General features: G+C 45.9%; 5 protein-coding genes across 11 annotated transcripts in view; 1 reads left to right on the top strand and 4 right to left on the bottom strand.

Annotated features, from left to right (window-relative positions):
* The window catches only part of LOC311366743 (alpha-N-acetylgalactosaminide alpha-2,6-sialyltransferase 2-like), a gene marked incomplete at both ends in the record, with an annotated part of 8,884 nt that extends 4,622 nt beyond the window's left edge, over positions 1-4,262 (bottom strand). The window contains 3 exons of the mRNA XM_084485535.1: positions 858-1,023; positions 1,239-1,371; positions 4,162-4,262. Coding sequence (XP_084341661.1) covers positions 858-1,023; positions 1,239-1,371; positions 4,162-4,262 — 400 coding nt within the window. The remainder of the gene's footprint in view (positions 1-857; positions 1,024-1,238; positions 1,372-4,161) is intronic.
* Positions 4,263-13,175: 8,913 nt separating this feature from the next.
* Positions 13,176-15,795, top strand: LOC311366568 (nucleoside diphosphate kinase B-like; the record flags this gene model as incomplete). The annotated part of the gene is made up of 5 exons (XM_084485353.1): positions 13,176-13,285; positions 14,174-14,303; positions 14,890-14,991; positions 15,084-15,196; positions 15,395-15,795. The coding sequence occupies 5 exons, from the start codon at positions 13,176-13,178 to the stop codon at positions 15,510-15,512; spliced, it is 573 nt and encodes a 190-aa protein (XP_084341479.1). The 3' UTR covers positions 15,513-15,795.
* Positions 15,796-16,074: 279 nt separating this feature from the next.
* mbtd1 (mbt domain containing 1) lies at positions 16,075-28,285 on the bottom strand. Its single transcript, XM_084486036.1, has 17 exons — positions 28,156-28,285; positions 27,127-27,322; positions 26,871-27,004; positions 26,644-26,758; positions 26,453-26,538; positions 26,240-26,357; positions 25,878-26,012; positions 25,670-25,758; positions 25,193-25,427; positions 24,237-24,292; positions 23,999-24,103; positions 23,190-23,337; positions 22,754-22,836; positions 22,264-22,498; positions 21,963-22,034; positions 21,113-21,271; positions 16,075-20,229 (listed from the first exon to the last, which is right to left on the bottom strand). Exons 1-17 carry the CDS (start codon positions 28,174-28,176, stop codon positions 20,111-20,113), a joined length of 2,106 nt encoding a protein of 701 aa, XP_084342162.1. The 5' UTR covers positions 28,177-28,285; the 3' UTR covers positions 16,075-20,110.
* Positions 28,286-29,067: 782 nt separating this feature from the next.
* On the bottom strand, positions 29,068-39,200 carry tdrkh (tudor and KH domain containing). Of its 4 annotated transcripts, none has more exons than XM_084485415.1 (14): positions 39,128-39,200; positions 37,238-37,407; positions 36,700-36,791; positions 35,710-35,911; positions 34,608-34,747; positions 33,333-33,675; positions 32,671-32,837; positions 32,214-32,389; positions 32,057-32,121; positions 31,805-31,956; positions 31,183-31,293; positions 30,867-30,921; positions 30,288-30,350; positions 29,068-29,686 (listed from the first exon to the last, which is right to left on the bottom strand). In XM_084485415.1, the coding sequence occupies exons 2-13, from the start codon at positions 37,374-37,376 to the stop codon at positions 30,295-30,297; spliced, it is 1,698 nt and encodes a 565-aa protein (XP_084341541.1). In that variant the 5' UTR covers positions 37,377-37,407; positions 39,128-39,200; the 3' UTR covers positions 29,068-29,686; positions 30,288-30,294. The 4 variants fall into 4 exon arrangements, with proteins under 4 accessions (XP_084341541.1, XP_084341540.1, XP_084341542.1 ...); XM_084485414.1 differs by having other exon boundaries at positions 39,124-39,194; XM_084485416.1 differs by lacking the exon at positions 39,128-39,200 and adding an exon at positions 38,698-39,057.
* Positions 39,201-39,648: 448 nt separating this feature from the next.
* Positions 39,649-69,635, bottom strand: tmem94 (transmembrane protein 94). Of its 4 annotated transcripts, none has more exons than XM_084485839.1 (33): positions 69,405-69,635; positions 68,158-68,578; positions 64,424-64,543; positions 63,869-63,996; positions 63,124-63,260; positions 62,503-62,711; positions 61,711-61,862; positions 60,862-60,964; positions 60,033-60,119; positions 59,557-59,673; positions 59,123-59,179; positions 58,852-58,884; positions 57,477-57,581; positions 56,904-57,068; positions 56,372-56,596; positions 55,527-55,854; positions 54,868-55,044; positions 54,437-54,539; positions 53,924-54,135; positions 53,186-53,367; positions 52,245-52,368; positions 51,109-51,224; positions 48,551-48,650; positions 48,343-48,451; positions 47,738-47,942; positions 47,146-47,223; positions 46,572-46,657; positions 45,859-45,940; positions 45,355-45,539; positions 44,555-44,649; positions 43,888-43,981; positions 43,112-43,282; positions 39,649-42,060 (listed from the first exon to the last, which is right to left on the bottom strand). In XM_084485839.1, exons 2-33 carry the CDS (start codon positions 68,179-68,181, stop codon positions 41,988-41,990), a joined length of 4,182 nt encoding a protein of 1,393 aa, XP_084341965.1. In that variant the 5' UTR covers positions 68,182-68,578; positions 69,405-69,635; the 3' UTR covers positions 39,649-41,987. The 4 variants fall into 4 exon arrangements, with proteins under 4 accessions (XP_084341965.1, XP_084341966.1, XP_084341967.1 ...); XM_084485840.1 differs by having other exon boundaries at positions 69,615-69,634; XM_084485841.1 differs by lacking the exon at positions 58,852-58,884.
* Between the last annotated feature and the right edge of the window lie 1,270 nt (positions 69,636-70,905).

Here is a 70,905-nt window from a genome sequence, read left to right as displayed (position 1 = left end):
TACCTCAGGGGCAAAATGTTTTTGGACGCTTCTTTCTGGTTCATTACTGCGTAAAGGCTTTGCCTTGTTGACCAACATTATAACCCTTAGTTATAAAGTAAGTTATCAAAATATAAACTCATTAACCCTACACGTTTCTTTGTTCTTGCTAGAATAAAAAATGTCTTAACCATGCAAATGTCAAAAGAGGGCAACACACACACACACACACACACACACACACACACACACACACACACACACACACACACACACACACACACACACACACACACACACACACACACACACACACACACACACACACACACACACACACAAGCCGTCCGAGTGGGGACATGGATAAGCGCAGACTGCACCAAGTACATATCGGTATCCTAACGCCTCTTACCCACTGTACACGTCCGTCAACGGAAGAGAGTGGGCGTGTCCGACACATGGGGTAAAACACGATCTGCGTATAACGTGCGTATAACGCGATCTGATTGGCCAACGGATCTGTCGCTGCTTGAAAAGTTAAACTTTTCTCAACTTTTGGATGCAAGAGACGGAGCCGATTTGACGGACGGACCCACAATGCATTTCGGGAGCGTCCCATGCAAAGTCAATGAGATCCGTCGACGGACGTGTACAGTGGGTACGAGGCGTAAGAGCCGGGGGGCCGTCCAAGGAACATAAGGGTGAGAGAGTGGGTCGAACCCGAGCTGTGAAGTAGGCCATACCGTTGGGATACATGACAATACGGCGTTGACTGCCACATGATTGGTCGAAACAAAAGAAAGCCAAATTCGCTACTCATCAAGTTTTGAGCAGATTCTTGAGACAAGAATGCAACACACACACACACAAATCCTTACTCTCATAGTCCATCGATGCCCACCCGTAGGTACCGCTGAACTGCTTCAGGCGCTGGTACTGTTGGAGATTGACGTCCTTGGCCCATTGAAGAACCGGAACGGTGGCCAGAAAACGTCCTTTAAATTGGGTGGACGACCACTTCCTGGTGATGGTATCTGGGCAGGTCTGGGGGGAGCAGACAGGGGGTACTGCTGTTGTCATTACACTGAAGTGAGTCAATATAACAACAAAGTGCATTCCAAATTAATTCAGTTACAGCATTTACTGTGGCCTATTTTAATCGCGAGTTAACTCACCATACTATGCGATTAATCGCGATTAAAACTTTTAATCGTTGCCCAACCCTAGTGAAAACCATTGAGAGTGGAGCAGGGACTCACTGTCTGTGGTGGGATGTCTTCTTGACCGTACACATCTCCAATGAACTCCTCCTCAAAGGTCATTGCCGTCGCGCGGTTGCGGCCAAAAAGCCTTTTGGTGAGCCAAGAGAGCCCCAGGCGATCTCCTGGCACGCTGGAAGGTAAAGAATGAATTGAGCCGGGGGAAATCCGTTGGCAGGTGAGCATTAAAAGGTGACATATTATACCACCAGGTGTGAGTGGGATGTTACAAGCAGTTCTGAAAATCTGCCTCTTCTGACATCACAAGTGGGCGTGTCCACCTAGGTGTGTGACGGATAGACGAGCAACGTTTGCTACGGTCCACTGGGTAGGCTGGTAGACTGATCTATCCAGCACACATCTAGGTGCACACGCCCACTTGTGATGTCAGAAGAGGCTGATTTTCAAAACGGCTTGTAACGGATAATCACACTCACACCTGGTGGTATATATATATGACACCTTTAACAATATGGGACGTATAAAGGCTCAGTTATGGTTCCACGTTGACGCAACGCAATGACCAGGCAGACGCTCCGACGCAGTTGTGAACCTGTTTTGGTTCGGTGTCGGGTTTTAGTGGGCGGACCAATCACAGCCCTTGCTGCTGTGTCGCCTCGACGCAAGGTTACACTTTTTGGGAGGCGCGCGTCAGGCCCTCGCGGTGGACGCAAGGAGGGTCAGCAAGGACGTAATGAGTCCGTAAACTCCCTTGCGTTGCTTCGACGTGAAAACATAACAGCCTTTTCTCCTAAAGACATAAATATAGGTTAGAAACCTTTTTTTGGCCTGTGATTGCATTTCTTAGGTAAAGACCAACCAAAACTTTGTACGTTTCCTGCTCCTTCTGCCCCGCACATCGTTTTATTCCATGACTTCCCTATCGATTCTAGAAACGACCCCAGGGAACGTATGTGTACGGCTCCACGTTGACAAACACTGATAAAGATGATCAGCTGTTAACAGACAAGCTGATATTTTCTTATTACATCCAAAGGCTGTTTACACCCCTTTCCCTCATAACAGTGTTATGAATAAATGTGTCATAAATGTATCATCATCAAACTGAGCATCTTGTTTTTCCCCAAAGTTGACAAAAGGGCAGCTGCCACTCCAGAAAACAACGGTGCCATTGGAGTATGGTACATGGGTCACCTGTGACCCACAACTGTGACAACTAAACAAGTAATTGTCGGCAGTGTCACTCCCAACAGGACGCGAGACACACAGGAAGATGGGATTAGGGCATAATAAAGTGTAACCAGATACGGCCCGTGTAACCAAGTACGGTCCCGACCACGCGGTAATTACACTCCATGGAGCCAAGAAACACGAAGAGGCCGGGAGTGTGTCGTGAACCGGAACCCTGAGAAACCACCATACACCACGGTCGGATCCACAACATTAAGAGAGCTGGCACTGCAGGCCTGTGGCCCGGGATAAACACACGCTGTTGTTGGGCCACACGTCGACGCACCTATGCCCCAAGCTTTTAATCCGGACAATGTAGAACTCTGTTGAATTGCTGAACTGTTGTAACTACTGATCTGCTGTTTCTAAAATGTTGTATTGCTGATCTGCTGTTTCAACAATAAGTGACTAAGTGACTACCTCAAAGAAAAGCGGAACCATTCATCTTTTCATAGAAAATATGTTGAACTGCTGAGCTGCTGCGTCAGCAAAAAGTGTACCGAAATGCCTTCAAAAAACGCACGTCAGCTGGCAACTGGTATATATAGAGCGCACCCAGGACCCTCTCGGCATAGACCAGAGTCTTCCTCTACCGAGGATCTCTAACACGTACCAGGAGGGCCGGCACAGGTTAAGCCCCGGGGCCGAAGAGAAACCAGTATAGGGTACCCCCCCCCTATAGGCGACGGCCCAGGAGAGGTCTTCCCACCTAGTGCGACTGAAGGTTCTCCCAAGCCCTCATGCTATAAAAACCCATTATAGGTAGAAACACTCGACAACGCTTATTTAGAATCAAGATTCAGCCATAAGCTCCATTGAGACGGGCGGCTCCTAGCTGTGAGTCTGCCGTCCCGCCCTTATGAATTGAGCTTCTGGCTCTTTGAACAGGTGCACTGACCATTGTCACAAGTTACATTTCATGTTAAATGTCAGCCTTGGGAAATAATGGGGATTTCATTGTTCATTCGGCGAACCAGGAGACTGCCTTTGATAAAACCACAGCAAAACAACTAAACAGGACAGAAGAACCGGCAGTTCCAGTAAGGCAGTTCCAGTAATCGGTTCTTCTGACACACACACACCTTTATTGGTGGCATAATAATGGTTACAATGGATTAATCCTTGCAACTCCTTAAAAGGTGCCATGACATGCCACCAGGTGTGGTGTGATTAGCCGTTACAAGCCGTAGTGGGCGTGTCCACCTAGATGTGTGCTGGGTAGATCAGTCTATCAGCCCGCCCAGTGGACTGTAGCAAACGTTGCTCATCTATCCGTCACACATCTAGGTGGACACGCACACCTGTGATGTGTTAAGGGGCTGATTTCCAAAACGGCTTGTAACGGCTAATCACACCACACCTGGTGGCATGTCATGGCACCTTTAAGAAGTGTTTTTTCCTTCCGCAGAGTTCCCTATTAACATGCTCTCTGAGGATCAGAGTTTCATACGTTCTGAACTCCTGCGTGATCAGAAAAGGACAGGCCGGGGCGCCCCAGTGCATCACCGGGTAGAGCGCGTACCATTTAAGGCCTTGTCCTTACCGCAGCGAGGTCGTTTGCTGCATGTCTTACTCTCTCTCTCTCTCTCTCTCTCCCATATCTTCCGGTCTATCTCACCTTACAATAAAAAGGATAAAACCTTCAAAAAAGAAAAGAAAAGAAAAGGCCAGGCCCCTCCCAGTCCGGTCCTCCCAGTAAACTGGACGTCCCCCAGTGTTGGACCAGACTTGCCTGCTTGGCGTCCAAATGTCCAAGCTCACACACAGGACGTAGAAGAGGGGCAGGCTGCTGGCCCCCAGGATGTAGAACCCGAGGCGCAGCTTGGTCGTCATCGCACGCTCAGCCGTACGCAGGCAGGACTAGAGGGGGTGGTGGTGGTGGTCACCCCCCGCGGGCACCCTGCCTGCTTCGTGGGCATGAGGGGCAGCTGAGAGTGGGTGAAGGGTGGTCTCAGCGAGAGGAGGAGGACAGGGGCGCCCGCATAAAACAATGCTCTCTGAGGACCGATCCCAGAGAGGCGGGGCCACAGGTTTGAGGAGGCGGGGCTTCGTCGAATCGGGAGGCTGGACTCCACTAGGAGGGGGAGAGAGAGAGAGCGAGAGAGAGGGAGAGAGCGAGAGCGAGGTGTTGAGAAGTTTGAGGGTGAGAGAATGGAGAAGCATGAGGTGTTGATGTTATCAATACCTCTTGGAAGACCGGTTTATTAAAGTTTGTTGAAAATGTACACATTGCCTGGTGTTCCATATGGAAGCATATATGTAGAAAAATTCAAATGGCAATGCAATTTGGAATTTGCAGTTCAATAAGTCATTGCATTATGCAATTGACAATTCATTATGCAATTTAGTAATGTAATTTGAAAATACGTTATTCAAAGTGTATTTTAATATGCAAAGTGACAATGAAATCTTCAATTCAATTTTAAAAAGTTATAACAATAAAAATATAATTAACATTTTGTCGCCTTTATTCAAATGGAAAAGCTATAGCGCCCCCGTAATTGCAATGCACTTTGCCATGACATTTCAATCCGCAGAACGCTTTGCAAAATGTTTTGCAAAATGTTTTGCAATCTATCAGCGAATAGTGTGTGGGCAGGATCTACGTCACTTCCTCGTAATACCCTATCTCCAAGAGCACGCACTATCAACTGCATCTGTGTCTTCAACACGATTGTTCTCCACATCATCTGCCAAACTTCGGAGCATAGCGACAATCTCCTCCATTGCTGACACATACAAACATAAACAAGGAAATTATGAGGAAGTGACATAGGTCCCTCCCACACACGATTCGCTGATAGATTGCAAAATCTTTTGCAAAACGTTTTGCAAAGCGTTTTGCGGATTGAAATGTCATTTGAATTTTGCAACACACAGAGCGTGGCAAAGTGAATTCCAATTACGGGGGCGCTTTTTATTGTTATAACTTTTTTAAATTGAATTGAGGATTTCATTGTCACTTTGCATATTAAAATACACTTTGTATTTTCAAATGACATTATTAAATTGCATGATGAATTGACAATTAGACAATGCAATGACTTATTGAATTGCTAATTGCAAATTGCATTGCCATTTGAATTTTGCTACATATATGCTTCCATAGTTCCATGTTGCCATCTAACTATTTTATCAATTTTAATGAACTAAAAAGACTAGGATTACCATGCTGGATTTAAACACCTCTGTTTAACACTTATTCTACTTCGTTTAAGAATGCTTGATTCTGATTGGCATTAACCCGGCAGGTTGCCCGCTGACTTGTCGGTTGTACTTGCTGCTGACTGAGCACAGCGTCATCAAATAGTAGATCAATACGCCGCTTGTATTTTTTTTTCTATCACAGAAATTTCAAACATGAGGTCCATTGTAAAAATAAACCTTGTTTAAAAAAGTTTCTAAAATGTGTCGGAAATCTATCGGAGGGTCAGTCGATAGGCCTACATAGTTTCTTGTAACGAGATACAATGTAGCAACTACGTTATTAAACTAGTGATCAGATGCAGCCTTGTGTGATTGCTATAGAAACTAATTAGCTACAGCTGAGCAAAAGTTATTCACCGTAGTTCTAAAGGGGACTACTTTTTGAGGGAGATGAACTCAAAACAGTATCAATTTAATAAAAATGCAATACGAATAAGAATAATTAAGAAAAAGTAAAAAAATTATTAAAGTATTTGCATTGTTTTATTATGTTGGCAAGCACGAAGTAGAATAAACGGGAGAATCACCTCAAGGCAGGGCAATAGGGCAACAGTTTGATATATCAAATTGTTTATTGCCCTGCCTCTCGGTGATTACCCCTTACATATGACCTTCCACTGTTCTTCATTGATAACTAGGCCTACTCCAATGGGATATAACAATGAAAAACACTCAAATGTTGTAATGGGTAATAAACCCAGCTGCTAGATTCGCTGGTGCAGTCTCTTATCGATATATATCGAACATGTTTTATATTGATATTGTTCAAAAGTCTATCACGATACGATCATTTATTGTTTTATTTATTGTTCTATTCACTCACCCAGCCCCAGAGTCCAATCAGACTCAGCCAGGTGAGGCTGCTCCAACCAGTCATCATAGTTAATGTCTAAATTTAGGTCTTCTCGTCAAGGCTTCCAGGGACCTTCCCCTGGACTACAATATGTGGAAAATCGCCCTCACCAGTTCAGCTCCTCTTCCTCCGTTATCGCGGAGCCTTCCCTTCCCGAGTTGGAAGCCCTTGCGCGTTGTTTAATCCTGTCAATGGCATTGGTCGCATTGGACACACACAGCCGGGCACAGCATGGGCGGCCCCAATGGAGAAATGAGAAACAGCTGCTGTCAACGCCGCCCCCTCTCCACCCCGCACTTGGTGGGGGGTAAGGCCAGGGGGGTTATTATCATGTAAATAGCCACATGTGTCAACCCATGAGTTATGCATTTACGTTATGATAGAAATGGACTCGCAATGTGGCAATTGTGGCCAATGATGGACCTTGAATCAACTACTACATACCTATTCATGGTGAGGAGGATCTGTCAATGACTTCGAGCTGCAACGTAAGGGAGCACTTTTATAGATTCAAGCCGCATAACCATTGTGAACCTTTTCCGACTTCCAACTCGATAGTTTAGCGCTTTACTTACATCTTTGAACCTTTGTCATTAATATAGTATTTATATTGTTTATTCAAGTGTTGTAATATATTGTGTGTCTGTGTGTGTGTTTATGCAGTGGCGTAGCGACAAATGTTCAAATGGGTGGGCACAGAAAAAAAATGGGAAGGCAAAGCCATTTGATTGAACATAAGATAGGCCTAGATAAGATGCGCCATACAAACAACATTAATTATAATAACATTTATTAATAGGCATTTTATATTTCTGACATAAAAGTGGAATTTATTAAAGGCATTGGATCACAGCTGACAAATTACGCGGAAACATTTTAAACTGCATGAACCCATGCATCGGCGCGTCACATTTATTGAAGCTTCAACGCTCTCGGTCACAGCTGACGATACGCCGTTAGGCTAAACATTTTAAACATGCGCAAAACTGCATGAACGTAGCTTCTGTGTGTCATCACATCAAATTGAAAGCCCTCTGATTGTTGGGCAAGACTGACTGAAGTTTGCGGGCCTAGGCCCATCTAGGCCCGCCCGCGGCTACGCCTCTTTGTTTATGGTGTCATATGGTTGTAGATGTGCTTGGTAGTACCTGCCTCAACTACCTCAGCTGGACGTCTGGTATTGCCATCACTAAGAGCAACCAAAGGTCGATCATCTAAATCACAACTCTTCTCTATCTTGGGACCACAGTGGTGGAACGAGCTCCCTGCTGATGTCAGGACCGCTGAGTCGCTTACCAGCTTCCGCAAACGACTCAAAACCCACCTGTTCAGAGTTCACCTAGACTCTACATAGCCACAGGGGCGGGTCGTACTGTTAGGCAAACCAGGCACTTGTCTGGATCCCCAGGCCCCATAGAAGGCCCCATAGAGGCCTTTTGGGGCCCCCAAAATGCCCTCTTTATATTTTTCCCCATATGTATTGTTTTTATAAAAATCCCGTCATAATAGCAGCGTCGGGGATGTCCAATTACTCACGCATTGACGGTCTGTTTCATTCATCACAACTAAGGCAGTAACTCTATTTAATAAACCTGTCATCTGGGCCTAAGCTAGGGCGACCAGACGTCCCCGTTTTCAGCGACCTGTCCCCGGCTACTGCTGTCCCCGGAAATGTCCCCGGATTTGACTGTGACTGAAAGAAAGATCCGACCCCCCCCCCCACCCCCCCACCCCTCAACAATCCCGTCCGCCTGCAATCCCGTACCCCCCCGTCAACAATCCCGTCCGACCGCAAACCCCCCCCCCCCCCCCCCCCCCCGCCCCCGTCAACAATCCCATCCGCCAGGGGGGACGGGGCAGTGTCCCCATTTTAGTTTTCCATGACAAAGAGACACTAGGCTACACGTTTGGAGGTTTTTACACAGCTGAACCCAAAATGTCCCCGGATTTTGTCTCAGAAATCTGGTCACCTTAGGCCCTAAGCATCAATTCAGAATGTCACAAAATCTCACCTAGTTCAAGTTCAAGTTCCTTAGTTAAAAAAAAAAAGTTCAGTTCAGTTCAAAGTTCATAGAAAAATTAACTTGTTCAATAAACTAGTTCTTTTGAACTAGTTCATGCACAACACTGGCCATCAATGCAATTATAACAACACAGACAGGCAGGAGGGCAGACTGATAGAGAGACAGACACGCAGATTCATGTTGAAATAAGACGTCTAAGTTAAGTTGGTTAAATTCGATTACGCAATAAACGCCATTCACCATCATGTCCACTAGAGGGCAGCATTGCCTAAAGTCTAGTTCGTTTGATTTGACCGGCCTTTGGAACTCAATGGAAACAGCTTTCCTAAGGAGTCAGACGCTTCTGAGGGGACTAAAGCATTATTTTCTTTGATGGGCACTGCGAGAATGACGGATCATCAGGGAAATGTTAAAGGCGTCTAATGGGTCTCCTGTAGCGAGCAGAACGTGTTCGGGGTCAAGTTAGGGTTGATCAGGATGATGGGCAAAAATAACCTAACGGACACATTACATTATGAATATAACATATAACAACTCTGGGCCCAAATCTAATAAACACAACACACCACACATTCAAGAGGGTCAAGATGACCCTCGAGCCCCCCTATCAGTCTGCGGAGAACACTCTGCCACAGCTGGATGGCGAGGACACACATATCACACAGAAAGACAACACAACCTGGAGGCTCAGGGACAAGAGAACCCTCGATAACCCACACAAAGTCTAACACACACACCTGGCTAGGAAAGATACTATAAGTTTCTCATGCACCAAATCACGGGTGCTCTTCCGAAGCAGAACCTCCTCGGAGGCGAAGCTCCGGACGACCTCAGCGTTGTTAGGGGACGTAGAATATTCGATCTCTCACGCTTTATGAATCAGTATTACCTCAGTACTACCCATTACTGCCACTTTACTCAATAAATCCGAGGCCCTCGTGCTGATAGACTTATTACCTCTCCGTCTCATTTTATCTGGTCAAGTAATAGGGAGACTGTTTTTCCCAACAAGGACCAGTTGTGAATAGAGGCAGGGGCTGTCCGAGGGACACGTATGGAGGGGGAGTAGCCAATGCTAGGTGGAGCTAAAGTATGGTGCAATCCATTTGTTTGATACGCCCATCCCAGTGTTGTTGAACTTTGACAAACGGTAATGTGCGGCCTGGAGATGCAAATATCTGTGCATCTAATGCTTACAAAAGCACACACACAAACAAAAAATACACTTTTTGAATATGCAAAGAAACGCACCGCTGTGCAAAGGCAGCGTTATTGATTAATGTGTGAAAAAGTATGGAATAAATAATATACATATTTATGTTCCTCACAGTAACATAAAAAAAAACCCATAAGCAATTAAATACCTGCAGCATATATAGATAAACGCACTATAAACCCTATTTTGAATGTATCAGAAGAAAAAACCGAAATAACAACAAGAGTACGAATAAAGAAATGATTAAAGTGAGGCCTCAGGCAGCAAAACATACAGACAGGCTGACTGACGGAAAGATGTTAAGGCAAAAAAAATACATGATCGCTGACACAATAGTAGTAATGGATAATAACGGCCCTACTGGTAGGTACAGTAGGACCCATACTAACCCACAGCTAGTAGGCCGATAACAACATTATTTCACCAGTCCCATTGAGCTGTAAACCCACTTCTTCAAGGGAGACCTGACGAAGACCATAAAACAAACATATTAAACATACACAAGGTTAGAAAATAACACACATAAACTCTTTGTTAACTGAATACGTTAAAGTCTAATCAGATACAAAGGCATTGCCTTCTATATATATATATATATATATATATATATATATATAATTTTGCTCCAGTGGCAAGTATAGCAAGTACGTTTTTGATAAATCAACAGGAACAGAGCATGCATTCTCTTGCAGAACACAGGCGACGCGCTGAAAGCTGATTCCCTGTGGATCTCATCCACTGCTCCGCTCTCCTGAGTGCTGGGCGGTTCCAGACAGTGAACGGCCCAGCGCCAGAGTGCCCTCTTGTGGCAGTAGACAGAAACAAACGTGCGAAGATTAAATTCAATGGGTTGCGTGAAAATTGCAAGGATGCTTCCTTAACAGGTAGCAAATATAGGTAAAATGGCGTGAATAAAGGTAATATGGCTTTCATTTCGGTACTATAGCATTAATATAGGTAACATGGCGTTAACAAAGGGTAAGGTAATATGGCATTAATAATTAATACGGCATTAATATTGCTAAACCCACTCAAGAAAAAAAAGTGAATCCACTCACAGGAGCACCTTTGCTCATATTTATATTTTATAAATATAGTCTCTCCTTTATAAAGTGATCCTGCCAGGGATATTCAGAGAGAACGCCATCACATTCATATGAAACATGCATTATGTAAATATGTTATGTTTACATGTCACCAAATTATTGCAGTCCAAATACTCCCATGACGGTTATTCTGCCTTCAAACTGTGCAGCAGCGAGTTCCACTCATTCACCATCTAGTTTATCCCAAAACAATAGATGATATAGTAAAGTAGTGACTGAATCAGTGCCTGATTATAATTGCTGACTGGACTTTGAGTGCATGTCATAATCTCCAGATTTCAGATAAAAAGGTTTGCTCTGATTAAGTGATTACGTAACGGCTGGACGCACATTTAGCCGTGAGACGGTGTGGAAGAGGCCGGGCTGTATGAGAAGGAGAGAAGCACTTCCAAATATAACCTAGTATGACACTGAGTGAATCCATATCCTGTCAGGAGCTGGAATATCCTCATTCAGTAATCCCTACCACTAACCCTGACCAAACTATAGTCTACTTTGCTGCAACGTGATATGGACATTTTGATATGAACATCGCAATTATGTCACATCCCTAGCTCTACCATCTGCTGCATCACCCTCTCACCCAACAACAGCACGTTGTGATATTTCTCAAAAAGGCAGCTAAATCCAGGCCTAAAGCCTGGGTAAAAATAGGACTGAGGGAAGAAAGTGCTGTGTGTGTGTATGTGTGTGTACAGAGTGTGTGTGTAGAGTCAGAAGATTAGAGACCCCAGATTAGGGATCCATTTGTTCTCTAAGAGCATCCGCATGCTCGAGGTGGAGATGGAGATGGTTGGTGGTGATGGTGTTTAGGAGCTGGCGCTGGCATCAGAGTGGAGAGGATAGGAGAGGAAAGAGAGGCGGCAAATGGTGCCTGAGCACGTTCAGTGAGATTCTCTTTGGTAAGGAATAAACACGCCACACACACAGACCTTATATTACATACATACTATTTATTAAGGTCATTCATATTATATACATATTATGTATAGGTTACCTCATATCATTTTAGCAATTAAGGTCCCCTTATATGATATAGTCCCCTCACTATATATTATAGTGTTAATGACGTATATATGTTACGTTATAATATAGTTTTAATGCTGTATACGTGTTAAAATACAGTTTCAATGACACAACAGATAAATTCCCATTTTTGTAACAGACAGATTCACAGATTCCAGAATGATTCTAGAGTGTGGACAACCTTACATCTGCACATTGTCTTGCTTGATTCTAGAGTGTTTACACCATTATATCCACAGGTTGTCAGCCTGATTCTAGAGACACGATTATTTCATGCATTGGTTCAGAATTGACTTTTTTGGTTTCTTACTGTAGCAATCTAGTTTGGCTAGAATCGAAGTACACTACGGTAAAAAAAAAAAAAAAAAAAAGTCTAGCTCAGTATTAGGCACACTACGGTAAAAGTCTAGCTCTGTCTTAAGTAGACTACACTCATCCCAGCATCTCTTTTTTTTAGCACCCCCCCCCCCCCCCCCCCCGACACACACACACACACACACACACACACACACACACAAGCCCACTGGGCCCAGCCCCTCCCCACTCACTCAACTTGGTAGCACAAGTTCAAGTAGCGTCTAGTCTCAGCATCGAAGGCGCCCCAGGGAAAACGTGTCACGGCAAAAAAAAAAAAAAATTGTAGCTTACTTACTTACTACATCTTACCATAACCCTAACAATAACACATAAACTCTAACCATAACACGAACAATAATACCTAAACGCTAACCATAACCCTAACAATAACACCCCAACTCTAACCTTAACCCCTAAACCTTACCGTAACCCTAACAATAACACCTAAACCATCTAACCGAACCATGACTGAGTGGGTCGATTGGCTAATGGCTGGCATAAAACGCAATCAACTGGAATTGGTCCAGAGAGAGAGAGAGAGAGCTGGACTAGATCAAGGTCCGCCCATTTTCCTCTGCAATGAGCACCACTTTGGCTTGTAGTGCGATAAGATAAATATAATATAAGATAAATGTCTCATCTCCTGTCTCAACACTAAATGACAGTACAAAGTGATTTCCCGTAGAATACCTAAATACCTAATACATAAAAGAGGCGGTAGTCCAAAGAAATATTTTCTTTGTTTAGCGTCTTTTTTCTTTTTCTATTTTTTTTTTTTAAATCAAAACAAAATAAGACATCAAAGTTGAGTCCGAGATCAGCCCATTTTTGTTAAAAAATGTGAAAATATGTGAATCTTTATCTGCTCATGAATCTTAGAAGCTTAGAAAGTGTTTCAACATGCATAATCCAATAATAAAAGCGTGGTTTGCGCAGAAGTTCACGACATGATGTTTTATGTTCCTACTCCCTCCTCCAGCTATAAAAGGCCGAGTGACGCGTCACCAGGTCTTCTTCTCACGTCAGCCACAGCGGACACGTCTCCTCCCCACACCGCAATCCACAAGGTAACGCAATAAACGCTTATTTCAGGGGTCTTATTTGCATCAGACGAATGTGTTTTTTTTTATTGGGATTGGTGTTTCACGATCTCGGTGCGGTGATCTTTGATTGCGGCATGGTGGCGATTCATGGCGTGGCCAGGGCTAAACGTGACATAACGGCGGGCGGGCGTTTCCATTCTGCGCTACCGGACCTTAAACTTGAGTAACTGAAGCCGTTGAATGAGTTTAAATGTTCTCCTGGCACGGTTTTGGATGCGGAGTGGATGCCATTTGAGTCACTACGGTCTGCAGGAAGTACGCGACACTGAGCGGAATCCAGTGCCGTGAAAGAAGCCGGCATGAACAAAAGACCATGCGCTTTTTAAGGCCTTGCTGCAATTAAACGCGGAAGGGGCGGCAGGACCGCAGCCAGATGTATACCAAAAGTCGAATCGAGTACCCCTATCAGCCACCCTCCCTAAAGTGATGAGTCCCCCATGAGACGGACATTCGCTGCTGGATTTGGCAGCGGTTGGTCAAAGAAACCCCGAGCTGCCATCAACTTCTCAATACGTTACACACCGCATGCGCCAACGATGCTGCGCCCATGCGCAAAAAACTCGCAATTGTGTTGGCCACGGGTCGTGTCCAAACAGATCCGGCTCGTCACTGCAGCCGTGAACGCTTAAGCGAGCTGAGTGATTTGTTGATCGCGCTTGCACCTGCCACAACAACCGAGGTAGCTTTCAGTCAATGCTAGATACTCTCCGATGGGGTCGGGGGCCTCGGCATCCGGCCCCAAAGCGGAGAATTGCGCCCAAGGGCTGTGAGTGACTTTGTGTGCAGTTTTGTACTTTCTGTTTTTCTTTTAAAGTTGCAACTTGTCTGTAATCCTTCACGTATCCTTTCCAGAACCATGTGTGACACCGAACGCACCTTCATCGCCGTCAAGCCCGACGGAGTCCAGAGGGGACTGGTCGGAGACATCATCAAGAGGTTTGAGCAGAAGGGCTTCAAACTGGTGGCGATGAAGATGACAACGGTAAGTCCGCGGGACCTTCCTCAAAACACCCGCTGAGGAAATGTCTATTTACTGACTTGTTTGAACTGTTGCGAGACTGTATCGACCTTAGTCGCCGCAGTGGGTGAGATTAGTTGACCCCTGCTATTCCTGACTGTTGCTCTGCTGCTAAGCGCTTCGGTTCTTATCCTGCTTACACGAGCACTCTAACCGGTGTCTCTGCTAACCTGATGGGTCATGCAGTAAGCACTTATGTGCATTACTAATGTACCTCACTCCATTACAGCTGCAGCGAAGATTAGTCGACCGACGGGACCTATAAATCAAAAAATAGAATAATCGTTCGAGATTTGTCAATCACTAATAGCACCATTTTCGGTCTAATGCTAAATAGATATTACAATATTTGGTTCATTGATCATTGTCTTTAATGAATGCGTTTGTCTTCATTTGCTGCTTGTCTGAGGGAGGAGGATAATGATCGCAACCCTACACATTTTATTTTATTTATTTTTTTAATCAAACCTACTGGCGCTTGACTGAAAGTCTGAGTTGCTGTTTACCGTGCGGTACTTGACGGTCGTCTTCTGGGCGGTGTGTGTTGCAGGCCAAAGTGGAGCTTCTCCAGCAGCACTACGCCGACCTGAAGGAGAGGCCCTTCTTCCCCAGCCTGGTCAAATACATGAGCTCTGGGCCTGTGGTCGCCATGGTAATTAACCTACATGCACATTTTTAAATATGCATCAGTGTCACAGACACGTACAGACATATCCTAACGGTGGATGCCGTCTCCTATAATAGGTGTGGGAGGGTCTGAACGCTGTGAAGACCGGCCGAGTGATGCTCGGCGAGACCAACCCGGCCGACTCCAAACCCGGCACCATCAGGGGAGACTACTGCATCCAAGTGGGAAAGTAAGGAACAGATCCTATAGTCGGGTCCTATAAGTCATGTAACGTCTAGTTACTTTACCTGGGCCTATACCAGTTGCATGGTCGCAATACTGCCAACAGATGCATGATCTCCAATGGAGTTCTACTGCCTTTGTGGTGATCAGAAAAGTGTTTCTTGCATTTCCCTTTGGGCTAAATTATTCTCTTCAACCCGCTCAGGAACATCATCCACGGCAGCGACTCCGTGGAGAGCGCCAAGCACGAGATCAGCCTGTGGTTCAAGGACGACGAGGTGTCCAGCTACGTCAGCTGCGCCCAGAGCTGGCTGTACGACTAAATCCACCTGCGCCTCTTCTCCACCACCAACCCGGACGCCGGACATGCTGGTGGACGACCAGTGTCTTTGCCCCCCCCCCCCCCCCCATCTTGTCTTACTGTACTGTTTTGGGTCTGCTTTGTGGACCTGAAGTCCTGAAGTTCCATTCCAGCTTCCTTGTTCCATTCCGTCTTCAAACACCTCTCCCCAAGTTGTCTTCCTTGCGAGGGTCCATTCCGTATCATGAGTTTCTGCTGTTAAAATGGTGATTTTGGTTTTTGAATAAAACTTGACAAGATCTCAATCTTCTCCCAGATTTCTGACACCGATCTCTAAACTCTTTCAGTGCATCAGGCCTTCTCTTAGAAGGTTTAGTATGGGTATAATCTCAGGATGGACAAGGGATTTGTTTCCGGCGGGTGACTCAAGGGTCCTGAAGATAAGAGGGATTTAGTTGACATTAACCGTACACTATACTTGGCATGACCTTGCAACACTGCATTTGAAGTAAAACATTAGCACATGACAATACTTCAGAACCAACAGTGGTTAATAAGACATCTCAACCAGCCCATTCCAACATTTGGCTTTATTTACAAATTCAAAGCTTGATCACAGCACAACTTAACATATGAAAAGGTAACATACACTATCAAAAAGATTTACAAACTTTAAAACTGCAATCTAATATGTACCTCAAAGGGTCAGTGTTAAATTTTTAATAGATTTAAGTTCAACATTTGTATCCAAAATAAATTTCACCATAACTTAACCCTCTCAATTCACAACAGTAATACAATAAATGTATCAAATATATAGCACCACGATATAGTTGAATATAATTGGGGCTATCACATATAAAAGACCCGTGTTAGTATCAAGAGGAAAACAAAATACCCATTCTCAAGTCTGAACATCGATTAGGAGCTGTCCCCTTGCGCAAACCCCTCCCAATACAGGGAATAACAGCCAACAGTGAGGAAATATATAAGCACACCGTTATCATGCAATCTGGTAATCTGCAGCCATCATATTGAGCCCTGCAAGCAAATTACCTTGGTGACTAGTGAGAAATGTTCCATTTCAATTTAGGTATGAGGTGGCGCATTTTGCATTAATTAAAACACGAGTTGTGTGGGGGGGGGGGGGGGGGGAGTTATTTTTTAACGTAGCAGCAACGCGAGCCCATTAAACAGTCTTGGATTTGCACTGGGTTATGACGCAACTGGGTGGGTAAAGTTAATGCTTGATTCTACTCCCCCTCCCTCCTTACAAAATGGGAAATATACTCTCAAATGAAAGTAATCAAAAGCCCACCCTTCCACTTATGATTGTGTGACACTACAATGTTATTGCTCATTTGGTCTTGGAACCATTGTATTTTAGTTGCCTTTGTTATCCACTTGGAACCAAAAATTACCTCATTGAATATACCCTAATCAAAATACCAATGACAAAGCCAATTACAAAAATCGAACATAAAACTGCAAGCAATCAAATTGAACTTCTCAATAAATAATGGGGCGACCTCAACAATCAACACAATTAGCTGAACACAGAACAGAACAATTAGAGGAGATACAAGCAAGCAGGGTATGAAAACAGGACATCAGCCAAACAAACACTTGGTAGAGACCTCCAGCTGGCATTTCAACCCCATTCTATTTGACTCACACAAAGCTTTTAACAATGCAGTTGGAAATACAATGCAGAAAAAAATTCCTTTTCCTGAGATTTAAACCCGGAATCGTACTGGTAAAAAATGAGCTCATGGGTTGTTGTTGTATTGTCACAGAGAGAGAGAGAGTATTCGGTATGGGTTATGGTATTCAACAGCCCCAAAAATAAAAGAAAGGGCTATACAATATCTGGTTAGAATATTTATGTCATTTCTATTTCAATGTAGTGACATTAGAGGGTTAGATCTTTGATGTCTAGGTAAAATATAGAATACGGGAACTTTATTGCATATTAATCTAATCAGAAGACTATCCTGCAAGCTGTGATAAAATTCTTATGTTTGGTGTCTAGTCTTCCAGAGAAACATTTCAGGTTATAGATTTTGCATTTTGCATATGCTATCCCACAGCAGTAGCCTGAACACACAAACTCTTGGATATGTGCTAAATTTCACCAGGAGGTAGTAGATAAATAGCTGCAAGTATCCGACTCAGAACAATAAACTAAATTGTCACATACAGATTTGTGTCCATTTTTCGAAACTATGAAGAAAACAAAATCTGGTGGAATAAATGGTCCTTTTTTTTTTGCTCCATGTTATCATTCTTATAATAAAGCAAAAATATCTTTCTACATATTCTGTCTTGTGCCACTTCTAGAACTCACTGTGTGAATGCTGCCTTTAGGGGTATATGTAATAGCAGTGCATCGCTTATTCATTTATTACTGAACATAAACCTGTTATTCTGTGGCTCATCTGAATAACTGACTACTTGCATACATATGGCTCTGACATGAGAACTCAAGCAATGGGAAAGAAAACACCTTGCATATACTCTTACATAACGTTGACAGAGTCAGCCACTTGATTGAGGCAAAATATCTGCTGCATTTTCTTGTACGCACATCCATTCCATACATACATACATACATACATACATACATGCCTGCCTCGTGTCCTCACCATGTGAGAGTTATCGGAGAAAGAAACTAAACTGAATAGCAGCCACACTGCCACTTGAAGACGATAATCATGGTCCAAAAACAAATGAAAGACATCAGAAGGTTAAGTCTGGCCAGCCCGCGTAGTGTATTTGCACATGGCGGATTGGACTGGTATAACAAGCCAGAAGTACAATCGGACACCATTTCGTTTGCTTCTATGCACACCATCCAGTCCAAAAGACAAGAGCAATACCTGAAGAAGCATGTAGGTTGATTTGGGAATAAGGAAGCATGAAGAGGTGGCCTACACACTAATCAGATGTTTACATCACATGCTACTGCTCAGCTCATGCTTGCCCCTCGCAATTGTTGATCTCATCAATGGAGTTTGGAAAAAATATGCAATAATATTCAAATTAGGTTATGATGAGGATAAATCAAAAAGGACTCTGTTCATAAAGGCCTGGCTTAGAATAACCACAAGTCTGAGTGAGGTGGCTTCCAAGGGGCATGTAAGGAGGTCTTCATGTTTTTAATGTGCACCATGGCAAAGCCATCAAATTAACTCAATGTTATTACTAAGTTAGACATTGCCAATACACTTCAAACTAATTATGTATAAAGACGACATGGGGATCTGGGCCTCCTGCATGAATTGATGAATAGAACCCTGATAATATATATCCACTTGCATCTAAACAACCAACTAACAGAGGATCCTAAGAGTGCTGGTGCTCGATAATTTCCTGAAATGCATTGTGGGAGGAGGTGTACGGCTGTTATCAGTGGAACAACAAATGCCAGGACTGTAGTCCAATATAAGTAAATTGTTTCAAGGGCAGAAGGACAACCCTCCCACGTTACCTTGATGTTCATTCAAGAGACCTCATCTATAATGGTGGTAGGGAGTGGCTAGAGTCCATCCCCATCTAGCTATTGAAAGCGGTCCTCTGTTCAAATTAAAATCTTATATACTGTAGTTCTCTATCAATAGTTTATCATACTATAATATCAATAGACTCACTCTTATAGAACAACACACATTAAGTACCCCATCCAGCCACCAAAATTTATGCAAAGTAAGTAATCATCATTTTAAGACAGAATATTACCAAAATAACAAAACTTCAAGTACTATAAACAAAAGTATAAGTCCACCTGGCAAAACTGGTCAAAACTACAGGAAGAACAAAAACATACAAAAATTCGGTCATTTTCTTTCCCCGCTTCTCTCTGGATTGGTGAAAATGCTCTCGAGGAACAAAACAAAAAAAACATCAAATAAAGTCAGCGAAGGAAAGTTATTTTTTTTGTGTTTTTTTTTTTTTTTCCATTTAATAACACCCAACCCCCCCACCGCCAATAAATGTTTTTTAGTCACAGTTTCTGCAGGTCTCTGTGCGGTTCTCCCCTCCGCGTCCGGTCCCAGAGTGGTAGGCAGCAGCCAGGTGTTAAGGCCAGATGTGGCTTTGATGGAACCTTGCAAGAATACCTCCATCTATACCAGCAGCAGCAGTAGCAGCAGCAGCTCCTAGTCCTGCCCTATCGCCGTCTACACACCAGCAGCACCCACTCGCCCGCCCTCTGGGGAACACATCTAGAGCTCAGTCTCTTGCTATGGATTTTCGATGAGTTTTTCTTTCCGGAAAAAGGAGCAGATATTTTGGAACTCATCCGTCCCCAAAACCTTGAGCAGGTAGAGGGGATGGGGGAGAGAGAGAGAAGATGTGTCCGATCCCTCCTCCTGTTCCTGAAGGATGGACTGGGGCCACAATATATATATGTGCGTGTGCGTGCGTGGACACAGCTACAAAGTTTGCAAAAAGGGCCAGAGACACCATCTCTGGACCCCTCCTCTCCAGTAAGATCTCCAGGGCCAGATCTAAATGAAACCCAGACAGTAACAGAAACGGTTGAAAAGGCGCTGCTGTATTGTCGTCGTGTGCTCGCCCCCCCCCCCCCCTCCCCCCCAGGTGCCCCATGGCAGAACCTTCTCAGGGCTCCTGTTTGATGTAGTAGCCCGCCGAGCCGTTGCTCTCCTGGTCGGACACGCCCTGCGAGAAGGTGAACTCGTCCACCTCGGTCGCCTCCTCCTTCAGCCGCAGCAGAGACTCTGCTCACGGACGCCCGGAGAGACAGAGAGAGAAAGAGAGAAAGAACAGGGACAGAGATGAGTGGACTACAGCTGGGCACACCTCAAATGGAAATGACGAGTGTGTAATGAGTGTAACGAGGACATGACTGTCACGCTGTTACAGTGACATGAACCAGGAGTGTAGCGGGGACGTGAACCAGGAGTGTAGCGGGGACATGAACCAGGAGTGTCGAGGGGGACGTGAACCAGGAGTGTAGAGGGGGACGTGAACCAGGAGTGTAGAGGGGGACATGAACCAGGAGTGTAGCGGGGACAATGAACTCTTTGGGTTTGACGAGGGACATAACCCTGGAGTGTAAACTGGGACATAACGCGGGGCGAAAGGGGGACATGAACCGCGGTTTAACGGGGACTTTAATAACACTGGGTCACGACACCGGCTATAACGGGGACATGTCACTGTGTTACGGTGACATTAGACCCGGTGTCACAGAGACATTACACCTTTAACGTGGGAATACCGGGTACCCCCGAGCACCCCGCTCTTTCACGTTGAACGGTAACAGTAGATAACACAAAAGAAAACACCTCAGGCGAGTCATGAAACAATCTTCCAACCAGCCAGAGTGTGCAGTTCTATTGGTTTACATGAAGGGGGAGCAGACAGCTGGTGGAAGGGAAGGGGAGGGGAGGGGAAAACCGGAGTTAAAGAGAAAGCAAGGCTGGGAAACAGCCGGGACATGTAACGAAAACACCCAGATGTGTGTACCAAGACAAGGCCACAGCCGTTAAACCTACCCCCCCCCCCCCCCCCCCCCCCCCCACCCACCCGATGTGCCCGTGAGGGCAGCCATGCAGCGCCTGTCGGGAGGGCCCGGTTGATAGGATGAAGCGCGGTTACCTGATTTGTGCGTCTGTTGGAGGTGGAGGTGTGTGCGAGGGCGCGGCCTGGTGGGTCCCGGGGCGGGGTAGGGGGGCGGACTCTGCTCTTCGTCCCCGGAGAAGCTCCTCCTCCTGCCTGCTTGACCGAAGGGCCGTCGACCGACCGGGATCTTCCGCTCTGAAACGCCAAGCGAGACTCGGGTTAGGCCACTCGTTGAGAGTAAAGGGGGGGGGACCTTTTTGATTCTTCACAGTGGTGGACGTGTGGTCGTGTCATGTTGTGACTTCACATGAGTCAAGGAAGGCTACGGTTATCTAACGTGGTCAAATCAAGTGGATTTGACGTGGACTAATAATAAAATTACAATAGGGAGCCCCTCATTGTGTGTGACCCCTAATTATACTCTGTTATACCCCTGATTATAATAATAATAATAATAATAATAATAATAATAATAGTCTCCCTAAGGAGACTCGCAAGTCTCCCTAAGGAGACTCGCAAGTCTCCCTAAGGAGACTACCGAGTCTCCCTAAGGACTTCTACAGCATCACTAGTAAAACGCCAGCAAAGCTCGGGAAGCTGTGGAAAAACACTGAACTACAGCATGCAGATGGTGCCGACCCTAACCTAACATAACCCTCACCCCCCTAGCACAAAGTCACTTTTATGATTGGGGTACCTCCAATACACACCTACTGATACCACAAAATAACCCTTTCTCCCCTGCGGATACCAAATATGAGCATACCAGCGGTGTGAATTACTAGAACATGAGCATGAATAAGGCTTTAGAAACTGTAGAAACAAAGAGGAAGACATGGAGACACAGGGATGGCTCAGATGAGACAACGATGGAGGGAGGTCTCACTTTTCTTTTGTCCTTTGTACTGCGTTGCCTTCTTCTTTTGCTTGGGTACGCTAGAGGGCATCTCCCGGGCGCCTGGCAGGCAGTAAACAACACATGTCTTGTTTCAAGTTTGAAATAAATGGCAAGGAAGACCTGGTTAAAAACTGGTTAAAAAGGGCATAGAAGTCCTTCAGCCATATAGATCCAGTATCATCCGTTTGCTGTGTGGCCAACACTACAAATACTAATAATACTGTTTATAATGATACTACAACAACAACAACAACAACAACACCCCTAGGTGGCGTGGACAGAGACTCACTCTGCGCGGCGGGCGGCTGCAGCTGGTACCCGGTCAGCTGACACCAGCCCACGGGGTAGAGGTCCGGGGACTCGCAGTCCACCCACTGGTCGTACTCGTCCTCCCAGCCGTCAAAGTGGATGCGCAGCAGGCGGTGGACGATCCGCGTCACCGTGCCGACGCACACCAGCCGCGGCTCCATCAGGTCCACCGCCTCCAGCTTCATGCCCTGCCGGAAGCCGTGATTCGGGACGTCCTGCGGGGAGGGGAGAGAGAGACGGGTGGGGGGGGGCGGGGTCCATGGACATGGAGACGATTCATGGGTTATGTTGTCTGACGTCTTTTTGTGCGGCTGAAACCAATGATCAATTTAGGCTTGCAGAGGTAAGCCAGCACAAAACAACAAAGGTAGCTTTAACAGCATGCCGACATGAATGAACAATTCAACGCACAACTTTTGTGATCGGAGGTGAACATCAAAACAGCTGGACAGAGCGGTAACATGGCCTACCTTGTTAAAGAGCTTGACAGGAGCAGCTATTGAACCCGTTTCTCTGAGGTAGTCAAACCATTTATATGGTAGTTTAGTGCACCCTGGGGAACAGGTCAGTCAGGTAAGACTATGGCATTAGAAACACGGGCCAACAAACAAAGAGGTGAGAGCTTAGCTACACGCAGTGAGAGAGACAGACGTCATGTCTTATCGGTCAACGCTACGTGTCCATCTTTAAAGAGCAACCAAGCAGGGACAGCAGAGCACTAAACATAGCAATAGGTTTACCATTACAATGCATTACCAAAACAAATGCATTACCACAATAAAGCACAATCAGACCGTAGTATCAAATGCTTAGTGTCGGTCACCCGTTAAGGCAAGTCTGTGGCTATGCATCGATGAATCTGTTGAGTCATAGAAAGCCACAGCAACTGCTGAAGTGTGTTCCTACCTCTTGGGGGTGTGAGTTCAATGCTGTTGATTTCACAGAAGCCGGCAGGGAAGATGGAAGGGGAGGTGGAGTGGTAGCAGAACCAGTCTGAGCCGTCCACGGCCTCCGAGCCATCGATTCCAATCATGAGGTAGCCGTCTGCCAACACCTAGGAACGCATGAAATGAACTGTATCATGAGGTAGTCATCGGCTAACACATGTAATGAACTGCATCATGAGGTAGCTGTCTGCTAACACATGTAATGAACTGCATCATGAGGTAGCTGTCTGCTAACACATGTAATGAACTGCATCATGAGGTAGCTGTCTGCTAACACATGTAATGAACTGCATCATGAGGTAGCTGTCTGCTAACACATGTAATGAACTGTATCATAAGGTAGCTGTCTGCTAACACATGTAATGAACTGCATCATGAGGTAGCTGTCTGCTAACACATGTAATGAACTGCATCATGAGGTAGCTGTCTGCTAACACCTACAAACAAAGAGTACAGTCACAGTACGTTTCAATTGTGTGGTGGAGGGTTAGTATTGAACCACACTACTAAATCCAACTACTAATTAACCAAGAGAATAATAAAAGTACACTAGTAGTGTGCACCTTGGACAAAAGTCTCCAAGCCGTTGATAACAGCAGCAGTACCTCCATAATCTTCTACATCTCTAGACGTCTATAGTCCGTTAGAGCAGCACACGGGCAAGGATTTCTGTCAGTGCTGTTGTGATTAGTAGATAGTAGTAGTAGATAGTGTAAAAGGTTAGTCACCTGTCTTACGGTACCTAAGCATACAGAGAGGTAGACTCACCTTTCTTACAGTAGCCACACATATAGCAGAGAGGTTTAGTGGGTCGATGGCCTCCAGCTTCATGCCATCTCGAAACCACTCCCCAGTCTGGTCCACATCTCTCACCTGACACACACACACACACACACACACACACACACACACACACACACACACACACACACACACACACACAGTAAGGAAAAAAACTCTACCCTATTATCATACTATATCATAAAATCATATTAAATAACCGCACCTTCTGGAATAGTGGTGATGGAGCATCCATTTGACCCTCCATCTTCTTTGTTACATCTGAAAATATGAAAATAAATATAATATAAATTATATATATAAATTTCATCAAATCACACCATGTTTACTACAGTACTAACAATAACTACAGTAATGACTTGCACTAGAATGCTTGCACTAGAATAATAACCCTACAGTACCTAGCCCAAACCCTACAACACTAAAACAAGCCCTACAGTTATTATCATCCATACTGTAGTCACCATAATGCTACATGACTAACCGTAACCATACAGTAGTAACAGTTACACTACAGTTCTAACCCCAACGCCAACCTTATCTCAGATTTCAATGTGTTGTCCATGCTGCAGCCTGATGCAATCAGGCTGCAGCATGGACAACACATTGAAATCTACAGCTTGAAATCTACAGCTACATTACAATGACATTTATGTCACTTTTGCAGCTAGCGGTCCCCCAATCAAAACAGTAACAAAATACGTAATTTGATGACGTCAGTAAGTAGTGTGGAGTTGTTGTCTCAACAACAATTGCATCGAAAATCTGTCTGATGTGACTTAGGCAATCATCGTGTAGTAACAGATCAATATTTAAAACATATCAATGAATTAGATCTCTACTGGACTACTGTTTTTTGTGTATTTTCCCAAAAGTACAAAAACAATATATATATATATATATATATATCCTAGGTTTAGATATTTTAATGTGGAAATTGTAAATATCGTTTAATACTTTGGTTTACTAACAAACCCTCTTCTGACATTCACATAGCAAAACATTTTCTATATTAATTCTATCATAGAGATATATTTTGGAGCGCTTATCAGTCCCGACTTGTCGCATTGTGTGTGTCCTAAACAGGAACACTTAGTCCAAAAAAAAGTATCATTTTTAAAATAAACGAACGCCCGTGACTAACGAGTGCGACAGACTCACCGGAGCGCTTGAACCGGTGGCCGATGCTGCGCGACCAGCCGATGTTGTGGATGAGCGGGCTGTACATGTGGCACCAGAAGTCGTCCGAGCCGTCCTGGCTGTCCTCGTACACCAGCCGCAGGCGCCCGCCGATCACCTGCTCCACCAGGGCCACCCGCGTCCTGCTCAGGTGGTTCTTGTCCACCACCTCCACGCGCATCAGCTTCTTAAAGGGGAACTGCAAGCTGTCGTGCACCTGGAGCGGGAAAATAAAAACAGCGATAATGAGCCCACTGGCCATAAACTAGAGAGTGTTGAAATCCATTGTCCCTATGCATACGTAGAAAATAGAGTAAAATAAATACAAAATGACAAATCCAAAAGAGAGAAAGAGAAAAAGAAAGAAAGAAAGAAAGAAAGAAAGAAAGAAAGAAAGAAAGAAAGAAAGAAAGAAAGAAAGAAAGAAAGAGATAACTTGAGACCAAGATTATTCCTCACCTTGGTTGCGAAGTCCGCTGGCAGTGTTTTGGCACCGGTGAGGCGCTTGACAAGAAAGGCCTTCCAGTTGGAGTATTTGAGCTGTATGGCTGAGAAGGAGATCGGAAATTGGTTCATTAGCGATCCAAGGACACGCAGAAACAAAACAAAAACATAAGAACACAAACGTGTATATGTATATATATATATATAAAAAGAAGGAACTGACTTTTTGGAGGTACGAGGGGCTTGTTGCTGGATGCACACCAGCCCACAGGGTGGATCTCTGGGATGCCCAGGTTACACCAGAAGTCTTTACTGGTGTCGTTGTCAAAGCCCTCATAGCGCAGGAGCGCCTTGAACCCTGCAAATACATTAGGAATATAACACTGTACCGTAATATATGAAATAGAGACCAAATTTATTTGTGAGGGTTCCTATTTCAAAAGACTACCATTGAGTCTATTAAGTGTTAACTGCTGTTGAAATGTTAAGATGAAATCGACAATGTTCATGTTGTCTGAGGCAAGACATTGCATTCCCACATTAATTAAAGAACAGCCACCGTTCCAAATTAAGCCCAAGGCTAACCTGCTAGTTTAATGATCCCTGCGATCCAGTAGACTTTGGTCGAGAGGGTGGTGTCCGAGTTGAGCACCTCCACCCTCACACCCTCCGCTATGTCCCCCCAGCATGTTCCCATGGGGGCCTACCAGCCACAGACAAATACAAATAAATGATTAACACAAGAACACGGTTAACACTCTTAATATTGGGAGTATATTGAGTATCGGATGTACTCACATGCTTGAAACAACCAACGGGGGCTCCTGCCGTGCCATTGTTGACGATGTATCGACCCCAGTCAAAGCTTTCGACCGGGACCACAGCTGGGGGGGGGGGGGGGCAAATGTTTGAAGGTTGAGGCGAGTGTTTTTTGCATTGGCCAACTAATTCCACAGACACGTTTTTAAATTGTCTTGTGTATGGCTTACCAGCTTTCAGTTTGGCCTGGTTCTGCTGACTGGCTTGGTACTGTGCGTAAGCTGCCAGCTTTGCCATGAGAGGCTGTTTCTGTAACACCTTTGCTTTTTTCGTCGGTGGTTTACCCTTTAAAAACAACCAGCAGGTGGACAGTTAAACAGACAGCGTGTATCACTTCTAACTAGTTCCATGGATTTAAAGTCAAAGTCACACCACTGAGTAAATCCGAGGAAAGTACCTGAAGTCTAGCCAAGATGCTAGCTTTTTTGGAATTGGAAGAATAGCTTCTGGAGCAGGATACACTGCAGAAACGTTTGGTCTTGGAATAGAATGCATCCCGCACGCCCACCATCCCACACATCTCGCAGGTGGCTGTTGAATATAGACCACACAAGACATTTGTTGGACTCATAAATATTGGCGATTGTGAGGAATTCTCAATATTGTTTGAATATTTTTGGTCAATTTGGTCAATGAACATGCGTTTTACTCACCCATTCCCGCCTTGCCATCGGGATAAGTGTAAACCTGTCCATTGTTCTTGATGATGGGCAGGGTTGCGGGAACCACCTCATCCTCACTATCGTCAGAGCTGGAACTGCTGGTCGACTCCTCACTACAGCTGTCATACCCATCGAACATCCCAAACGAGTCCCTCCTCTTTCGTTCGGAACGTGGGGTTCGCTCAGCCTTAAAATGTGCAGAAAACATGCAAGCACACAGACATAAATCACAAATATGCCCTTTTTGTTTTAATGAAAGGAGTCGAGTCTAGTAGTAAGGGTTAAGAGTTTGCACATAGTAAACATGCAAATAGACTACCTCTAACCCTACCTGCTGCTTAATAAGTCAGCCACTTAGGATAAAACCGTTCTTAATTGGACTTTCAGTTACGGATATATTAACATGACACATGTTACCGCGTAGTCTTAGTCGTAGTGCGATATCAGACAACCGTACAATCATTGCGGTCAATCGTTGCTACAATACTTTTTTACAATTTCCTCGTCTGAGGAATCAGGAAGAACAACAACGTCTTTGTTGCCTGACGCGTTAACGTTATCCGATTTGCAAAGCCACAAAACAACACACAATATATTATTATTTTTTAAATGGTCTGAACAGATAATCGAGTGCTGCGGACATTGCATCACTCGTTTAGAGACACATTCGACTCCCACAACACGGAAATGTTTACGTGAAACCTGGCGGCCTTATCTCCTTAGTGCTAGCACAGGGGCTAGCACAAGCTAGCGGAAACCCGTCTCCTGGTTGGTCTACAGGACCCCACCACAACACGTTTTTTTCCGCAGAAGACACGTCCTAAACAACACGTCTTGGACGCCGATCAACGCGAGGCGGCCAAGGGAACGAGCGAGTTTGCGTGTCGTTTCCGAATGGCACCAGCATAGGTTTAGCTCAAGGGGGCTAGCTGCTAGAAACATAACAAAGAGAAACCACACGGCCTCACTCCACTAACATAGCGACATATGAAGCAGAACACAGTGTTAAAGGCACTATACCATGTCCCTGGCGTCCTCCATCAGCCCTTCATGTGGACATGCTCCTCTCCTGTGCTAACTTGCGCAAATGATAGCCCTTAAACGGGGATGTATATGCTTAAAAAAAGCCACCGTCTAAAGATCAATACTACACAGCAGAATATCAACAATTACTCCGCCGCTTCTGCGCGTGTGCGAGCGTAACCTACTTTCCTGTGATTGGTCGGTCCGGATTGAGGTCAGGGACTTGTATAGAAAACAAAACATTGGCCATTCTCCTGTTATTGAATGACTGACTTCCAATTTTCATTCAGATTTATTGATATTCACGGATTTTCTTCCAGAACAAACCATTGCGGTTTTTTTTCTGAATATAACCAATATACCAAAGCCTACATTAGATGTCAATTAAATGTGCTGTAGGTAAGATTTATAACAGCTATTAATCTCCCGGCTGCGAGTGAGTGAAATGCGTGACAATCTGTTTCGAGTTGTCTATGCCTTAAACTAAGATTTTTGACCATTTAGGGCATCACCTTGTCTGATTGGTTTTGGGATCTCTCGTGCCTGTCATTTACTGGTTAGTGAAATGCAACACTTCTTAGTAGTGAGAAAGTAGTTTAGTAGTTTCTCAGCCACTACTTAGTGGCTGAGAAACGTTGGGGGGGAAAGCAGAGGGATGGGAATTTTTTTTTCGTATGTCTGCTCTCTCTCTCTCTAATCAGCTGTCAAATCTTACCTACAGCTCCTTTAGATTCCCAAACATAATCAGCGTTTTAAATAGCTTTCTAAACAACCCTTTTAAGTCTAGAACACAATCATTATTAATGAATCATTTGAACCTTGTTCAACGTCGTTAGACATATTGTCCACAGCCACCTATGGATCAGCCATTATACATGTTTGCAAATTAAGAGTCTCTTCCACATTAAAGACAAATAAATTCTTTATTGAAGATCACTATTATATTTCTGCAGACAAATAGTACTTCAGCATTATAGATGCATCTTATGTTTCACAAAATAATGATATATAATATTAAAACAATAATATAACCTGAACAATATAATTCTCTTCAATATATATTTCAATATATTCAATATATGTAACAGCTGGACCTTCTCTCTCTCTCTCTCTTTCTCTCTCTCTCTTTCTCAAACACACACACACACACACACACACACACACACACACACACGTGCGCACACAGAAACATTAAAGCCACGGTCCAGCTTACCAGTGACTTAGCCAGGAACTGGTCTCCGTGAAGTTTTGAACCCGATATCCTGCTTATGAACTCAAAGCAGTATTGAACGTAACAGAAATAGTGGCGCTAATCAAAAAATAGACTACAACAATGAACGCATCCTGCATTTGGGTAACTAAAGACAAGTACTTTTTCAGGAAGATTTTGACTGTTGCACACGTTCAAGTAAGTAAGGCTTCATCATTGGAGGGTGTTGGGGCTCACGCAGCTTGCGAGAGATTCACCTGCAGCAAGCCACATCAAAGGGATTCAGGGGTGTGGACAGTCCATGCTGGAGGCTGGAGGCTGGAGGAAAGATGTGTGGGGGAAGTGAATGATATCGTATAGAGCAGTGACCTGATGGACTTCAAATGAATGAATTACGTGTAATGAAAGAGGGATGACACTGTTAAAATGTAATACGCAAGCTAAAGAATATATAATTTAAATCGCAACACATGTTCGGTCCATGTTCACGTAGTTTCCATGACTTTGTTAATAGTTCTTCCATTTTGCTCTAGTTTGTCCCGTAACAAGTGCAAAAGCATGACCACCGTCTGCCATGTTTGTTCACACTCAAGTTGTGTTTTTAAATCCCAATATTGTGATTTGCTTTGAGAATCATGACTGGGACGGTCAGGAATGGAAGCGGTTAGTGTGTGGTGTGCTGTTGTGGCTAGATCAATGCCCTATATTTCTCTTCCTCTATCGTCGGCTTTGAAGAGGCAGAACAGCAGTATTTATGTTATTGTTAAATGAGGTTTCGATAGAAGTGGTCAGCCGCTTATATGCCAAGAATCCTGCTGGTTTGTCTCAATATTACAAAGTGAAATAGAAAAACGGATAACATGAAATAATTGTATGGTTATGTAACGCTACAGAAAGGCATCGAGGAGAACTTGAATACCTTGACATCAGAACAGCTCATCATCAATGGTATCGTCAACGCTTCCTGAGATGGAAGCAACTTCTGGAACATGAAAAGTACAAAGGGCATTTAGTAAGGAATAAACCACAACAGGCAGTGTAGTTATTGGAAAACAATTTATGAATGGATTGGTTATGAGGCCGCGGTGAAGCAGAGGTTGCTTACCACCACTGAATAGTTAGTTAGTTTCAGCCATAACATTAATACTTTTCATTGACTTAAAAACAGCTGAAATATTATTCTGCGGCGCTCAAAGCATTGATGCATGTTCATTGATTTAGAAAAATAATGCGTACCCATGAAACCTTATTGACCAATCAGAATTTTGCCTGTGCATCATGTCCCCTCGCTCCCATTCCAATCTAATTTCTGGCCTACCTCCAAGCCATAATCCATGTAAAAACCTTTGCTGCTCTGTCATGTGGAGTTCCACAGGGGTCAGTTCTTGGTCCCATTCTGATTTCATTGCATATGCTTTCACTGGGCCAGATCATTAGCCGCTATGGGGGCATCTCACGCAATAACCCCAGCCCTATACCCAAACCTGGTGACACCAACCTGATAGGCTTATACAGGACAGGCTCAGCTCAGACGACGCCCCGATCACATCATCCTGCCGACAAAAATAAGAAATGAGAAAGAGGTCAAGGACGGGATAAAATCCCACGTATTAAAATGTTATCCACTTATTTTAAATGTAAAGCCTTATCCGTCTAAACATTTTATATCATTCCTTACTTTACACTTCTTACGTTATTTAGCGTTAACGGCTCCTAAAAAGGACTTTGAATTGTGCTAAAGCAGTGTTCATTTAAAATAATGACGGTCGGTCACAGAGTTTTGAAAAGCACTCCTGAAGGGGGAAACGTTTTACCAGCATCCTCTGCAGAGAGCCAGGGTTGTCCCCGTCCCCTCCTCCACTCCCTGAATCCTGGCAGCTCACGGCGTGGCCCAGACGGATGAGCTCCTCACCCAGGTCTACAGCCTTCACATGAACAAGAAGACAACAAAACAAAAACACATTCACGGTCATATGCATATGAGTTCACAATCATAATCATTGAGTCACCAAATATGTTGATGCCGTCGTTACTGCATAAAATTACGGTTTCACTGCAGTCAGCGAGTTTTATGGCAGCTGGCATCCGTAAGTGTACCGTGAGCGAACCGATCTCAGGACTCCGCTGAGGACGTGTTTTAATCTGCCACTGTTTATCTTAATGAGCCAATGCTTTTGGGTGACCCCATAAGAATATTATGCCATGTGTGAACGGGCGCAAGACGGAAATGTTCCTGAACATAGCTGCATCTGTGAATAGTGTAAAACACTAGCGTGGCCTGCAATGTTATCCCAGTCGTTTACCAGTAACTATGTGTGACAGGGGCTTTAGACTATTTATACATATTTATACTGACTACTTAACGTCAACCAGCTTCTGAATGTTCAGATTGTTTCTGCAAAGTAAGCGGAAGAAACCCAGAAGGCACCAGCTCACCTTGCCCTGGATGTTGTCATAGAGCTTCATACTTGGCCAGGTGCAAACTTCAGAGTGGGAGTAACTGCATAGTTTGGCCCGCAGGGGGCGCCACTCAGCGCAATAAGTTAGTTTGTCAAAGTCATCCAGGGCTGCCTCGGTCCAGGCCTCGTCTGGCAGAACAACAGATTCAAGGTTGTGGATTTCATGCAGTCAGCAGTAGTTGTTTTTATCTTTTTCTACTGTACTGAGATTAATTAAAATGCATAAAACCTGCTGGCTGTACTTCTGCCAGGCTACACTCAATGGCCTGGAACGGTAAACTGAGGAAATCACTCCTGGGTAAGGACAGATTAAATCAAAAACGATGCATTATATCCTAATACTTCTTCAATTAACGGTCATTAACCACACAAGACCACGCGTCTACCTCATGCTGCGCAGGCTGTCTTTGGGCAGCTCTTGGTTGTCTCCAAAGTCCACGTAGTAGAGGTCAATCAGGCCGGACCCGTGCAGGCCCAGCACCCGGGCCCTGTTCCACGTTCCATGGTCCCGGTACGGGGCGGCCACTATGTCTCCCACCACGATGGACTCTATCGTGTGCTCCTGTAAGGAGTTACGCAGCTTTGAGCTTTCAATCATCACCCAGAAAAGCTAAAAGTGATAACATTATGATAGCCCCTACTAGAGTGTGAGTAGTGTGCGCTCAATAAAAAATGCAAGACATTTTGGCCCGCTGCGCAATTATCAGGTTTTTTGTTCTCATTAATAATGCAAGGTACACACACATCGCCCACGACGAGTGGCAGCTAGGGGCAGGCGCAGGAGTGTGTGCAATAAAGCGTCCGTCATGAATAAAGCATGGAGGAGAGATGCGGGGTACTCACGCTGGGTGTACCCGCCGCGTACAAGCGGCTCATCTCCTCCGTCAGCTTGTCGAGCTGCAGGGAGCGAACCCCCAGGATCTGGATCCAGAAGTGGCCGGGGTTCTCCGACGCCGACACGTACACCTCCAGGTGCTCGTCGGGCTGGAAGCTCAGGTCCGGGCTGGGAACTGGACCGGAGAACGGAGAACGACAGGGGGGGAAAAACGACCACATAAGGACATGATGGGGCCAGGGTTTCCTGCACAAAGTTTGTTAGTGAAGGTGGTGGGGGTTTGCCATCAGACCGGGGGGGGGGGGGGGTTGCTGTCTGACCGGGGGGGGTGGGGGGGTAGTTAAGGTAATTGACGTCGTAGTTAAGGTAATTGACGTTGTAGCTAAGGTAATTGACGTCGTAGTTAAGTTAATTGACGTCGTAGCTAAGGTAATTGACGTCGTAGCTAAGGTAATTGACGTCGTAGCTAAGGTAATTGACGTCGTAGTTAAGGTAATTGACGTCGTAGTTAAGGTAATTGACGTCGTAGTTTAGGCGGCAGGCGTGTGTTGCTTTGGCAGCCGCCTAAGCTGTACTGTAAGTACTGTAAAAAATAAAAAAAAAACCTACATGGGGCAATGGGACGGATACTTTCCATCATGTGTCAAAACCTTGAGGAAGGCCGGCTCACTTTCAAACTTTGACACCTCGGAGAGAGAGTCTGGGGAGGCCAGCTCCTCCGGCTGCTGCTCCTCCTCCTTGTTGTTGTTGTCCCCAGGCTTGTTGGGCTGCAGACTCAGCGCCAGCTCACTGGGCTTCAGAGAGCAGGGCCCCTTGTTGTTGTTGTTGTTGTTGTGGATGATGGCGGCCGGGCCCGGCGGCGCTGGCGGCGTCGGCGGCGGCTGTGACTCCGCGACCTCACACTTTGGGGCCTGGAGGAGATCGTGCGGTCCTCGCTTCAGGCGGAGAGCGGACGACTGGCAGATCTTCCTCCTCACCGTGGTGTCGTCACGCACCTTCTCCAGGATCAACTCCTGGAAAGAGGCTCGGGTTAACGGTGGTTAATATTATTAGGGATGGGTCAGAATATTAGATTATTCGATTATTCGTTTCCGAGGGTCAAAGTCGATTTTCAACGTTTGGACCGTTAACATTTTTTCCCATTCAAATAAACAAGAATTAACGGACGGAACTAATGTTGGTTCTGTAGCACTATTAGTTTTTTTTATTATTATTAATCATGTACAGAAAAACAATACACAGGCATAAATATTCATATATATGCATACAACACAAACACTGATCACTGTTAAAGTTCGTTTTTTTGCGTTTAAGATATTAAGTGATTTCTTGCCGATGATCCATGGCTGCCTTTGTGAATGTCGGCAAACATCGAATAATCGATTATTCGATCATACCACCCACTGATTATTCGACCATGAAAAATTTGAGTTATTCACATCCTTAGTTAATAATGATCAAGAGTTTTTCCTGATATCAACGTTTTCGAACTTCGATTCCATTACTAGCTTTGGTACCGATATCTATATCCCGAATCTGTACCTCCACAGTATAATCACTGATAGCCCAGCTTCAATATGTGTGTTAGCAAATAAACTAGGAACATGGGTGTCTCTTGAACAGAATAGCTTAAAAAGGTACGTTTTAAATAGATTTCTCCTGAACTTTTATTATTTCTATTGAACTTTTTAAAACTATATCACTACTAGTTTTCTTACGATCCAAGTCTAACATTTCAACAGCATTAAAAAAGGTGCTTCAGGCAAGATTTGAGAGCCATAATGTGTATGGAAATGGATCAGAGAGGTCTTCGACTCTTTTCCCCTCCCTCTTTACCACTCTCAAATTGAGCCTACAGCAGTTTTAAGGGACTCAGAAAATGCGACGATGGTTACCAAAAAACGGGACCATTACAGAATCAAAAAGTTAGTTTTGTTTCACCAACCTTGGCCTGCTGCACCTCCTGGTGGGTGCCTGTGATGGTCACTTTGCCCATGGCCCCCGGGTCCTGCCGCCTCTCCCGGGGACAAACCACCCTGGCGCCGGTGGTCTGCGTGATTAGCTTCAGAGACTCCCCTCCACGGCCTGCAACAACAAAGAAGGAGTTCACCTAGACTCTACATAGCCATTCAGTCCCTTTATTTGTCTGTTGCACTGTTGTACGTCCTGGCACTTGATGAACGCACTTAATGCAGGTTGTATTCATTCATTGTACTTAATTGTGTAGCATGTACTTAATTGTGCTGTGTATGCATGTTGTGTAGCATGTACTTAGTTGTGTAGCATCTGCAGTGGCTGGCTATCACTGCTGTATACGGGGAAATGGGTTCAGCCTGGCGATTGTTAGTGCTTGCACTTGGTTCTATGAACGTCTTTACTGTACCGACGGCGATATATTGTTTCACTTCTTATGACAAATGTACTTATTGTAAGTCGCTTTGGATAAAAGCGTCTGCTACATGCCCTAAATCTAAGGAGCTGCAAACTCTCTAGTACAAGGGGAAAAAGAGGTTGGCACAGCAGTGGTGTAACTTCACTATGTGTATTTTAAAGGGGACGGGGAATGGCAAAAAAGTGATGAATATGGCTTTGTGTGACTTTTCTAAGATCAGAACTACGGCGAGAACCTCATCACCCATGTCTAAGCTAATGCACAACTCCTCAACTTACCTCAGCTTGCCAGCGTTTCGTGAGCAAAAATAAACGTTAACTCATACCATATTCAAAATAAACACTGCATTCAAAACACAAAACAATAAAAATCGTACAATAATCGTTTGTCTTCGTAAGTTATGTTACTGCTCTAGCATTGAGATCCTCAAATCTGCCAGTACAACGCCAGGGTGATCCTAGATTTCATATTCATGTGAAAGTCATACGCAGTTGCAAAATGTGTCCATGGAATTTTGAGTTAATTCCAGCAAATATATACGGCAACATTGAGTTAGCCATGCATTTTCTGTGTGGCTGTGTGCAGTATTTCTTCAGTGTGGGAGCTCCCACAAAGTCTACTAAGTAAATGTTGACGTGCTGTGCTGCTGGCTTACCAATGATCCTTCCAAAGGCGGTCTGGGGCACCTCCAGGACTTCAGTGGCCGGCTGGCAGTCTGTGACCAGGTTGTCCAGGACACACTTGGCCATTATTATCTGTTCCGGGGAGCCCCGCAGCAGCAAACCCACAGCTGTCTGAGGGCAGGGCCCCGCTGTAGCTGGCACCACCTGGACATGGGCTCCAGACCTCTCTCTGGCCTGGTATGAGAAAGGAGAGGAGTGGCACCGCTCAAGTTGTCAATCATTGGAGCCAACACTCCATTAGGATATTATTTTCTTGGTCACACGTTCATCCCATTGAAAGCCTGTCGGGAGCAAGTAAACGTGATCCATTACCCACTTCCCGGACTTGCAGCTTTTAGAAGATGTCTTGATTGTCAGAGTGCCCTTATCTCACCCGCAAGGTTAGTTTTATTAAGACAATCTGTTTTTATTAAAACGTCAAATATTTTGTTATGTAGCAGTCTGTACATTTGAGAGTTTATCTTTTTCCAAAGCTCTGAGTTTCGTTAACTTCGACAAGGCCATTCTAATCGGTTCCCTTTCGTATACTCGGCCCCCGACCACAAAGCCTCTCTCACCTTACTTTACCGACATGCCCCAGGAGACGCCGCTGCCAAGACGTATGACTATCAGCCAACGGCTAAATACAACCACACATCTCTAATTATAATCTTTACGGCCTGAATACCAGACCGTTTTAGTTCTCATCTTTTGCATGTTTAAGCAGCAGGTGTTTCTCTAGCTCACAGTGCATAACTAAAAGGTAGAATGGGAAGTTCATGTCTTGCTTTTGTAACAGTGTATTTTTTTAATATCACACACACAAAAAGGCACATTTAAATCATAAGCCAATGGTGTATGGCCATTTCAAAATTGTGACAAAACATGTAGTCTGATTTTAAACAGCGCTTTACTGTTGAGCAACAAGATCTATAGCATCTTGACGAAACACTGCCCGGTGAGTTGCCTTATATGCTACTAACCGCATCCAGAAAGGTGGCCTGGTGTCGGGACATATTCCTGTACACGTCCAGGGGAAGAGTCATCATGGACTCTTCACAGCTGACCAGCTGGGCTGCAAACGGCGACATAAACCACCAAGAAGACTACGGTTGAACAGGGAACATTTTAGATTGTTACACTTAAATGGCTGCAGTGAGAGGTCCGTAAGAGAGCGAGCGTTCACAAAAAGGGCCTGTGTGGGTGTAGCCCAGGGGCTGAATGTCTGCATGCCTGGCATAACACCAGGTTCTCAACTAACGCGAACGTGACTTTGGTGTCTGGTCGAGGTACGACTGGAGTATATAGTTCTGGTTGAGGAGTAAAAAGCGACAGACTTGGATTAGTTCGGACCAAACTGCCACAAAAAAAGTTAAACTTATTTTTGTTTGCAGTGTGTGTCCGCCCCCGTCCCAGGGTTTAGGATCACTAGTGGTTTCCATAGACGTCGCCAACACACTCGTCTCTTTGGTATGTTTGAACGAACACTTAGAAAGAAAGGGGTGTAAGGGGAGGACTCACAGGTGGCACTAACGGCGGTGCTGCTCAGGTGGCGGTAGACCATGTAGCCCACCCCGGCCCCGATGGAGAGGCCGGCGGCGAGGGCCACCACTCGGCCCGGGCTCATTGTGCTCTCGGGTGCTTCCTTCATCGCGTCCATGATGCAACGGCGCCCCAGAGGAACACCCGACCTAGACGGGACACAACAACGTAACTGCCTTTATCGGCACACACACACGCACGCTTCTCTTGACCGAGCCGCGAGCCGCGAATGACATTCAGGCATTCTGTCGAGACGAGTTTCTTTTCCATGCTATTTTTGTGTTGAATAAAAAGCATTGTTGTGTAATTGTGATTCATTCATGGCGTAGCAGGAATCAGTAAACAATCAACTTCACTGTAAAATCAAGTCAAACAACTCATGCAGCGCATCCATGAAAGCAAAGCAAGCCTACAGTAGATTGATGCATCCCCAGCACTGGAATAGATTACACAGCAAAAATATAAACAACATATTAGGTAATATTTCAGGTTTGTAGGCACACGTTTTGTTTGAGGCAGAAGGTCAAACTGCAATCGTCCCAGCCCAAACAATGGGAGCTGAGCTGATGTGCGTGAACAGCTGCAATACCTCCAACTATTTTTCTCACAGATTTGTCTCTACAAATATATTGGAGCAGGCCAGACATAGGTTGGAGGTAAGCCAACATTGGATGGAAAAGCAAGCGGACGAAACAACATGCAGACGCGCGTCTCACTGAGAGAAGAGAGCACTGGGGCTGTAGTTGAGGAACACGCGACACTTTGAGATCCCCAAATCCATCTCTGAAGAAGTGTGCCAAAATGACGGATCTTCGTTTCCCCCCCCCTCTCTTTTACAGAAAAAGGGTAAACCAAGTGAGGAGAAAATAGGGACGACCATCTGCTCCCTTTAGGAAGGAAACCATCGCCCCCAATGGGTGTAGGATACTGTGTGAGAATGTTGAGGTACTACACACAAAGCGTTAGGCAAGACAAACCATTATCTACAATACAGCGTAAAACCATGTGAGCACTGATATGAAGGGTCTACTATATGGCACTGATCTCTCGTTGTTGTGATCATCATAGGACGCGTATGTGCTAACCGCGTATGTGATCCATCTCCATCGAGGACTGAACGGAGATGCATGATCTCAACTTCTAACCACTATTTGGGCTCCCAGCCCTTACCCTAACTAGCAGCAGTATCTTAACCATTATAGCACACGTCCTATTAGCTGGCAAACAGAAAGACAACACTGACATTAACGTTACGCTTATATAACACACTTATATAAGATGTAGAAAACTGTCAATCAAGGATGCACTGGGAACTTCAATCATGATGGATAAATAAATACATACATAGCCAATATATAGTATATCAATCATATATAGTAGGCCTAAGGCTGCTTGCCTTTAACCATGGGCCATGGCCATGGTTTCTGGGGGCAACTTACCATTGAGTATACTGAGTACAAGAATCACCTCACGTTGTGAAGGGAGCGAAGGGAGCGAAGAGAGCTAACGTAGCCTCTCTGTGCAGCAGCTACATAATAACCTCTACAGTACACAACACAACCCGCATGACACGCTCACCTCTAGCACCCCGACCAACATGGTTCACCTTAACTCGCACTGTTTACCTTAACTAACCTTCCCATACAACGAACTAGCCCCGTTAAAACAAGCGGCGGGGGGCTGCCTTAACAAGGGCAACCCCGAACGCGAAGAAGCATCGCACGCACGCACGCGTCGTATTGCGCCATGGATGTGTGTCTCCAAAGCGTCTAAAACAAACACGTCCAAATGTACGTTTAGACGTAAACCATACGCGTCTAAACGCATGCGTACATTTAGCTTACTAGAACTAAAGCTTCACTTACTAACAGTAACGACGAGGACCCGTGTGTGCTGTCAAGAGGACGAGGAGGAGGACACAGCCTACACAGGGCACGCGCAGGTGGAATGCCCCTGTTTGTGCTAGAAGCGCGAAGCACGACGCCGGAATGACGTCACACAGGGGGGGGGGGGGGGGGTGCTAATCAGTGATATCGCCTGTAGTATGTCCCAAGTGTGTGCATACTATGTGCATACTGTACGTACACTGTAAGGGTAGCTGCAGTACTTAGAAGTAATAAGAAAAAATATGCGATCGTTTGGACATAGGATGGCCTCCTTTTATAATAGTTTGTACTTTTGTTTTGATGTTGTGTGACCCTTCTTACGTTTCTAGACTGTAGCCTACTGTTTTGTCTGGGAATAATAAACACCACAGCTGTTCTTCAACAAAGATACATTTGTACACAATAAGTTATATGAAACAACGTGCGGACGACCGTTGCCGTTAGTTCATTGTTCATAACGTGTGTTGCAGACATAATAACACGTACACCAACATGTAATAAAAATGGACCGCCTTTATTTACTTCACATAAATCAATGCATAAACGAAATGTACAAAAAAAGAAAACATTTATCTTTTGAAAAAATACAAAATATACATTTACGGATCTTGTGAACTACCACATCAACATCAGTACTCCTCATAATGAAATGACAAATTGGCTGTCAGCCAACAGTCAATCATATAGCATGAATAGTTTTTCCTAGTTTCATGAGAAAATAGTTAAGACTAAACACCAGCAGCACATACATCAGCGATTCAAATCACAAGTTGTAGCAGACAAACTGAATATTACTAAAAGATTTCCCAACCAGAATGCTGACTAAATATCCTTCTCATGCAACATTAACAGAAACTCAGTGACACGATAAATTAACCGAAGTACAAAATGTGGAAAACAAAAAATTAAATGTACAGCATTTTAACAGAATGTACACATCGCGGTGAGTCTTTAAAAAGACTGAAAGCATGAGACAATCTTGGACTACATGGCTGGTACATCAACATGAATGGTATCACCTGTCCTCATCCTTTTATTCCTTCATCTTGAGAGAATGAACCATTAACCTAATAAAATGCTTACAAAAGGCTTGAGGACCGGTGATGGGCACATATGGTCAACTAAAACCCATATAACCCCCAGATATCCCTTTCATTCAATCGGATGATATCGAACTGATCCTTTGCGAGCTGTGGCAACAACAGCCTGTGGTCATGACACATCATGGAGAAGCATTATGGATGACTGGCGTCACGTCTGCCAGAGGCAAAAGGAAGGAAGGCTGTGTTCATTTGGGAGCACAGTATGAGAAGTACAAATTAACCAGGAGGAGGATAATTTTCGAGATGTAGTCAAACTGCTAAATTAGGTTTTTAAATCCTCTGCATCTGATCACGTGTATCACCTTCGCAAATCATTCGTGCGTATTTAACATTTGTGGTGTACCAAAAACAAACAGCAGCCGGCATTTTGTTTCTAGGTCTAAATGTTATTTGAATGACTCATCGTCGTATAGAGAGAGCGACTAGTCAGGCAGAGAGTAAAGGCACCCGTTTGAGAAAGCACCTTCCAGAAGACTGCATTAAAAAGATTCTCGCAGTAGAATTGTATTTTTTTTTTTTTTGCAAGGATTTGCAGAGATTGTTGTGTTAAGCCCAATGGTCTTTCTCACACATTACAAGACCTTGTGTTCAGACCTTCCTGTTGAGAATGATACAAGAGGTGGGTAGATCTAACATGAGCCGCCATTCTTAACAGGGACATACTAATTAATTGGATCCAAACGGAAGCTCATGAATTGGGCACAATCTAAATCCTTTTGTATGAGGTGGCGCTTGGGACAATAGCTTTTTTGTGAATATGCAATGTGTTTGCCAGGGCTTATTTACAGAGCTTTTGCCATTTTAACCCTTTTTTTGTTTTTGTTCAAGCTTTCCAGACTTACAAGAGGTAGCATTACATCATTCCCTGTAGATATGCAACAATATGCAACAACCCTAAAACACAGCACATCAACTCTGTAGGCCTCGACCCTCGATCGAGCCCAGGACAGTGGCAACAGAGTGGACACAGTCATGTACATGCTAGCATCGCATTTTCCATTGAAAAAAAGATCCCACTAGGATTAGTTTTATGATACAATCAAATCACCATCAAATCTGGAAATCACTCTTCTCTTAATGCAATCAGGGCAACTCTGAGAATGAGTACACCGACAGAATTAGCCTGCTAATCTCAGCATTTTCGTATGAAGTTTCCTGTGGACCTATAATATGAATACATGTGATGCAGTGTGTGTAAAACAATCCATGCAGAAGTGTGTATCTTAATGACAAACTAAAAGCGATTGTGAGAGTATTACCTCTTCAAAAAACATTCCTCATGCTTCTTCTATAAAACAACCTTTCAATAAATAGTTTTCCTGCAGTTTTGGCTTACTTGTGTTAGGGTTGGTTAGGGTTATTCGGGTATTAGTTTGGATAAGGAATTTGGATCAAGAAGATTGGAATTTAAATGCTTTGCAAACACCTTTTCTGTGTCAATCCAGAAAAAAAAAAAAAAAAAGCTTAAACGTAAAATAGAAATCAGAAGTTTTAAATATGTGCGTTGAATATGTCATACACATATGACATACTGTATGTGCTAAAGCCCTATCAATTCAAACTGAAAGAGGTGCAGTGTGTGTGGGCAGAGGCCTGGTCGTGTACCCTAAGAAATGAGGCACAGGGGTGTGTGTGTGTGTGTGTGTGTGTCAGTGATAAACAGGTCGCCCCTTCCTATTTGCACAAAGCTGATCGGTTCCTGGATTCGCCGCAACAATGAGTTCCTTAGAGCAGAGCCAATCAAAATGGCGAGTTCATTCCCAGTTTAGTCTCAAATTGTAATTTCTGCCGTTTCTGGTATCGAACCCGCACCCTGTAAACAAAAAAAAAAAGAGAGGAATAAATAGTTTGGCACAAACAATAGAATAAAACGGCTTGATCAGTACTTCAGTAATTCAGGAGGTAATTAGAGAAAATCACAATAATTATTATTAATTCACATTATATAATTGTTGAATTCTAGGCCTTGCTCTTTCCTCCTCTTACTCAATCACTTGGCCATAATCCCCTCTTTACAGATATTTCCTATTGCGCTATAACCTACTGCTACTTTTCCTGTCCATTGTATTAGAGGGCACAAGGATCACGAGGGAAACCATTGCATAAAAATGTCTCACACGCATGACTCACCAATATAAAGTATACTATACATGAACATAGACTGTACTGGTACACTATAAGTATCCTATATATATTGTATAGTATTAGGAAGCACATTGTATAGGACATTACTGTCTCCTTAAGAAGGAATCAGGTCGCTATTGGAGGAAAAAGGTTCAGAATTCAGATCAAATATAATGTTGAAGGTGCTATAGGGAAGGTTTGACAGGTGCAAAGAGAGTGAGCCAGGTTTTTAAACCCAGCACCACAACAACACCTCTGCTCCCCCCCCCCCCCCACATATTTCCACCTTCAGGAAATGTTGCATTTCACGCACCTGGGATTGACCGGCAAGATAGGAGTCCCCCAACCAATCAGGGAAGAGATCCCCATGAATTTAAATTCAACAGCAATACCTAGAGCGCCTCTAGGTCAAGGTAGGGCTGGGCGATTAATCTAATTTTAATTGCAATTTCGATTTCAGAGTGAAACGATCACCAAACTAATATAATCGAGTTGAAACGATTTGAAAAAATAAAAAAAATAAAATAATTTTTTTTAATAGAAATTGCAGAACAGCTCATTTACAAAGTGTTTTTTTTGGAGAGAAATTATGATTAAATGCATCATGTTTTCAAACTCAAAAATAAGAATCAAGAATAATCGAGATTTCAATATTGACCAAAATAATCGTGATTATGATTTTTTTCCATAATCGAGCAACCCTAGGTCGAGGTACATCGGGGACGGGTACTAGACCGTACCTGATCTCGTGCAGCTTCACCATCTCGTTCACCAGCACCACCAGCAGCGGGGACAGGGAGACGAGCAGCAGCGCCATCAGGGGGATGTCCCAGAGGGCAAAGGTCAACGGGGAACTCCTGTCACACCACAGCTGGTAGTCCACGGTGGCCTGCACCACCTGGCCCAGCAGGCTGTGTGGATGGAGACAGACGGCAGGGAGAGGGGGCGAGAGAGAGAGAGAGAGAGAGAGAGAGAGAGAGAGAGAGAAAGAGAGGACGCGAGAGAGAGAGGACGCGAGAGAGAGGACGCGAGAGAGAGCGAGAGAGAGAGAGAGAGGACGCGAGAGAGAGAGGAGAGAGAGAGAGAGGGGGGCGAGAGAGAGGGGGGCGAGAGAGTGGGGGGCGAGAGAGAGAGAGAGAGAGACAGAGGCAGAGAGAGAGAGAGAGAGAGAGAGGGCGAGAGAGAGAGAGCGAGAGCAAGAGCGAGAGAGAGAAGAGAAGAGAAGAGAAGAGAAAGAGAGAGGCAGCGAAAGAGAGGGGGCGAGAGAGAGGCAGAGAGAGAGGCAGAGAGAGAGAGAGAGAGAGAGAGAGAGAGAGAGAGAGAGAGAGTCAGAGCGAGAGAGAGGGAGCTATCAATTATTATGTTTTCTGGTTGATTTACAATTTCTTTGAAGAAGTCGTTATTTTACTGAATGAACATACCAAAGCAAGTGATATTAAATATGAGCAAAGGAGGAGCATCAAACTCATTTTAGATAGAGAGAGCTGGTATGGGGGGGGGGGGGGGGGGTACTCACACGACGGGAACGGTGAGACACCACCAAGTGTTGCTGAAGGGACTCTTCCTCCACAGAGACTGCGAGCGGTGCACGTAGCTCAGGGAAACCACCACTGGAGGAGAGACACAGGGGGGTAAGGGAGTGAGGGTGGGCGTGTACATAGGGAGGGATGTCGCAGTCTTACAGTTACAGTTTGCTGGAGCTGTAATCGACAAAAACGTATTGAAAAAAAAAAAATTTGTTAACTCAAATAAAAACAGAAACTGAGTTGCACAAAAAACTAAACCAAATGTAAATACAGGACTAATGATAATAATAAAGTATGATTTTGCTCATTATATTGTAATAGTGTTAACTGTAAAGACCTGATATAAAGGAATGAACATCAATAGTCGAAGTGTTAATATCCATTATGAATGAATGAACAGCAGAAGTGTAAAGTGCAGACCTGATATGAATGAATGAACAGCAATAGTGTAAAGTGTGGAGACCTGATATGAATGAATGAACAGCAGTAGTGTAAAGTGTGGAGACCTGATATGAATGAATGAACAGCAGTAGTTTAAAGTGTGGAGACCTGATATGAATGAATGAACTGCAATAGTGTAAAGTGTGCAGACCTGATATGAATGAATGAACAGCAGTAGTGTAACGTGTGGGGACCTGATACAAACAGTGTGCAGACCTGTGTGCAGAGCAAGGAAGCCAGCCATGACCTTCTGCGTGAGCAGCAGGCCGTTGGACAGCTCTCCGAACCAGCGCGGCGCGCCCTCCGACATACTGTTGGAAAAAAACAACACATAAAAGTATTTCTATGAGGGATTCTACATGTTGGATTTTCACATATTTTGGAATCACTTTAAATTGTCTTTAACCGCAATTGTGGCACATGCCAAGGTTAAATTACGAATATACTTCACTTAACAATATTGATAACGTTGTAGGGCTGGTAGTGAATATGTTCGGAAATAACTTTATGCATATGCAAAAAAAAAAGTTGTATTTACTAATTACATTTGCCAGTTGTCCATCACCTGTGTTTTAAAAGTGAACATAATGTGACAAACGGGATTCTTGTGCGTTTACCTTTTTCACACGAGTAATGTGATTCCATGAGTGTGAGCGTGGTGGGTGAGTATGTGAGCGTGGTTCTACCTGGGGGTGAGTATGTGAGCGTGGTTCTACCTGGGGGTGAGTGTGTGAGCGTGGTTCTACCTGGGGGTGAGTGTGTGAGCGTGGTTCTACCTGGGGGTGAGTGTGTGAGCGTGGTTCTACCTGGGGGTGAGTGTGTGAGCGTGGTTCTACCTGGGGGTGAGTGTGTGAGCATGGTTCTACCTGGGGGTGAGTGTGTGAGCGTGGTTCTACCTGGGGGTGAGTATGTGAGCGTGGTTCTACCTGGGGGTGAGTATGTGAGCGTGGTTCTACCTGGGGGTGAGTATGTGAGCGTGGTTCTACCTGGGGGTGAGTATGTGAGCGTGGTTCTACCTGGGGGTGAGTATGTGAGTGCAGGAGCCGGGACCGGTGCTGTTGCTGGCCTCAGTCATGTTTCCCGACCCCTTGCCAGCCGACAGCTGGCAGAACTGCTGCAGAGTGAAGCCGAAGCCGAGCAGGTAGGCACACACAGTCAGGCCAAACTTCAACAGGAAGCAGCCCAGGAAGTAGTTCTGGGTCTGATCGGAAAGAGAGTCAAAAAAAATGTTAACCACACACACACCCACACAAAATGGGAGGTAATGAGTTAGTGAGCAAGTATAGTGTATTTATATACATGCAGTGGCTTTCCAGAGCATTAGTCACAAAGGGGCTTAATGCAGGTTAAAACAACCAGAAATACACTAAATACAATATAGATACACAGTTGTGTGTTAGTGACAGTGACATAGTGACAGTTACTTCCAGCTAAAACACGCCTGTAACAGTTAATGTGACCGTTAATTCCAGCTTAAACACGACATGCAGACAACAGTAAGTGTAAAACAAGGCTCTCACCTTGCGGGGAATAGCGTCTAGATTCTTCCCTGTTGCTACCGTCATGACCGAACTGTCTGGAGGTTTCCCCAGAAGGGACACACTGTTGAGACATGTTAGACAGACTGTTGGGTTAACCTCGAAGGGACACACTGTTGAGACATGTTAGACAGACTGTTGGGTTAACCTCGAAGGGACACACTGTTGAGACATGTTAGACAGACTGTTGGGTTAACCTCGAAGGGACACACTGTTAAGATAGGATTCATCAGTGTATTCTAACTGCCTATCTTCAGGGTTCAATGGTCACCTTTTTAAAAGGAAAACCAAACCCCAAAAAATAGGATTCAAGATAAAAAGCGATGTAGTGGGTTGCATAGTAGTGACACGGTTTGATCATTGTCCGAAAATCTTAATGCAATGCAATTGCACGCGTAATTATTTACTGGCATTTTTTTGTTATTACCATGTTACTTTATCAAACGTTACAGCCACACACCCTAGCTCAAACTGGATGTTTGGTTACTATTCTCCTCATTATCCGTCACGTATACAACATTAAGCCCTTCACACTTTATGTAAAAATACAGCTGTGTGAGTATTTAGAGGATTCAATCGTGCGTAAACAGTCTCTCGGGAGGAGACGCGCGCTCCGACGGGTGCAAGATAAAGAGAGGAGGTGAACTTCAACAGGCGCAGACGCCCCCCCCGGGTACGGAGTGTGATTGGCCTACCTGAGCAGTGGACAGCTGAAGCAGGACAACCACAGGATATCGGTGGTGTTGATGGGAGGGGGCAGCTGGGCCAGACAGGCCAGGAACTAAGAGGGGGAAAACCAGCATCAAACTGCAACTGTTTCTCACCATACTAGGCCTGGGCAATAAAACAATCAGTTATCGTATCGTGATAGACTTTTGATCAATATCAATATAAAACATGTTCAATATATATCGATAGGAGACCGGACCACCGAATCTAGCAGCTGGGTTTGTTACACAAACACGGTTCCATACTTCTTTACAATATTTGAGTGTTTTTCATTGTTGTGTCGACATTGGAGTATTTATCGATGAAGAACAGTGGAAGGTCGTATTAAGGGTTAAACAGAAGTGTTTAAATCCAGCATCGTGATTCCTAGTCTTTTTAGGTCATTAAAATTACCAATAGTTATCGATATCGATCAATATGATCAAGTTATATCGTGATATGTCTTTCAGCCATATCGCCCAGGCCTACACCATGTATAGGTTCAGCTATACCGCGGTATACCGTGGGATGTGTGTGTACTCAGCCCAGCCCGCCTCCTACCTGAATGATGACCAGACTGAGCTGACACTGGAGCAGGAACAGGAAGCACTTTCGGATGCCGTAGGTCGTGTGTCGTGCCTGGAAGTCATAAAAAACATTATATATCTATAATGTACAACAATACAACAAGTTATGTTGTATTTCAAGAAGGAACATTCACAAGATCGATTTATTGTGACTATGATGGGTAAAAAGCAATCCCAATGAAGATCAACCCCAACACTACTGGTTGATCGGTTCGGGAGACAGAGAGAGAGAAGTCATCTGATGCATGTGTTTAATCTAGAGAGGAGTCATCTAATGCATGTGTTTAATCTAGAGAGGAGTCATCTAATGCATGAGTTTAATCTAGAGAGGAGTCATCTAATGCATGTGTTTAATCTAGAGAGAGGAGTCATCTAATGCATGAGTTTAATCTAGAGAGAGGAGTCATCTAATGCATGAGTTTAATCTAGAGAGAGGAGTCATCTAATGCATGTGTTTAATCTAGAGAGAGGAGTCATCTAATGCATGGGTTTAATCTAGAGAGAGGAGTCATCTAACACATGCGATTGTCCTCCTTGGTTCTCCGTTAACGTTCTCTCGGCCTCACCTGCTCAATGAGCTTGACCATGCTCACGCTCTCCCCCTGGTGGAAGCAGACGGAGCAGCCCAGCGTGTTGAGCTCCCCGGACAGCCTCAGAGGGGTCAGGCCCTCCATGTCCCCGCTGAAGCCGCAGCCGCCGCCGGCGCCCGCGGCGGCATAGCCAAACGTCTCCCAGGAGCAGCGCGAGGGGTACAGCGGGTCCAGAGCGATGCTAAAGGGAGGAGGAGAAAGATAAGTGTGTGTGTGTGTGTAGGTGTGTTTGTGTGAGTGAGTGAAGGCGTGTGAGAGTGAGTAAGTCAAGGTGTGTGTGAGAGTGAGTGAGTGAGTGAAGGTGTGTGTGTGTGTGTGTGTGTGTGTGTGTGTGTGTGTGTGTGTGTGTGTGTTTTTGTGTGTAGGTGTGTGTGTGTGTGTGTAAGTGTAAGTGTAGGTGTGTGTAAGTGTAGGTGTAGGTGTGTGTAAGTGTAGGTGTGTGTAAGTGTAGGTGTGTGTAAGTGTAAGTGTAGGTGTGAGTGAGTGAGTGAGTGAGTGAGTGAGTGAGTGAGTGAGTGAGTGAGTGAGTGAGTGAGTGAGTGAGTGAGTGAGTGAGTGAGTGAGTGAGTGAGTGTGTGTACCTGAGGTTACTCTGCAGAAACAATCTACTGTTGCGGAAGTTTGCGGCGCTGCCCAGACAGCAGGTGACCTCTCTGTTCTCCTGCATGATCTCCATCATATCGCACATGGCTGGGGAGGTGACCACAGAAAGCAGTGAACTGAAGCACCGGCATCCGTATACTGTGACCCCCCATGGGCCTCTACACAACATACTGCAACCCTACTCACTGTCTGGGGTGCAGTCGGTGAAGAGGGGAACCAGAAGAGGCACATTGTCAATGTTTTTCAGGTGGGGTCGGACCTGGTGGATACCACGGGGCAGCTTGGCCTGCAGAGAGCAAGAAACAAACAAAAAGATGTGATTCAAACAGGGGTTCTTTGCTTTAGGTAGGAACGGTTGCATGATGAGATGCATAGATAACCATTTTTGAGACCACACCCTGTCTGGGCAGTAGATACACTCTACACTCAGTCTAGAACGGCTAAGGTTAGGTTCTCATCAAGTCAGAAGCTATCGCGGCAGCATTTGTCAAGCCGAGTGCTTGGCTAACACGTTACAGGTGACCTCGTAAGACCATTTCAATCTACATATCATTTACATTTAGGGTATATAGCAGACGCTTCTATCCAAAGCGACTTACAATAACAGTACATTTGTCAGACGAAAGAGAAACAACAATATATCGCTGTCGGTACAGTAAAGATGTTCAAAGGAACATGCTCTCTTTGCTGATCTCCTGATCTCAGCTCTCATTCAGTTTCTTTCTGCAGATCAGCCCGGCCTGAGGCCTGTTGTAAGCATCTCCCAAAATTAAAAAACTGATCGGTCCCGCCCAGAGGTAAGGGAACTTCAGCCCAGGGATTGATGAGATCCAGCCAGAAATGCTAAAAGCTCTGGGTGTTGAGGGGCTGTCTTGGTTGACACGCCTATTCAACATTGCGTGGGAGTCTGGTACAGTGCCAAAGGAGTGGCAAACCGAAAAAAGAGGGACCAGAGAGTGTGTGTCAATTACCGGGGTATCACACTTCTCAGCCTCCCTGGGAAAGTCTACTCTAAGGTGCTGGAAAGGAGGGTTTGGCCGATTGTCGAACCTCAGATTGAAGAGGAACAATACGGTTTCCGCCCTGGACGTGGAACTACGGATCAGCTCTTCACTCTCGCAAGGATCCTGGAGGGGGCCTGGGAGTATGCCCATCCGGTCTACATGCGTTTTGTGGATTTGGAGAAGGCATATGACCGGGTCCCCCGGGAGAAACTGTGGGAGGTGCTGCGGGAGTACGGGGTAAGGGGTTCACTCCTCAGGGCCATCCAATCTCTGTACTCCCAAAGCGAGAGCTGTGTCCGCGTTTTCGGCAGCCAGTCAGTTCCGTTCCCGGTGGGTGTTGGCCTCCGCCAGGGCTGCGCCTTGTCACCAATCCTGTTTGTGATATTCATGGACAGGATATCGAGGCGCAGTCGTGGTGGGGAGGGGTTGCAGTTTGGTGATCTGAGGATCTCATCACTGCTCTTTGCAGATGATGTGGTCCTGATGGCATCATCGGCCTGTGACCTTCAGCACTCACTGGATTGGCTGGCGGCCGAGTGTGAAGCGGCTGGGATGAGGATCAGCACCACTAAATCTGAGGCCATGACTCTTGTGAGACTGGTGGATTGCCTTCTCCAGGCAGGAAATGAGTCCTTAGCCCAAGTGAAGGAGTTTAAGTACCTCGGGGTCTTGTTCGCGAGTGAGGGTACGATGGAGCGTGAGATTGGCCGGAGAATCGGAGCAGCAGGGGCGGTATTGCGTTCGCTTTACCGCACTGTTGTGACAAAAAGAGAGCTGAGCCGCAAGGCAAAGCTCTCGATCTACCGGTCGATCTTCGTTCCTACCCTCACCTATGGTCATGAGGGATGGGTGATGACCGAAAGGACGAGATCGCGGATACAAGAGGCCGAGATGAGTTTTCTCAGGAGGGTGGCTGGTTTCTCCCTTAGGGATGGGGTGAGAAGTTCAGTCATCTGGGAGGAACTCGGATTAGAGCCGCTGCTCCTTTGCTTAGAAAGGAGTCAGTTGAGGTGGTTCGGGCATCTGGTAAGGATGCCCACTGGACGCCTCCCTTGGGAGGTGTTCCAGGCACGACCAGTGGGGTGGAGACCCCGGGGAAGACCCAGGACTAGGTGGAGAGATTATATCTCAAAACTGGCCTGGGAACGCCTCGGGATCCCCCCGTCAGAGCTGGTCAATGTGGCCCGGGAAAGGGAAGTCTGGGGCCCCCTGCTTGAGCTGCTGCCCCCGCAACCCGACCCCGGATAAGCGGATGAGGATGAGGATGAGGATGAGGAGGAGGGCGGTGCCAGAGGAAAGTCTAGCGATCTACGGAGCAATCAAAAGCAATCTATTTTATCTGAAATAGAATGAATAACCATGTGAAAATATTACGTTTTTGCTTTTGCTCAAACCAGATAAGGCAAGAGCGAAGGGAGTGTGTGAGTCACTTTGTTATTTAATCAGATGAGTGGGAGTTTTTAGAACAGAGTAAGGCCGTGGCCATGTTTGGCTATCAATTGATGCCCAGTCAAGGCCAGACAGTTATTCATGACTTGCGAAACGCAAACTTGAATATCTGGATGGTCGAGGATAGGGTCAAGTTCAAATCTCTCTGAAACATCTAAAACAGACTATTTTGTTTTCTATTTTGTTGACTATTTTGATTCCGAAACCCTTGCGATTCTTTTCTATAAACATGACTTGCTGTTGCAGAATCTAGATATTTCTCTGGTGGAAGCATGGCCCGAGGATTATTACCCTGTTACAGTCCTCCAGGAAGCTTGGGACGTCGCTGTCAGTAGGATGGAAGCTGGCCAGGTCAGAGTGGATCTCCTCTTCTTGGAGAAGGGGTCCCTCGGCCTCGTCGCGGGAATCTAACAACAGCCACAAAACACACACTCTGATATCTGGAAAATACAGTTCTTTAACAATCACAAAACACACACTCTGATGTCTGGAAAATACAGTTCTTTAACAATCACAAAACACACACTCTGATGTCTGGAAAATACAGTTCTTTAACAATTACAAAACACATACTCTGTTGTCTGGAAAATACAGTTCTTAAACAATCACAAAACATACACTCTGATGTGTGGAAGCAACAGTTCTTAAACAATCACAAAACACACACTCTTGTCTGGAAAATACAGTTCTTAAACAATCACAAAACACACACTCTGATGTCTGGAAAATACAGTTCTTTAACAATTACAAAACACATACTCTGTTGTCTGGAAAATACAGTTCTTAAACAATCACAAAACACATACTCTGTTGTCTGGAAAATACAGTTCTTAAACAATCACAAAACACATACTCTGTTGTCTGGAAAATACAGTTCTTAAACAATCACAAAACACACACTCTGATGTCTGGAAGCAACAGTTCTTAAACAATCATCAATCATAAAACACACACTGACTCAGACGTCCTGAAAGTCCCCCACCAGCACACACACAAAGGGACGGTTTTCTGATTTAACACATTGAGCAGCAGGGAGAGAGTTTTAAATGTAGTTCCCAACATAATCCGTGCCATTACATTTTGTTGGCAATGGCCACCACCAATGATATGTTTTGCCTAACTTTGCACGGTCGTCGGCTGGATGTTTTGTCAAACACAGCCCCACAAAAAAGCTTCTTTGTTTCTACGCAGAACAACAATACCAACTAGACAGAACCCAAACCAACATGTCTCATTTTATGCCGCCTTCTGAGAAACTACAACAAGAACCACCAACCAGAACTACAGAACATGAGACACCGTAACAGTGCTCACCATGGTGCAGGTCATCCTGTAACCAGCCCTGGTCGGGGCTGGTTACAGGAGGTCGTTATAGTTACCGTGGGGCTTGTCGTTATAGTTACCGTGGTGCGGGTCGTTATAGTTACCGTGGTGCGGGTCGTCGTGTAACGAGCCCTGGCCGGGGCTAGAGGGCGCCCCTCCCTCCCCGTTGGGGGTGAGAGAGATGTGACAGTTCCAGCCCGTCTCCAGCCCCATCTTCTCTGCAAACACCTGCATGGTGACATGACGAACAATGACATGATGAACAATGACATGATAAACAATGACATGATGAACAATGACATGATGAACAATGACATGATGAACAGTGACATGATGAACAATGACATGATGAACAGTGACATGATGAATAATGACATGATGAACAATGACATGAGGAATAATGACATGAGGAACAATGACATGATGAATGATGACATGATGAACAATGACATGATGAACAATGACATGATGAACAATGACATGATGAATAATGACACGATGAGCCATGTGCTAGATTATGGTTAGGTTGTTTACGGCACAAATCCAATGCAACCCAGTGGTGTTGATAACCCAGTGGTGTTGATAACCCAGTGGTGTTGATAACCCAGTGGTGTTGATAACCCAGTGGTGTTGATAACCCAGTGGTGTTGATAACCCAGTGGTGTTGATAACCCAGTGGTGTTGATAACCCAGTGGTGCAACCCAGTGGTGTTGATGGTCTTGATCGAATGAAATCTCGATTAATAATTTTGAAGAGTTACGTTTGACACTGACTCTCATTCACCCCCTCCAACACACTTACGTCCCTACACCTGCACTCGTTTTTGTCTGATATTGTACTTCATCATACTACCTCATTCTGTTATTACCTCATTCTGTCTTCTCTTTTTTGCACTATTTTTGTTAGTTGTTTGTTTTTGCACCACCACACCAAAAATAATTCCTTGCATGTGTAAACATAGTTGGCAATAAATAAGATTCTGATTTTGTACCAATTCATTGCCTTAGTCTTAACACACATACACACACACACACACACACACACCTTGCTGCGCAGCTCGTCCTCCATGGAGAAGTAGACGAAGCGGATGCAGGCGGCCACCAGCGCGTCGATCAGCCGCACGGTGTCCAGCCGGGCCTGGAACTGGGAGGACACCATGCCCATGAAGATCTGCCCGCTCAGGGCCTGCACGCAGTCCTCCCGCTCCACGCCCTCGCCGATGCCCTCTGAACACACACACACACACACGCACAGACACAGACACACAAGCATATCATAAGGGCGTCAGGACCACACACACACAGTAGCATAGCATAAGGGCGTCAGGACCACACACACACACACACACACACACACACACACACACACACACACACACACACACACACACACACACACACACACACACACACACACACACACACACACACACTAGCATATCATAAGGGAGTCAGGACCACACACACACACACGTTTGATTCATTTATTTGGAATGGCCACTACTACAAAACCATAGCATCCAAATATTAATAATTAAAGAGCCCATTATGTCTCACACAACAACACAAACACTGTGCACAAAGTATCCACAACCAAGGGAAATCGGATAGAGATAAATAAATAGTTATATTATGGGTAGAGATGACAGCGCCTTCTCCATAATATGCAAACTGCCTATGATTGCTGACACAGAGCAGTATTGACACAGAGACAGTCTGTCATAATGGCATCAGGACACACACACGCACGCACACGGACACACACACACACACGGGCCCTCACCGTCGGAGCTCCAGCTGTTTCTGCGGGAGCCCTGTTTGATGGGGGTGGTGGAGGGAAGCTCCAGCCCAGCGAAGAGGTTGGGGCCCGACGCCGCCAGCTCCACACACTTGCCGTTGAGCTGCGACGACAGGGACACCTGCATGGGCTTGTAGGCGAATGCCGAGCAGTAGCCCGACAGACACGCCCGCTGGTAGAAGTCCAACACTTTCTTCCTGTGGTGCGATCGAACGACGGTTAAGATACACTTTATTGTCCTTGAAGGAAATTTGTCTTGGACTCCAATGCTATCATATAAAGCTGCTTTACAGTAATAACAGTACAGGTACAGACAATACATACATATAGGCCCCAGGCCACATATACACAGTATACAAGAAACGGTGCGATGCACACATACACACACCCACCCAAACCCTCCCTCGCCCACGGTTAGCACTGAGGGTCCCGTAGCGTTACCGGGTATGTGCGCCGTCGAGTGTACACCTTAAGGAGGACTTCTTAAGGTCCGGGTACCTGTCTGAGCCAGAGAGCGGGTATATGTCCGCACCGTCCCAGAAGTCCGTGCAGGCCTCTAGGATGAGGTCAGCCGAGCCATGTGACAGCATCTGGACGTTATCTGGAGACACAACAACAGATTGTTCCACTCGATTTCACGCATAGGCACGCAAGGCAATTTGCAATGCAAAAGACAACAGGCAAGGAAATAAACAAATGCAACGAGACCGATAACAAATCAGCTAACAAACATGATCAGTCCACCAGCCTCAGCTCCGTGAGACTAAAGGGCTGGTAAGTTTGAACTTGCTCTGTGGGACTACAGGGCTAGTAAGATCCAGCTGGCTCTGTGAGACTACATGGTTACCATGTTCCGGATCCTTCATCAAATACATAATGAGTTGGCTCAATGATGTGCACCACAACATGCGGATACCAAGCCTACTCACTGGAGGAGGAGTCTCGTACGAAGAGGGACATGATGTGAGAGATGGGGGGCTGCCGCTTGGTGAAGTGGTTGGTGGGCCGCCGGGGGGCGGAGTCAGACATCTTCTCGGCAGAGGGCATCTGGTACATCGCCAGGTGGTTCTCCTGCTTGAAGAGCTCCCTAGCACCGGGGGTGAACCCTGGTACGCACACGCACACGCACACGCACACACACACACACACACACAGAGCATCAAGTGGCAATCCCCAACAACAGTTTATTGTATCCCTCACCCCCCCAGCTCTCTATCCCTCCCCATCTACATGCACCAACCCAGAGCCCACATCTCTAACCTTTGTTCCGGGACACGCCCACCCCAGGGACCTTATCCCTCACCCTCTAGGGACCTTATCCCTCACCTGGGGCTCCCCATCCCTCACCACCTAGCTCTTCATCTCTCACCCCCTAGCCCCCCCCCATCCCTCACCTATGACCCGGGACACACACACACACACCACCCCCCCCCCCCCCCCACCACCACCACTCCTTCACCCATGAGCCATGACACACTCACACCGAGGCCTCCCCATCCCTGACCTACGAGCCTGGAACCCAACCCGGGCGTCCCCAGCAACCAGCAACCCCCCGTCCCTCACCCCCCAGCAACCCCCCGTCCCTCACCTATGAGGCGGGACAGCTCACACAGGCCCCAGGGCACGTGCACGGGCCTGACGGCGCCGCGCGTCTCCCGGAGCGCGCGGTCCGACAGGTGGTCGGAGAAGCGGCAGAGCTGCTGCGTGACGGCGCCGTTGCAGAGGTTGAGCAGGATGTTGAGGCCCAGGGGCTTCAGGGACGACAGGTGGCCCTGCCACGACAGGTCGTCGAACTGGATGCTGACGGGGTTCTGCTGGTCCTGCGACAGGCTCAGCATCTCCAGGTGGTAGTCGCACACAAAGTCGTCCACCTCGCCGCCGCCGCCACCACCACCGCCGCCGCCCAGCGAGAGCTCCTGGTTGGGTGTGGAGGTGAGGGAGGGGTGTGGCGGCGGGGGGGGGGTGATAAAGACTTCACATCGATCGGGCAATTGTCAAATGTCATACATTCAATATCTTTAGGCATGGGCGATAACAGACACTGTTTAAGGACAATTCTGTTGTATCTCATCCGCTTCATCATGTGGTTTAAATTTTATTTAAAAATATATTTATTTTTATTTTTGTGTTTTTTAGTAGCAGAAGTAGTAGTAGTAGTAGTAGTAGTAGTAGTAGGTGTTGGTGTTTTTAATGTATTTTTTCTTTGTTGTCCTGTTTATTGATTTATTGTGTATTTATTGCCACCCTAGCAGTAGTAGCAGTAGTAGTAACAGTAGTTGTGGGAGTTGCATTGTACATGTTGGTCCTCCCTCCTTACAGTAGTAGGATAGTAGTAGTCATAGCAGTAGTAGTAGTAGTAGTAGTAGCAGTGATAGTAGCGGCAGTAGCAGTAGTAGTAATAGTAGTGGTAGTAGTACTAGCATCAGTGCGTACCTGAGCCTGCTGGTCCTCTCCCCCCTCGGTGTCGTGGCTGAAGCTGACGTTGGAGCCCGACGGGTGTTTGATGCGCGTGGCGTACGGGTGCTGGGGCGGCCGGCGGGGGCGCAGTGTGTCCGCCGAACGGCTCGTGTCGTGGGACGTCTCGCTGGGCTCAGGCCCCTCCCCCAGCTGCAGGGACGAGTCCATAGGCAGACACAGCAGAGCCTCCGCCTCCTGGACCTGAGGGACAAGAAGGGACAGCCAATCAGAGATGTCTGATATTCTTACGACTCCCAGATATTTGTATGGACAACGCAATTGTGAAAGTTGTTGTACTATCGCATTCATTTTCTCCATAGAGGTTTTGATTAAAAGCCATAATGTAATGTAAGAGCCAAGGAGAACCAATGAGAGAGCAGGACTAGGGCGTGTAGGGGAGGAGCCAAGGAGGACCAATGAGAGGGCAGGACTTGGGGGATTAGAGGAGGAGCCAAGGAGGACCAATGAGAGGGCAGGACTTGGGGGATTAGAGGAGGAGCCACGGTACCTCGTCGTCCTGCTCCATGCGGCAGTACGAGTTGATTGACAGGTCGTCCCGGAGGTCCTCCTGGCTGTCGTGGGGGGGCTCCACCCGGCCGCTGAAGAACAGGACCGTCTCGGGGCTGGGGTTCGGCCAGGACAGGATGCCCTGCTTGTCCACGCAGCACAGGACCTGGGTGAACACGTTCATGCACACACACACACACACAAATATTACACACACACACAGACAACTGACCCTACTAGCCCTAATGCACACAGAGAGAACTCACCCTACTAATCCTTACCTACTGAGAGAGAACTAACCTTAACATACAGAGAACTCACCCTACTAATCCTTACCCACTGAGAGAGAACTAACCTTAACATACAGAGAACTCACCCTACTAACCCTAACGCACAGAGAGAACTCACCCTACTGATAGAGAACTCACCCTACCAGCCCTAACACACACACACACACACACACACACACACACACAGAGAACTCCCCCTACTAACCCTAACACAAAGAAATAACTCACCCTACTCGGCCCAACACAGAGAACTCCCCCTACTAAACCGCACAGAGAGAACTCACAGTCACAGATCCCAGAGTGTGTAGGAGGCTGGAGGTATAGCAGAGGGTCTGGGACTCTCCCTTCAGGACGCCCACTAGATGTCTCCACACGCATCGCAGCATCTCCTGCACACACACACACACACACACACACACACACACACACACACACACACACACACACACACACACACACACACACACACACACACACACACACACACACACACACACACACACACAGAATTAAAATCACATCAGGAGCAGAATCCACCATTGTTAGTGTTTTAAATTACAAAGCAGCGCATTGACTGAATCTCTATAATGGGATTGGATTAGGGTTAGGCTGAACTTAAGGTTGATTCTACAAATACGGAGGTCAAATCTACGAAGCAAAACAAGAATTAAGATTCCAGGGAAGGAAGTCTTGACTAATGGAACCGTCTTATGTGTATGTGGGCTTTACGTGTATGCTGTACGTGTATGGTCTATGTGCATGTGAGCTGTATATGTGTATGCTGTTTTACTATGTGCGTGTTGTACGCTGTATGTGTACCGGCTGGATTCCAACTAATTAATTAATTAGAAATCAAGAAATCGGCGGAGTGCAAAATGTCATCGGTGAGAGCGGAACGCCATCCTTTAGCCCAAAGCACACGGCCGGGACAGGCAGGAAACACTCAATTTGAACTCTGAACATCCTGCTGGAGTCCTACGGGATTCCCCGCCGCCACAGTCACAGCTGTGTGCTCTGCTCCATTATAGACCCCGGGGTTCCAGTTCACGTCTACAAATAAGAGGCAGAGGTCGGCTCCGTATGCTTTGGGCTTCAGCGAGAGGAAATGGATGCACGGAAAGGAGCCGTGATGCAGTGTTGTCGTGTGTTGGTTGTCATGGTGGCGGTTGGTGCGACTCATGCAGTACACGCGGCTCAGGCACTGATTTATTAAAGACAGGTTTGTTATCTATCTATCTAGATCTTCTAGGAGAAAAAGAAAGGGAAAAAAAAAACAGGAAGGACCAGATAGAAGGGAGTCTACTGATGATAAATGATTACTATAGGTTTGTATTAGTTTGTTGCATTACTATAGCTTGAATTCATTTATTTTATGAGTTTGTTTTATAACTATACTGTTGTATTACTATAGCTTTGAATTAAGTGTGTTGTACTACCATAGCTTTAAATGAGTTGGTTGTATTACTATAGCTCGGAATTTGTGTGCTGTATTACTATAGCTTCGTATTAGTTTAGCATCATCATAACTACAGCCTGGCAGGACCATGAGGCAGGTGTGAGGGCCTAGCTGGGCGAGCGTGGTGGATGGGAGGGTTGCAGAAGCCAGGAGGATTAGAGGAGTGGGGGGGGGGGGGGGCCGCCGTCTTCGATGGAACTTACGATCCGCAGCCCTCGGGCAAATCGCAACGTCGACTGGCCGGTCCACAGAAAACAAGCCAAGCGAGATGAGGAACAATATACAGGTCACACGTATGGCGAGTTGGAACAGCAGCAATGCAAATAAAGACTCGTGACTGGATGCTCATTAGTGATTTGGTGGGGGGGGGGGGGGGGGGGTAAACAGAGCTGAGAAGGACGTCTGAGTGGGAAGGGTGAGGCAGTGAGCGGGAGAGGAGTGCCGGTGGGGTGGGGGGTCAGCGAGCAGTTATACCTGGGAGGACACCACTTCCGTGTAGCTGCTGAGGGTATCCTCAGAGAACTTAGCGAGCTGGCGGCGAGAGCACAGTTGGGATTAAAACAGAGGCTCCCTCAACCCCCCCTTGTGTGTGTGTGTGTGTGTGTGTGTGTGTGTGTGTGTGTGTGTGTGTGTGTGTGTGTGTGTGTGTTAGGTAGGACGAGGCTGAAGCAGCTAGCGTAAGCTCTCAAGAGGGGGGTTGCATACATGTGTGTGTTGTGCTTGGATGTTTTGTGTGTGTGTGTGTTGCGTGTGTGTTGTGTGTGTGTGTGTGTGTGTGTGTGTGTGTGTGTGTGTGTGTGTGTGTGTGTGTGTGTGTGTGTGTGTGTGTGTGTGTGTGTGTGTGTGTGTGTGTGTGTGTGTGTGTGTGTGTGTGTGTGTGTGTGTGTGTGTGTGTGTGTTTGTCCTACCAGGCCAGTGGGAGAGGCGCGGCTGGACTCGGCCAGGACACGGGCCTCGCCGTAGGCGTTCACCAGAACCCACATGATGGGGAAGAGCAGCGGCAGGATGGGCAGAACCCCCATCAACTATAACACACAATATAACATGTACCGTATAACATATACAACATACCATTACAGGGTTCTGGCTCTCTATTCGTATACAGTAGGTTTTGGGTTAGGGGACAGGTTAATGTACAGTAGGTTTAGGGTTAGGGGACAGGTTAATGTACAGTAGGTTTAGGGTTAGGGGACAGGTTAATGTACAGTAGGTTTAGGGTTAGGGGACAGGTTAATGTACAGTAGGTTTTGGGTTAGGGGACAGGTTAATGTACAGTAGGTTTTGGGTTAGGGGACAGGTTAATGTACAGTAGGTTTAGGGTTAGGGGACAGGTTAATGTACAGTAGGTTTAGGGTTAGGGGACAGGTGAAGGGGGGGTCAGTACCTGCAGTTGGATGAAGTTAAAGACGGGAGGTGTGAGGCCGGGGGCATCACAGAAGTAGCGCACAGTGTTCACCAGGAGGAACGCCATCTAGTGGGGGACACATGGGGCACACCAAAAGCAATGGTTAACCCAGTTAACCATATGGCTAACCAATGGTTGACCCATTGGTTAACCCAGTTAACCATCAGACCAAGACCCATGGTTAACAAAGTTGACCATACAACCAAAACCCATGGTTAACCCAGTTAACCTAAGGACTAAAACCCATGGTTAATCATAAAAACAAAACCCATGGTTAGCCTAGTTAACCATACAACCAAAAACCCATGGTTAACACAGTTAACCATCAGACCAACACCCATGGTTGACCATATGACCACAACACAGTTAACGCCACAACACAGTGGGACCCACTGTAAGCTGTCTCACAGTCTCATTATTTTGCCTATTTTGCTGTAGTTTAGCTTTGATCATGAAGATGTCCTCCGTGCTCCCCTCAGCCTCTGATGTTGGAATGATTTACATGAGTCAAACAGGTGATTGTGTTCACCTGGGTGTGCGTGTGTGTATTTTGGTTTGCCTGTGGTTTGATCTTCAAATGCTGCAAATCGCGCTGATGATCTGTAACCTGCTAGCACCGTATTTGTTCGTCGTAAATTTAAATTTTAGTTATTTTGAACTGATGTTTTTGTTACAGATAAGTTCTTGAGTAAAAACATTTTTGTTCACATTCAACATCTGCATCTGTGCCTTCAATTAATCCCAACTATGAATATTTGGGGTTTACAGTAAATTGAGGATTGCTTCTGGGGTTCTGCATGTTGCTCACCAGTACGATTGGACAGACCAGCTTGGCCATGACTGATTGGACGGTGAAGCGCTCGTTGTCCATGGCCGTGATTGGCCGGGACAGTGCCAGCTCCAAGCTGTTCCTGTGGAAAAAAAAAACCTGAGGTTGTCAAAAGCGTTAATCTCCAAATCCCTCACGCTCGTCACGGGCAGTTTGAACTTGTTCAACCTAGTGAGGGTCCAGACCGCAGTTATGTAATGTTTACAACCACCCATTCCACGGCCAGAGAAAGTTCTAGTGGTGAGAGGTGTATATATTTTTAAGTTAGACCTCAGTGTTGTTTATACTTGCTCTTGATTGGCCAATAACATTCCCAGGGTGTGCATTCTTTTTCAATAGCATTCCCCTGGCTCTGCCTTTCGACAGTTCCACATGAACGTGCTACGAATGCAACGTTATCGTCGGTCTAATACTACCTCCGACCGGATGTCTCCTTGATATACATACATATGCTCAAAGCACTGCAGAATAATATTTTTATTTCAAATGATTAAATCGCTACACAAATAGATTTAAGATTAAAGAATTATCTGATCATTGTAATACGGCGGTGGCTCTGTCGTATCACCACCCAGTTGTACGGTATTATTTTTTAGAATACTGTGTGTGTGTGTGTGTGTGTGTGTGTGTGTGTGTGTGTGTGTGTGTGTGTGTGTGTGTGTGTGTGTGTGTGTGTGTGTGTGTGTGCGTGCGTGCGTGTGTGTGTGTGACTATTGGTGGAAAGTTGAAAGTGTGTGTGTGTGTGTGTGTGTGTGTGACTATCGGTGTAAAGTTGAAAGTGTGTGTGTGCGTGCGTGCGTGCGTGCGTGCGTGCGTGCGTGCGTGTACCTGACACTGTCCAGGACAGGCGTGCGGACCACTCTGAAGAGCCGCTGCTGCTGGGGGCTCTGCGGGCCTCTCTTCTCATCGGCCTGCGGGGAGGGCGGGGGGGAGAAGGGCGGGAAGTGGTCCCCGGGCTCCAGCACAATGTGTTGGTCGTCCTGGAGACGAGAGGAGGACGGAAGGTTAGACAGTAGAGACTACAGTGTGTTGGTCGTCATGGAGACGAGAGGAGGACGGAAGGTTAGACAGTAGAGACTACAGTGTGTTGGTCGTCATGGAGACGAGAGGAGGACGGAGGGTTAGACAGTAGAGACTACAGTGTGTTGGTCGTCATGGAGACGAGAGGAGGACGGAGGGTTAGACAGTAGAGACTACAGTGTGTTGGTCGTCATGGAGACGAGAGGAGGACGGAGGGTTAGACAGTAGACACTACAGTGTGTTGGTCGTCATGGAGACGAGAGGAGGACGGAAGGTTAGACAGTAGACACCTCAAGGTAGGGCTGTGCAATTAATTAATTGTGAATTTTTTTTAAGGGCAAATTTTCAAAGTTCTCAGTTCTTACAATGTGTTTTTTTTTGGAGAGGAATGCCGAAAAACAATGCATCATGTTTTCAAACTCAAAAATAATCGTTTGAACAATCGTGATTTCAACATTGACCAAAAATAATCGTCTTTTTTTTTTCCATAATCGAGCCGCCCTACTACTACAAGGCAGCGCCACCTGGGCCAACACCAGGCCCAGTCTCCCCACGAGAGTTCACCAGGGCGGGGGGTACACCCAGGGGAACACCACCCACCTTGAGGCCCCGTAGGGAGGCGAAGGCCTCCTGGCCGGGCCTCAGGGCCACCACGTCTCCCTCCACCAGCAGGCTGACGGGCAGGTTGACCAGCTGGGAGTCCCGGTAGGTCCAGATCAGCGACCAGGCCGGGGAGGAGGGCGTGTACAGGTCCGGGTAGAGGGAGGGAGGCCAGCACGAACTCTCCCCCTGCCCTGCTGCGAGGTAGGCTGGTGGGAAGAGGGAGGAAACGTCATGCATTCAAGTCCTCACGCAGTGACAGTTTGTCCATTTTTTTTATCTCTCTCCTTCTCCGCGAGAGTGAGGTTATCTTTTTTTTTTTTATTTTACTGTAAAAAAAAAAAAAAGGTACTGTTAAATCTTAAAATCTTGTCTAAGTATTGCAGAAATGTTTTAATCGCTTTGTGTGAAACCAGCCAAACCAAAACTTGGAACTTTTTACTTTTTTTTGTTTATAGCCTGACTAGAAATTAGAAAAGAAGGTATATTTTCTATGTCTATATTGTTGGGTGTATCACCATTGGGTGTATCATTTGCCTATCATTTTAAATAGACATGTTTTTATTGAGCTTTGTCTCCCCCCCCCCCCGTGGGCCAGGGCTAGGGTGAGGGTCGACTTACCATCCAGCTTGGAGATGATGGTCTTCAGGCGCCGGACCATCTCGCTGCTCTTCAGCCTCTGCTGTCGACCAATCAGCAGCAGGTTGAGGATGAAGAGCAGTAGCAGGGCCGCAGCGCTGACCAGCTCAATGCCAGAACTAGGACGCAAACGTTAACAATGAAAAAAAACAAAACACGTCCCTCAGGTACGCAGGCACTTTTGCGTAGTAGACTGGCAATTCTAGAAATACATTTGTTAAATTCCGTCTTCTGAAACCTCCATCTCGCGCCTCACGAACGAGTTTCTCTTCGGAAGAATATTGCCGAGACAAGAAAGAAGTGTTGGTAGGACAGTGTTTACAAGCACTCATTACTTCTGCATATTACCGTATGCCATGTCATCACTTTTAACCCCAATTGTTTCCACAGTTTTAGCTATGAAACCTGGGAGATTGTCCCGTGTTGAGCTAAGCATTTAGAGACTGAATTGTTGTGAGTCGACCAGATTACTAACAGCACATTGTCTGCCCTAACTGGATTCAAGCCCAAACTATGAATTGGTTGAAGCTTAGTAAATGAATGCAGAAAGCAACCTTTTCCCACACTCTCTTGTCTGAATATACGAGCGAGCAAGAGAGCTAGAGAGCTAGGTACAAATGAACAAACAGACAAACAAACAAACAAACTCGTCACACTGGATGACGCCGGAGCCACATATAGAACCGCCACATCCAAATCGAATCTGTGTTAAACCAGTGCTACCCACCTGCCCACGGGCTGGCTGCCATGGCAACAGAGCAGTCCCAGCACCACTAGCAGCGTGAGGAGCGCTCCGGGCCAGTGCAGACACGAGTGGCGGTTGCCATGGTACAGGAAGCTCTTCAGCCACCGTTCCTGGAATGACGACAACCACGCGTCAGTGTGTCTGTGTTCATAGACAGAGTAAGACTTGACAGAGTCTGTGTCCGTGTCCGTGTCCGTGTGTGTGTGTGTGTGTGTGTGTGTGTATATACACAGTGTAAGACTTGACAGAGTGTGTGTTTGTGTGCATACACAGTGTAAGACTTGACAGAGTGTGTGTTTGCGTGCATACACAGTGTAGGACTTGACAGAGTGTGTGTTTGTGTGCATACACAGTGTAAGACTGGACTGTGTGTGTGTGTGCGTGTGCGTGTGCGTGTGCGCGTGCGTGCCTACACAGTGTAAAACTGGACAGTGTGTGTGTGTGTGTGTGTGTGTGTGTGTGTGTGTGTGTGTGTGTGTGTGTGTGTGTGTGTGTGTGTGTGTGTGTGTGTGTGTGTGTGTGTGTGTGTGTGCAGACCTGTGGGGAGGTCCGTCTGTGTGTGGAGCTCTGGTGCTGCTCCAGGAGGCTGCTGAGCTGGTCCTTCAGCGTGCCCAGAGCCAGGCCCGTGGACAGGCCTAGGCCCACGGCCTGACCCTCCTGGAACAAATTGAGACATGAGGAGATGCTGTTTATGTGACGTGCACTGTCAAATGCGGAAATTATTTGTTTAATTCTGAGATTAAAATCCGAACTCCAAAAAGAGGTGCATCACATCACAATCACATCACATGTGGCCCTAATCCTCTTCCGTAAAGTCTGTTGACAGACGAGAGATCAAATCTGGGTGAACGGGCAGGCACTTTGCGTAGCAGACTGGAAATACATTTGTTAAATTCCGTCTTCTGAAACCTCCATCTCACGCCTCACGAATGAGTTTCTCTTCGGAAGAATATTGCCGAGACAAGAAAGAAAGTGTTGGTAGGACAGTGTTTTTACTGTCCTACCCCAATTGTTTCCACAGTTTTAGCCATGAAACCTGGGAGATTGTCCCGTGTTGAGCTAAGCATTTAGAGACTGAATTGTTGTGAGTCGACCAGATTACTAACAGCACATTCTCTGCCCTAACTGGATTCAAGCCCAAACTATGAAATGGTTGAAGCTTAGTAAATGAATGCAGAACACAACCTTTTCCCACACTCTCTTGTCTGAATATACGAGCGAGAGAGAGAGAGCTAGAGAGTGAGGGAGCGACAGAGAGAGAGTGAGAGAACACACAATTTACAAAACGCTCACATGAATCAGCTTGTGAGCTCTGCATCCCACACAGACCGGGCTATAAATAACTGATTAACCTCTGGTTACATGAACATGTCTGTCTTTTCCCGTCTATCCGTCCGTGTCTGTGTGTGAGCTCTGCGTCCCACACATCGGGCTAAAAATAACTGATTCCCCAGAGCAAAGCCTTGACAAAATCCTCAAGACAAGCATAAACGCACACGCAGATGAAGACAAATGTGTACTTATCAGCCTCCCCACTACCTTAAGCAGGATCCGGATAAACCTCTGGTTACAGTTCAGATTGAACTTACACAACAACGAACAAGAACAGTTCACTTCCAGGTCTCTTCTGTCTGCAACACACAAACCACCTCCCACATCCAACACCATGCACTGAGGCTGTGGTTATTATTTATTAGTTTGCCATTTGAAGTGATACCTCAAGTGATAAGTGATACCAAACTGGAGTCAGCCGAAGTGGAAAAACCAGCTCAGCTCTTTCAGTCACAGCACAGAGCTGGGATGCTGTAATAACCTCACACAGCAGCACAGTCTCTCCAGCCCAGAACTCACACAGCAGCACAGAGCTTTCTCTCCGGCCCAGACCTCACCCAGCACCACAGCCCTGTCTCTCTACATCCCCCCTCCTCTGTCTCTCCAGCCCAGACCTCACCCAGCACCACAGCCCTGTCTCTCTCTCTCCCCCCCCCTGTCTCTCCAGCCCAGACCTCACCCAGCACCACAGCCCTGTCTCTCTCTCCCCCCCCCCCCCCCCCCCCGTCTCTCCAACCCAGACCTCACCCAGCACCACAGCCCTGTCTCTCTCTCCCCCCCCCCTCTGTCTCTCCAAGCCAGACCTCATAAAGCCTTGTCTCTCCAATCCAGACCTCACACAGCAGCACAGTCCTGTCTCTCCCCAGACTGGAGAGACAGTGGGGGGTGGGGTGGGGGGGGGGGTGGTTCCATGCTAAACTGCACACACACACAGACTGTGGACACCTCGCTGCCAGGAGCCGCTTCAGCAGCTGGCAGGTTGTTGGGTTCTTCACAATAGGAGGGGAGGGAAACACCAACCGGGTGTAACCCCAAGCCCAGCTTTGTTCCTCTCCTGCAAGCCAAGCACATTTTGGGATGCTGATATGATGATGGAGTGAGATACTGAGAGCACTGAGCGAGACCAAGACTAAGCAGAAACAGAAAAGTGGAGAACAGGTGGCCATGGTGAACTACCCAGTGTCCCAGGCATGAGGCTCTGGGGCACGCACGCGCACACACACGCACACACACGCACGCACACACACAAAAAGTGGGCTGCCGCAGAGACAGCACTCAACACTGCACCTCTAGTGCCATGTAAGCAATTCACACACATACACACCCATACTAGGCACACTTAATCACATGCCTGCCTAGGTGACCAACTTAATGCTCATCATAATAGCCACTGCTGGGATTTAAAGAGCCGCTCCACTTATAACGGTGTTTACCTTTTGGGTAACGGTCTTTGGAAGCTTACCCGTGACTACATAGACGGTTCTTTGTGCCAATGTTTTGATTTTAGTATTCTAGCAACAGATATGGTCCTGCGCAGTACTATGATAGGACACTGGGTGTTGTGTTCGTGGTGCAAGCGCCCGTCCTTTCCTCCTAACGAGGACATAAACAAATGCAGAATGGCTGAAGGCTGACAGTAGCAAACAACTGGGTCACGCAAAGATATGCTGATGATCTGCATGTTTGTCCTCTTCTGCTGGGAAAGAAACTTTTTAAAAAATCTGCAAAACATCCACATACAGCGCCGAGTATACACTACGGCGTAAGTTGAGCTCACCCATAGGAAAATATGAGAATAATATATAAAAAAGACAACTATCTGAATGATATTTTGTATCATGTCTGTTTTCTGACGCGTCACTGGGGTGGGTCTCAATTTCCACATCAACAAAGTTGTGAATTTCAATTTCATGTCACCATTAGTTAGAACTAGGCCAGACCCGTTTTTTCTTTTCCCCTACAGTTTTACTAAGTGGTTATTCAACAGGTGGAGCAGAGAAGCAAAAAGGTGGAACATCAACTAAGATAGTAGGTGAGACAGACGAGAGGAACACTACGTTGACCTGTTGAGTAAAGGGTGAATGCAAACGATTTTCCATTCCAAGCGTAGCTTGGTTTGAAACCGTGGGTGAAAGGTCCCACACGTCTATGTTTAACTTGCATTCATGAGGATTGACCGGTTGACCTCTTCCACGTATTAGGGCATTGAACGCCAGTACATGGGAGTTTAAATAAAGGAACAGGGCAACAACAAAGGGAGACACTGGATGTAAGCGGTTGCATTTCACAGGATGACAGGTGGTGAATTGAAGTTCGCATTCAGCATTTCACCTGCCCAATCTGGGATCCTATGCTTACGATGTCTTACTATGCCACAGTAGAACTTCTGGGGGTAGTCAGCTCAGAGCCTGGGCCAGAAACCCAGAACAGAAATGGTTGGAGACGAGTAACGTCTAGTTACTTTCAGTATGAGATATACTATCAAAAATAAATGCAGTCGCTGGAGACAAGGTGGAGCTTTCAGAAGTTGATTTGAATAAGAGCATTTCCACAGATGCGAGTCTACACGGTGTCGATGTGAAACCTTTACACTTTTTCACAGAACATTGGTGTCTGGATGGACAGGATGTTTAAGCAGGTCTGAGCGGTAAGTGCGATATTTTTTACAGAAAAAACTCAAATGTGCAGAAGGCAAACAAAGAGCAAAAATATGCACAACGAGCTGAAACTAATATGAAGTGAAATAAAGTGAAATGCCGGGTTCAGACAGATTTGAGCTGGTCTGCTATCAGACTTAAAAATAGATTTTTATACAAAAAGAAAACGTTTATGGACAAAAAAAAAAAAGGTGCAAGGACCTAACCCTAACCCTTATGCGTGTCCTCCTCCAAACAAAAAAAACACCTGATTAAGGTCGGGGAGCGGGACAGCCAACTCACCTGCTTTTTATCCTGCGGCTCCATGACAACCACTCAACATGCTCCTCCTGTAGCCAACTGCACCTGTCGGAGGCTATTCACCTGTCGGAGGCTGTTCACCTGTCGGAGGCTGTTCACAGTCCCCTGCTGGTACCCGCCCCCGAGACACCAGCGCTCTCCCAGATCCAGTTTGAGCTGCTCACGGCTGGGTGACGAAGCAGGAGGTGTATACAAACTACGGAGGCCAAACCTTGTCCTTCCGCTTCTCAAGGTCTTCCCAGTCCACCCCCCCAAACACACACACACACGCACACACACACACACACACACACCTGCAACACTCAAAGCAGCAGACTGGGTCCTGGAGCAGAGAAGAGAGCCTAGTTATAGTTCAGGTCTGGCCAGCACGTTAGAGTCCGCTTCAGTACAAACGTGGAAGGATCTGTGGGTGTACAAGAACAAATAAATGATTTAAAAACCCTTTTATATTAAACATACTGAAGAACGCATGCACATATCCCTGTAATGCAACGTAGGTTAGCTCGACCGGGTGGCGTGAGGGATTATTTTGAGTTATTGCAATGTTACTGCAAAGCCAATATGTTTGTTTTTTTTTTTAATGGGGCCAGAGGCTCAGAATTGACGGCAGCCTCTTCAGCTTCATAAACAGATTATCCCCAGCCAGCCAGTGAACGCCAGTCTCCAATTGTTCAGTTTGAGTTTACAGTGGCCTAACCCTAATGATTAGAGGGTATTAAACGACTCAAAGGGAAACAGCCCTGAAGCAGCTGTAAACTGCTATTATGGGGACCTGTCACTGACTTCCCCTTGCTTGGTTCCGCTTGAAAGGCGGCGCTTATCCGTTGTCACTAAACCTGCTGTACCAGTCTGCTGCAAGTAAAGTGCAAGTGCTTCACTTGATCTGTCAGACCAAACAGTAACTATACAGTCTGCATGCAACTCAGCAGAACCGCCCAGACATAAACTGAGGTCAATTCGTCCATCCTTGCCATTGTTAATACTGAATCCATCCAATGCTACGAAAGTGTTTCAACCCAACCCAACCCAACATCAATGTTCTGCATGGCACGACTCATAACAAATAACTTGGCTCCCTCATAAGCTAGCTTAGCCATGGCTACCTCGGACGTCCTCTCTACTCGTTCAACCCGCTTCTACACGGGTTGGAACAATCAGGACAACCATTTGCAGAACAAGCAGTAGGATAACTATGTCTTGTGTCATCAAGCGTTTTCAATGGAACTCACCTACTGTTGTTTTGTTCAACATCCTCATGTATAATCCTCAGCTGATCTCATATACATGATGTACCCTATCCATAAACCCCTTATGCGTGTCCTCCGTTTGTCTCATGCACTCATACTAACGATGAGGTAGTGTAGTATTATATATACTCCCTCGAGTCGGGTTCCTTATAATTAAACCGTGTGTTTACCCTCGGTTCGTCTCCTACTCACTCTGGTCGTGTTGCCCTACCAATAAACCCGCCATGTTGTGGGATCTGGCAGGAGGCGTGGCCCTGTGGGTCACGGACCCACGTGGTTGGCGAGGAGGCGTGGTCATATTTGTGCGGCACCGTCCGTTTATATTTTATGGTAGCCTACAACCCATTGATATAGCATTCATTTAATTTTACTTTAAATTATTTCACCATGCTATGTAGGCCTACCAGTACGGCATCCATGGGTTCACCAAACGCCCATTGTATTGATTCAAACACACTCGAATACAGTAGTTCAGTAAGTAAAGAAGAATAGCATCATCAACTAGAAAAACGCATTTCCTGCAGAAAATGCGGTGAGTGCTATAGTGCAGAGGGTGAAAATAGATTAAGGCGTAAAGAAATGTTTAATGGCTTAAATCAAGTGAAAAGGTTTGAAAAGTCTGAAAAGTCTGAAAAGTCGAAATGGAGTAAACATGCACACCATTTAAAAAATGTAAAATGTTGGAAACTAATAAAGTGAAGTGAAACAATTAGCTTAGGGACTGTTCGTTATTTATTTTAAGACACACCGGAGGGATTTTCGGACCTCTGATCACTTATGCATAACGGCGACATCATTTTACTTTGACATGACCCTGCAATCGACATGGCAGAATTAATATGCCACCCCCCGGACAATTCATCAACTCAATATGTCACATCACAAATATTGAGTGACGAATGGTCAGTTATTAATATTTCACATCAATGACATCGTGTGACGAACATCTGCTTTCTGAAAAAAAAAACATGGGGTGGGGGCCTAGGCTATTCACATGAAATAAAACAATAAAACATTGAGACCATTCCACAAAGCACACTGGGTAATAACAAATTCAACCCATGGACCATGGTCACTGGACTCGCTTCCTGAGTCATTGTTTATTTTAGCAGGTAGGTCTATAGCCGAAGCTGACATTTTTTTCTGTTTCTCAGACGAGCGTCAATTTGAGAGCTTTAACTACATGCTACCACCTTTCTCAAATGCATTGAAAAGGCTGTCGTTTGCACAATTTCACAAATAATCACCGCTCACTGAAAGAATAGGCCTATGTGAAGAACACGTATATTTACGGGGGGGCGTCCAAACAGACCTCTCTCGCTTCACTCGAAAGCCACAGCGCAAGGCCAAGGAGGAGTAAACTGCTACCCAGCAAACGAACATGAAGGATAGACGTGGCGTGCAGAGGGGTAGGTGCCTGAAGTGCGACGAATGCGTGGACTGACCTGCCACCACAGGGCAATGCCTGCAGCTACTGTAAATG

Source organism: Micromesistius poutassou (assembly GCF_964030765.1).
Source record: "Micromesistius poutassou genome assembly, chromosome: 21".
Lineage (NCBI taxonomy): Eukaryota > Metazoa > Chordata > Actinopteri > Gadiformes > Gadidae > Micromesistius > Micromesistius poutassou.
This window is presented reverse-complemented; position numbering and strand designations above follow the sequence as displayed.

Excerpts from the sequence above, each read along its gene's own strand:
- tdrkh (XM_084485413.1), bottom strand. The coding sequence starts at position 38,039 with ATGGATTTGGGGATCTCAAAGTGTCGCGTGTTCCTCAACTACAGCCCC. Across the intron at positions 35,912-36,699 it reads AGGCCACCTTTCTGGATGCG|GCCAGAGAGAGGTCTGGAGC; the intron begins GTTAGTAGCATA and ends TTCTCATACCAG. Across the intron at positions 30,922-31,182 it reads GCTCTCTGCAGAGGATGCTG|GATGATGTGATCGGGGCGTC; the intron begins GTAAAACGTTTC and ends TTTTGTCGGCAG.
- mbtd1 (XM_084486036.1), bottom strand. The coding sequence starts at position 28,176 with ATGGAGGACGCCAGGGACATG. Across the intron at positions 22,499-22,753 it reads CTGTCAAGCTCTTTAACAAG|GACGTCCCGAATCACGGCTT; the intron begins GTAGGCCATGTT and ends CCCTCCCCGCAG. Across the intron at positions 20,230-21,112 it reads CCAACAGACGCACAAATCAG|AGTCTCTGCTGCGGCTGAAG; the intron begins GTAACCGCGCTT and ends GTCCGTGAGCAG.
- tmem94 (XM_084485839.1), bottom strand. The coding sequence starts at position 68,181 with ATGGAGCCGCAGGATAAAAAGCAG. Across the intron at positions 57,582-58,851 it reads TTGCCCGAGGGCTGCGGATC|GAGATGCTGCGATGCGTGTG; the intron begins GTAAGTTCCATC and ends GTGTGTGTGCAG. Across the intron at positions 43,283-43,887 it reads TGTCTCACCGTTCCCGTCGT|CCTGCTGGGCCAGGTGGTGC; the intron begins GTGAGTACCCCC and ends CCATCCACACAG.